The sequence below is a fragment of the Tachyglossus aculeatus genome, chromosome 13, assembly GCF_015852505.1.
Source record: "Tachyglossus aculeatus isolate mTacAcu1 chromosome 13, mTacAcu1.pri, whole genome shotgun sequence".
In the NCBI taxonomy this organism is placed as follows: domain Eukaryota; kingdom Metazoa; phylum Chordata; class Mammalia; order Monotremata; family Tachyglossidae; genus Tachyglossus; species Tachyglossus aculeatus.
This window is the reverse complement of record NC_052078.1, coordinates 53,689-125,163: the sequence shown is the minus strand read 5'-3', so window position 1 is coordinate 125,163 and position 71,475 is coordinate 53,689. Positions and strand designations below refer to the sequence as shown.

At 52.4% G+C, this 71,475-nt stretch overlaps 2 protein-coding genes across 2 annotated transcripts in view; one reads left to right on the top strand and one right to left on the bottom strand.

Annotated features, from left to right (window-relative positions):
• Positions 1-15,406: 15,406 nt before the first annotated feature.
• Positions 15,407-47,295, bottom strand: ACVR2B (activin A receptor type 2B). Its single transcript, XM_038755709.1, has 11 exons — positions 47,123-47,295; positions 24,157-24,364; positions 23,771-23,880; positions 22,774-22,925; positions 22,243-22,386; positions 21,521-21,664; positions 20,520-20,668; positions 19,014-19,128; positions 18,561-18,699; positions 17,920-18,050; positions 15,407-16,466 (listed from the first exon to the last, which is right to left on the bottom strand). Exons 1-11 carry the CDS (start codon positions 47,172-47,174, stop codon positions 16,272-16,274), a joined length of 1,539 nt encoding a protein of 512 aa, XP_038611637.1. The 5' UTR covers positions 47,175-47,295; the 3' UTR covers positions 15,407-16,271.
• Positions 47,296-70,164: 22,869 nt separating this feature from the next.
• Positions 70,165-71,475, top strand: part of XYLB (xylulokinase) — a 26,510-nt gene continuing 25,199 nt past the window's right edge. The window contains exon 1 of the mRNA XM_038755771.1: positions 70,165-70,363. Coding sequence (XP_038611699.1) covers positions 70,310-70,363 — 54 coding nt within the window. The 5' untranslated portion in view covers positions 70,165-70,309. The remainder of the gene's footprint in view (positions 70,364-71,475) is intronic.

The following is a 71,475-nucleotide window of genomic DNA, read 5'->3' as shown; positions in this document are numbered from 1 at the left end:
AGCAGAGTGAAGTATGCACTGGAGTGGGAAGAGGCAGGAGGCTGGGAGGTCAGCAAGGAGGCTGATGCAGTAATCCAGGAGGGATCGGATGAATGATTGTATTAACACAGTAGCAGTTTGGATGGAGAGGAAGGGGTGGATTTTAGCGATGTTGGGAAGGTGGGACTGACAGGATTTAGTGATGGATTGAATTATATGGGTTGAATGGGAGAAGGGAGTCAAGGATAATACCAAGGTTATGGGCTTGTGAGACAGGAAGGATGGCGGTGCGGCCTGTAGTGATGGGAAAGTCAGGGAGAGGGCAGGGTTTGGGTGGGAAGATAAGGAGTTCTGGAGGGGGCACCCAGACAGAGCTATAAGAACCGGAGGGAGCTGAGAAGTCAAAGGAAGGTTTTTTTAGGATGGGGTAGTGGAGTGAGGGACAGTGGGTGATGGGAAGGGCACGTCTCAGAGCGGCTGGTAGAGAGAGGGTGAAAACGGCCGCAGATGTTTCTCCCCTTTTTTCCTGGATTCCCGCTGGTGAGGATCTGGGCCAGAAGTCCTCAAGATGAAAAACTATTTTCTTCCCAATTTAATGTGTTTTGGGGTAATTATCTTATTACTCAAACGATCTTGTCAGGACCAAATTAAATATTTCCATTAGGGTTTTGTTTTTCTGGTCTGAGTTTGTGCTAAGTTCCTGCATTAAACCTCAGCTACCTGTCTAACTGTTTTCCTCTGGGAAGCTTCAGTCAGTGATATTTATGGAGCACTTACTATGTGCAGAGCACTATACTGAGCACTAAAGTAACTAACAAGTCACTGGTGTCAGTGACATTGCAGAAGTGTTTTCCATTCCAAGTCGGCACTCTTCTTGTTCCTCAGAGCTTTGGTCTCTCAGAATTTCTCCATGTAACTGGGGGCTGGCCCGGTTAGCATCTCTGACGAGCAGATCTGCTCCTAGAGGTTCCTTCGCTGAACTCCGTCCACTCACCATCCTCAGGGCTAAAATCAATCAAGGGGATTTATTGAGAACTTACTGTATGCAGAGTACTACGCTGAGCACTTGGGAAAGTATGGTACAGTAGAGTTGGTAGACCCAATACCTGCTGTCAAGGAGTTTACAGTCGACTGTGTGCAGAGCACCTTATTGGGCACTTGGGAGAGTACAGAACAGTGGGTTTGGTAATAATAATGATAATAATGGTACTTGTTAAGCCCTTACCATGTGCCAAGCAGTGTTCTAAGTGCTGGAGTAGATACAAGTTAATCAGGTTGGACACACTCCTTGTTCCACATGGGGCTCACACTCTTAATCACCATTTTACAGATGAGGTAACCGAAACCCAGGAAAGTGAAGTGACTTGTCCAAGGTCACACAACAGACATATGGCGGAACTGGGATTAGAACCCAGGTCTTTCTGACTCCCAGGCCCGGCCTCTATCCACTCAGCCACTTGGCAGTAATAATAATAATAACAATGATGATGATGGCATTTGTTAAATGCTTACTATGTGTCCGGCACTGTACTAAGTGCTGGGGTGGATACAAGTAGGTCGGGGTGGACACAGTGTCTGTCCCATGTGGGGCTCACAGTCTCAATCCCAATTTTACGGATGAGGTAACTGAGGCCCAGAGAAGTGAAGTAACTTGCTTAAGGTGAGCCCACTGTTGGGTAGAGACTGTCTCTATATGTTGCCAACTTGTACTTCCCAAGCGCTTAGTACAGTGCTCTGCACAAAGTAAGCGCTCAATAAATACGATTGATTGATTGATTGATTAAGGTCACACAGTAGATCAGTGGTGGAGCAGGGATTAGAAACCACAACCTTTTGACTCCCAGGCCCTTGGTCTATCCACTAAACCATGAAGCCTTATTGAAGGCTTGTTTTGTTTTGTTGTCTCTGTCCCCCTTCTAGACTGCGAGCCCATTGTTGCCGATTTGTACTTCGCAAGCGCTTAGTACAGTGCTCTGCACACAGTAAGCGCTCAATAAATACGATTGAATGACTGAATGAATGAACTTGAACAAATCCCACTTGGGGAAAAAAAAGATTGATTGTGAAGGGCGATCTCAGCGGAATGCAAGTGCTGCCCTCTAGTGACCACAGGAGGGAAAGCTGTAAAACGCAGCCTGCGGGAGAGGCCCGCACCAGCCGACCCTGTCTGTGGTCGGTCAACGGCTGGCCCTGGCTCTCGGGTGGGCGCAGAGGTGAGGAGCACCACCCACAGCCAGGCCTCCATGCTTTCGGAGCTTGCCAGTCGACACAGCAAAGCCACGAGGCTAAGCCCGCCGTGGGCAGGGATTGTCTCTATTTGTTGTTGAACTGTACTTTCCAAGCGCTTAGAACAGTGCCCTGCACAGAGTAAGTGCTCAGTAAATACGATTGAATGATTGAATGAATGAGCCTGATTTCTACAACCCTCCCCAAATAGCAGGGTTAAAGAAGCGAAGCCCCTGCGTGTGGAAATCGGTCTCAATGGGGAGCAGTGTCCCCACTCTGTTGGGCCTGCCCCTCAGAGACACACTCTGGTCTCCCCAAGCAGCACAGCATGGCCCAGCACACCAGAAACAATACCACCCAGCATAATATGGGAAGATTGTGAGCCCCTTATGGGACATGGACTTTGTCCAACTTGATTAACTTGTATGTACTCTGGCACTTCAAACAGTTCCTGGCACAAATTAAGGGCTTAACAAATATCCCTAAAAAAAAATGGCATGGCACAACATGGCATAACATGGCTTTCTGTCCCTTTGGAAATGTTTTCATTCCTAACATCTTTCCATTCACTTGGAAATGAGAAGGCCCAGTTGGGGTCAGGCGACAACCAGCTGCTTATCCTACCCAGGGATGCCAGGAACTTTTACTTGGGTACCTTGTCACTGGTATTATTTATTACTATTTATCTATCATATTTGTTTAGTACTTACTATGTGCCAGGCACTGTACTAAGCACTGGGGTGGTTACAAGATAATTGGCTTAGACACAGTCCCTGTCCCAAGTAAGGCTCACAGTCTTAATCCCCATTTTACAGCTGAGGAAACTGAGGCACAGTGAAGGAAAGTGACTCACTCAAGGTCACACAGCAGACAAGTGGTGGAGCTGAGATTAGTACCCAGGTCCTCAGACTCCCAGGCCTGGGCTCTTTTCACTGTCATGCTGCATCCCTGCCTTGGGCTGTTTTTTTAATGGCATTTATTAAATGCTTCCTATGTGCAAAGCACTGTTCTAAGCGCTGGGGAGGTTACAAGGTGATCGGGTTGTCCCACGGGGGGCTCACAGTCTTAATCCCCATTTTACAGATGAGGTAACTGAGGCACAGAGAAGTTAAGTGACTTGCCCAAAGTCACACAGATGACAAGTGGCGGAGCCAGGATTTGAGCCCATGACCTCTGACTCCAAAGTCTGTGCTCTTTCCACTGAGCCACACAATTCCCACACTCAACAGCCTAAGCTCTGTTCTGCCAAAGCAGCATGGCCTAGTGGATAAAGCACGGGCCTGGAAGTTCTAATGCCAGCTCTGCCATTTTTCTGCTCTGTGACCTTAGGCAAGTCACTTCACTTCTCTGTTCCTTAGTTACCTCATCTGTAAAATGGGGATTAAGACTGTGAGCTCCATGTAGGACAGGGATTGTGTCCAACCCAATCACCTGTACCTAACCCAGCACTTGGAACAGTGCTTGGCACATAGTAAAAACTTAACACATGTTACATTATTATTATTCTTATAATTAGCCTCATCTGGATGCTATTGGCCCCACAGAAATTCTGTCCATAGTTCATAGCTGTAATTTATTTTAATGTCTATCTCCTCCTCTAGACTGTAAACTTGTTGTGGGCAGGGAACGTATATTCATTGTCTATATTGTTCCCTCCCTGTTATATTGTTCTCTCTGTTATAGTGTTAGCACAGTGCTCTGCACACAATAAGCATTCAATAAAAATGATTGATTGATTGATACGATGTTGGCGGAGAGTGTTCTGCAGATTCCTCTTCACCTGCTACCTTGTGTTTCATTTGTTGAGGTGACATGAGCTCCTCCCCTGTTTCAGAATCCGGAATTATTCTCCAAGTTCTGAGGTACAGTGTTGGAGGGGTAGAACCTTTCAGTCATGGTCTTCAATCAATCAAGCAAACAATTATATTTATGGGCTGCTTATTTTGTGCAGAGCACTATACTATGTGCTTGGGAAAGTACAGTAAAACAGAGTTGGTAGATACTATTCCTGTCTACAAAGAATTTACAACAAGGGGCAGAGACAGATGTTAAAATAAATTACAGGGAGAGGAAAATGGCACTATAAGACTATGTCAGTAAGTGCTGTAGTGTTGAGGTTGGGGTGTGTATCAAATGCTTAAAGGGTACAGATCCAAGTGCAGAGGCAACATAGAAGGGAGAGGGAGTCAGGGAAATGAGGGCTTAGTCAGGGAAGGCCTCTTGGAAGAGATGTCATTTTAATGATAATAATGATGATGGCATTTGTTAAGCCCTTACTATGTGCAAAGTACTGTTCTAAGCGTTGGAGTGGATACAAGGTGATCAGGTTGTCCCATGTGGGGCTCACGGTCTTAATCCCCATTTTACAGATGAGGTAACTGAGTCCCAAAGACGTTAAGTAACTTGCCCAATGTCACACAGCTGACAAACGGCAGAGCTGGGATTAGAACTCATGACCTCTGACTCCCGTGCTCTTTCCACTGAGCCATGCTGCTTCTCATATTTAATAGGACTTTGAAGGTGGGGAGAGCAGTGGTCCATTGGATATGAAGAAAGAGGAAGTTCCAGGCCAGAGGTAAGTTGTAGACAAGGGATAGATGGCAAGATAGACAAGAATGAGATACAGAGAGTGGGTTGGCATTGAGTGAAGCATGTGGTCTGGGTTGTAGTAGGAAATAAGTGAGGTAAGGTAGGAGGGGGCAAGATGATTGAGTGCATAAAACTCGACGGTAATAATAATGATGGTATTTGTTAGCACTTACTATGTGCCAAGCACAGTTCTAAGCACTGGGGAAGATACAGTGTTATCAGGTTGCCCCAGGTGGGATTCAGTCTTAATCCCCATTTTACATATGAGGTAACTGAGGCACAGAGAAGTTGAGTGACTTGCCCAAAGTCACACGGCTGACAAGTGGCAGAGCCGGGATGTCATCATCAAGACAGTGCTTCAGGTATCCGTAAAACTCCGCTAACTCTTGCTGATTCGGGCCAACACGAGAAAATGGATTATTTCTTGCTGGTGCCGTGAGACCCTGTGATCCTCTCTTCCGGAGGTGGCCCTCGCTGGCGGGCGGCCCCAAAGGGTAACAGGGTCTGGTCCGAATGTGCAGTGTTGCTGGGCCACGTTGCCTGGAGAGCAACATTCCAAACGGGCCAGTTATCAGTGGGGCAGCGGGCTCCGGGGAGGGTAGGCACACACATACCCACACGCACATGGGCGGAGTGCGCCAGCCCCACGCTATCTCTCCCGGCGCCTTGCATTCCGGACTACACGTGGGCCCTGAGCTCTCGGGATGGTTGACGTGCTTTCTCTTTTCAATGGAGATAGAGCTGAGCCAGTGTGGGAGAGAATGCGAGGCCTTGAGTCCCACCCACCCCAGCCCCCTGCTTGGATCCTCAAGTCCCGTTCCCTCCAACTCCCTCTCCTCAGCCCCAGGTTCCACTCCCATCGACCTGGGTCCTGCCACCAAGACCGGTTCCCAACCTCATGTTCTGAAGGGAAACTGTGGAGACTCTGGATGGGACCCTGCTATTTCCACAGACAATCACCACGGGAACAGGGACTCAAACTGCATCTTAACAACTCTGCACCTAGTGAAATAGCAGACAGATAACCAGTATAGTCGCCAAAACAACTTGTCCTGGACAGGCATGCATGGCGGTGGGGAGGGGCGGGGAGAGGACGGGGGATGGCTGGTACCTCACGGCTGCTCCATCTGTGACTCTACAAACATTCAGGACCCCAGTGAGCTCAGGGCAGAAGCCTCTCTTGGGGCAGATGCTTGGGCAGAGTTGGCTTTGCCGACTGGCTCACTGCGATCAATGCTCTGACGGAGCAATACCCCAAACGAGGCAAGGGAACCTTTTGTGGGCAAGGTTGGAGAAGAGCTTTTGAATTTACCCTCTGGCAGCAACCCCTGCCCCCGCCCCCCCTGCAAACATCACAGATCCCAGGAGAGTCAGAACCATGGTCAAGCCACCTCTGCTCTTCCTTTCCTCTTCTCCCACTCCCTTCTGCTTCCCCCTGACATGCTCCCTTTATTCATCCCCCCTCCCAGCGCCATAGCACTTATGTCCACAGCTGTCATTTATTTATTTATATTAATGTCTGTCTCCCCTGCTAGACTGGAAACTCGTGGGCAGGGAATATGTCTGTTTATTGTACAGTGCTCTGCACACAGTAAGTGCTCAATAAATACGACTGACTGATTAACTGACTGCCTCCCAGAGCAGGCCTATGGGCTGGCTGGGGCCGAAAGAACTTGGCCATGCCCTGTCTGATGGTGAGGCAGAACCAGGGACTGGTCAGCCTGGAATGCAGTGAGGCAGGGACCCCTAGATGGGCTCGCCAGGGCCCTGCTCCCTCCGAGGTAGTCGGGTTTGCATTTCAAAGAGGAGTTTTCCTCTAGCTTCCATGCTTCCTGTCTCTTAGTGAACTCCTCGAGAGTGTTCAAACTGCATTGGCAGAAAAGTGCTCCTGACCAAGGTCACTGTCTTTCTCCTTTAAAATCAAGTCGCCCGCTAGCTCTGGGGGCATGAGCTCACTTTGCGCTCTGTCAAGAAGCCACTGGGCTTGTCAAGATGTAGTTTTCTCCTGGGGCAGGACAGAGGCAATGTTAGCTTCTCATTTCCCCGCAACAGACTTCTCTCTGGGCCGCAGCCTGCTGACTCAGAGCCGCTCCAGAGCTCCCTCAGAGCAAGTGGGCACAGATTACTGTTTCACACCAAATCATGCTCCTTTTAGAATTTATTATTATTATTATTATCATTACTATAATGAACTATTATTGCTTTTATAATTATGATGATAATTATAGTTATTTTTGTTAAGCACTTACTATGTGCCATGCAAAGTACTAAGCACTGAAGTAGATACTATATATTCTGTTTGTTCTCCATCCCAGCCCCACATGGGACCACAGTCTAAGTAGGAGGGAGAATAGATGTAAGCACTCAATCTATATGATTGATTAATTGAATCCCCATTTTATAGCTGAGGAAACAGGCCCAGAGAAGTTAAGTAACTTGCTCAAGGTCACACTGCAGGTAGCAGAGTCAGGATTAGAACCCAGATCTTCTGTCTCCCAGGCCCTTGTGAGTCATAGGCAACCGTGCTTCTCATCGTAACAAGAGGGCCACTTCTCAGGACAGTATGAAGGTGGTGCCAGGAAAACTCTTTCCAAAATGGCCACCACAGATGTACAACGTCCTAGGGGCAGATGGCACTGCGGCCCAGCCCGTCTTCTGCTCCCTCTAACATTGAGCATGCACAGTGACCATGTCCTCTACTGTGAATCAACTTATCGTGGCAGGAGCGTTTGTGTATGCTGATGAAGCTTACAGCTATGCCGTACTGGGTTATCCATAACAGAAAGGTCTAAGCCGAAGCAGCAGGCAAAATCGATTCCACCTATGCTGGACGGCAGCGGCTTGGGGAAGAGTCAAAGGCAGATGGTCAAGTGATCAAAACGTTGATCAAAAATGACAGCAGCAACTCAAGCTTTTACTGCATGGAAGAAGGCAATGGTAAACCACTTCAGTAGCTGTACCAAGGAAACTATGGATAAATGTATCAGTACAACTTTATGGCAGAAGATGGGATGTTCTGAAGAGGGTGCGTCCTTGGAGTCGCTATGGGTCAGAAACTAGTCGATGGCATTTGAAGAAGAAAAAAAGTGGCCGTGTCAGCCTTCACTCCAACAAAGATCGGGGGTTGAAGGAGGCAGGGCTCGGTGAGTACCACATTTGCAGCTCTGGTCCAGTTCCCTCCAGTGTGCTCCGCCCCTCACCTTGGGCTGAGGCTGGCACTCCCATCTGCCCACGGAGTGCCTGGCACTTGCCCATTCCAGTTCGTTGTGTGAAGGGCTATAGAACGTGGGGGCTCAGCCCTGACTCGAGGCGGTGGTGAAGGTAGCCCATGACCGGAGCTGGCATGTTCCTACCCAGCAGACATGGTGGGGCTGATGGATCCTTCCACCAGCCCTGGGTATCCCCCACAGGCCGAAGCTGCTTTAAGGGCAGGCATCTGTGGTCCAAGCCCTGGGCGGGCTGCAGCCACCACCTCGTGGGATGTTCCAGCTGTCCCAGAAGCCTCCTCCCTCCTCTTTTTCCTCACCTCTCCCCTACCGTCCCCTCTTCTTTCCTCCTCTCTTCTCCTTCTCTGTTCCCTCCTCTTTCCTTCCCTCGCCTTCTTCCTCTCCCTTCCCTCCACCCCTCCTCCCACCAACTGTCCTTTCCCCCTATCTGCCTTGCCCTCCATTCAGTCGGGGGTTGGGGTTTGCAGACTTAAAGCAAGTAGGCATCTTATCCACAGAGCTCTGGTAACCCACAGTGGGACACCGGTGAATGTGCAGTGCTAAATCATTAAGGCTCATTATCACACAGTCATGGTTTGGGGCTGAAAGAAAAGTGGGGTGTAGGGTGAGGGAAAGGCCAGATCGATGCCCCTTTCTCCAGTGCCTTGCTGTTATCTAATCCTAGATTAAGATAAACAGGTGGAACTGAAATCACAGATACTACCAATAACAGGCACTGTGAGAGCCCAAGTCTGTTACATAACATAGTTGTGTTCTGATGAGCATCAGAGGGACATGTGCAAAGGTTTTGGTCAAGCTGTTAGGGTTTCTTATGTGTGCATATTTGAACTTTTAATTGTTTAAATTCATCTTGTAGTCTTGGTCCATCTTTAACTATGGGGGTGGGTACACATAATAATAATCACGACAATAATTGTGGGTTTTAAGTGCTTATTATGTATCAAGCACTGTACTAAGTGCTGGAGGGGTACAAGATAATCAGGTCCCACATAGGCTCACATTCTAAATAGGAGGGAGGATATCTATTGAATCTCCACTTTGCAGATGAAGGAATTGAGGCACAGAGAATTGAAGTGACTTGCCCCAGGTCACAATTCAGAGATGTAGTAGAGCTGGGGCTAGAACCCAGGTCCTCTCTCTTTCCACCAGGCCATGCTACTTCCCTGTCTGTGATTGCTCCAAGCTTTCTGGTGTCCATTGGAGATCTGGGGCTGGGCAGACCAAGGAGTTTCTGATGGGGGTCCACAAGGTTTGAGAACATAGTTTTTTGGATAGGCCCTGGAGGAGGATCAAGAAAATGTGGCTTTGAAGAGCAAGGGGAGGGATCAGATATGCGGTGGGGGTTCGATTCTAGGCCCAGCCAGATCTTACCCATCCCAGGGAGGGAAACGGCTCTCCTGATCTCCCCACTCTGGAGGGAATGAGTTGGGCTCCCCCAGCCCCTGGGAGGGGGTTTCCTGACCCCAGATCCGCCCCCTCCCGGCCCAGCAAGCAGAGCTGGAACCCCCTCTCCCCCCACCACCCCGCCCCAAGGGTTGAGGGAGAAGGCTGAGCCCTGTGCAGTTTATGGTTTTATTTTAATATAGAAAAAGATAGTCAAAATCGTACTTTCTAGATTATTCCTACAGAGCCGGGGCCAGCCGGGCGGGCCCTTGGGCAAAAAACACATTCATCCCAAGTAGCTCTGGGAGAGACTGTGAGGGGGCTGACAAATATCGCCTGGCCAGCCCAGCCCCCCTAGATCTCATTTCTCCATTGGCCACAGGAAAAGCCAGGCATCACTGCCAATTAGCTTGGACACCGTGTCTGCCTCACCCACTGCATCCACATCCTTCCCCAAGTGTCGCCATCTCTGCAGGACAACAGTGCTTGGACTCTGATCTCAGCCATTTCGGGGGGGGGGGGGGGGGGGGGCGGGGATGGCGTGTGTGTATGTGTGTGTTTTCTATGTACACAGCACACTTTTCAATCCAAAAGGGGAAACAGCAACAAGATTAACTCTGTAGACTTTTTTCTTCTGTAACAGGGAACTTTAGTATAACTTCTGTTAACTCAGTAGTACAAGCTATCTCTGCTCTACAAAATTTTGCATTTTATAGCTACAAGAGTGAAATATACCCAACCACATTTACATTTCACACGTCCTGGCAGACAAACAGTCCTCGACTTAAAGGGGACCAAGGAGCTGTTTCTGCCCCTAATGGGGCAGGTGTCCGGGGCGAGCTCAGTTCTGCAGCTGGCAATTGATCTCATCCTCAGAGGTTCTGGGCCATTCAAACAGGGAATCCTGAGGAAAACAGGTCCCTGTCAAGTTGGGGTACAGCAGACTGGACTCTTCACACACAAGTGGAGTAAAACAGCATAATGAGATTCAGTTATGCTTCCTAGAATCGACGGACACACACCTTACTATGCTAGACACATCTTGGGACTCTCAGAACACATCTTTCTCTTAAATACAGAACAGTCTAGAAAAGAACTGGTGAAACAAATGGGTTTCCCTAGGGCTCTCTCCTCGGGAGCTTGTTGACTCCAGGCGGGGCTTGGAACCACCGTGCCTATGAAAGTCAACGCAAACCGGGCAACAGGTCAAAGAGCAGATGCTCCACAGTGTTCTGGGATGGCATCGGGTGGATTTAAGGGACCAAATGACAGCCCATAGGATGCGACCGAGTCCACAGTCGCTGAGGCCCTCGCTTGGTTCTGCAGTACCAAATGTTTTGCTTCGCATCTCTATCAAGTTCCACAAAATAAAACACAAAGCCACTGGCTTTACAAACACTCCCCTCCCTCCCGGGGGGGATTAATACTTCCAAAAAGATTTACCGAAGAAAACCCATCGGGACTTCCCCACTTTGCCTCCGCACGCCAGGACACCGAGATCTACTAAATAAATGAAGATGGATTATTGTCCTGCCATTCACCACCCATCTGTCCACTGCTGATGCTCCATCACCTGGGTGCCGTCCCCCTGCCCCCAGTCACTTGGTCACCTGGACTATGTGACCCCCGTCCCTGGGGTTATTTAAGGCTGGTCTTTAGCCACTGATGCACTTCAGGTCCAAGAAGTTTTCTCAAGGACCAGAATTGCAGCCTCCCCATCCCATCACCTTCAAACTGGGGCCAGATTGGAGATAAGAGTGGCCGTTTGGGGCCTGGGCCTGGGAACTTTGGGAATGACCAGCAGACAAGGAGCAAGATGGTTTTCCAGGGCCTGGTAGTTTCCTGCAATGCTAAAGAGGAATGTTTACAGCTTTGACATCATCCCCAGAGACTTGTCACAATGATGCCCACCCCCCCAGCCCCCAAGCGACAGGTGGGCCTGCTTACCCCCATCTCTGGCCTCCTCCAAAATTCTGAGACCAGGGAACCCCCAAGAGCTCAGAAATCCCTTCACAGATCTGGCCTTCCTCATCTCCCAGGAACCTTGAAGGGTATGGGGTCACTGTCCACCTTGAAACAGCAATGAGGTGAACAGGGGCAGGGATTCTGCGTGGGGGTGGGTTCCACAGAAGGGTGTCTGTGAGGAGGAGCCGGGGCTAATACTGTCACACGAGAGGGAGGTCTGAGGTAATTGGTTCGTAAAATACCTGGCTCATCAACTGCATCCAGTAATTAAGAGCAGGAAGCCAAAAGGGGAGACAGAGGCAGAGATGGGGGGAGGGAAGTGAGATTGTATTTTGCCTGGATTGGAGTCAGAAAAGACCAACAGAATAGACTTGCTGCCATTGCTTTTGTATGGAAAGAAAAATCTCAAAGGCACGGCCGAATTTGAATCCAGGATTGGGGGCTGGATGGAGATGAGAGCCATTTACATCGGAAATGGGGTGGGGAGGATGGCAGGAGGGCAGGCACAGACTGGCCCGCTACTTCATTGTCCAACAGTATGGCCCTTACCTCTCCCCATACCAGAAGTCACCACCCCCTCAACCCTGGCCAGAGTGGTGGGACACCTGGGGGCCTCAGGCCAGACTGAGATATCCTTGTGGTGTTGGTTTTAATGTGGGATTCCCCAGGCCCCCGATCCTCCAGGCCCCCTAGTCCTCCAGGCTTGGGTCAATCAATCAATCAATCAATCAATCATATTTATTGAGCGCTTACTGTGTGCAGAGCACTGTACTAAGCGCTTGGGAAGTACAAGTTGGCAACCCCTTTCAGTCTGGCCACCAAAGAGGGTGAAACAAGAAAAGCTGCATTGCTTCACCTGTCTCCCTCTCGCTAGGCTCTCTGGGCCCTGACCCAGGAAGAGGCCATGGGATTGGGGTTCCAGGGGGTCAGCCTGCCACCCCTGGCTCATTCTGCTTCCTGGGTGGCTCAGCCCAGTTGATACAGCTGCTTTCTTGACTCTAAATTGGAAACTCTCTGTCTTCCCACGTCTGACTTGCCCTGTGCCCCTGCATGCCCCTGCTAGCACCAGGCTCAGCCAGCCATCGCAAGTCCACAGGAAAATAATCTGTCCCAAGAAAGGGCTGGGCAGCTCCTTCCTGCCATGGGCACTGCCACCTTGCAACCCGAGGGACTCAGCGTGGCTCTGGGTTGGCTCTGTGCCATGCACTACTGCACCCCCAGTTGTCCTGCGTGTGGCCTGACAAAAAAAAACAACACAAAAACCTTCTCTGGGGATTTGCTGCAGGTTTACAAAAATAATCTGTGGTATAAAACAATCTTCGCACGGTGATCCATTCTGGCTAGTTTACATAATGAACTATATACACACCCGCACAAATGTGCACACACCCGCACACGCACACGCACACAGATCCTGTAAGGACAGCATGAGGGGCCTTTGCTCCACTATAGCGCCTCCTGCTTGGCAAAGAGTGGGACGGGACAACATTCCCAACCCCTCAACCATTCAGAGTTTGGGCTCCTTGCCAGCCCAACCACTTGGCCCCTATGTTGGAGCAGCAGTCATAGTGTAGCTACCACACCTCCACCACTGTCAGCACCACGTCCCACGCCCCTCACTCACACAACACACAGTGTACGGAGAGCTGTGCACATGGACTCACTCACATGCATCTCTCCCACCCCCTACAAGACAGCAGGCAGACACACACATACTCTCTCTTTCTCTCTCTCCTCATGCCCCATATTGTCAGCTCGCTTTGGGTGATCCAGGGCCAAACCTACAATTCCGAATTCATCACTCAACAACCAGCGAATCCAGAACCTCCAGGGAAGCTTTGAAACCATCACATGCATGATGTCCAGATGACTGGGTGTTGGGGGGTGGGAGTTGGGAAGCAGCAAAGGAAACAACTGGATCTTGATGACAGACCTGAGGAGGGAAACCTGGTCCCTGCTCCCACCCTGGGTGAGTTGTCTTTCCATTTACTGACAGTTCACTCCAGTCTCTCGGTCAGTGACCTGAGAATGAAATCTAAAACCACAATGGTCCTGGTCACCGGTCAATCAGGGCAACCGCGGGCCTCTGAATGCTCAATTTCATGGTTAATTAGATTTCAATTTCCTCCGATGTCTAAAGCTGGCTTGTTGCCCTCAGGCCACCCCAGACCGGAGAGCCCCACTGGCCAAAGCACCCACCTCTCAGACAAGGCAGTCTTAATCCCAGCCCTCTGACTCCCCATCAGCTCTGGGTCACGTCCAACAGGACCCCGGTCCTTCCTGCCTCAGATGCACAAGGACAGATGTCCACTCTCCCCCTGGGCCCAGCTTTGAGGCAGAGGACAGGTGTATACTGCCTGCTCACTTGTTGCCTGAGGGAATACTGCTGGAGAGGAGGCATGGCCTGACATGATTTGGCCAAGTTGGGGTTGTGCCCCTTTGGCACTTTGAACAAACACTGAAGCTTCCCAAAGAAACCAGTTTCAGGAGCCACGGTGCTCTTGCACACCACTGCCACAAGGATGGAAGCAGAGTAGCTTCTCACTACATCAGTCAGCCGGCACTTTGGGGGAGACAGGCAAGGGGCCCCCAGCTTCATTAGTGGGTTTCCGGCAGATGCCATGGCCACCGGATGGTTTCAGCCAATGGGGCCCAGGAGTTCTGGCTGCGTTTTGGGAAAGAAGGGACACAGAGGCAGTGACAGGGATCTGGCCCAGCTGGGGATGGCTGAGGCAGCTTCTGAAATTCCAGTTGGGGAGGGAGAGCTGCAGTCCCCTTGCCTGCCCCACTGCCCATGCTGTGGGGCTGTTGGGAAGTGCCACCCCTGCATCCATCCACACCTCCACTTGTGCAAACCCAGGTACCCCCCCCACCCCCACCTTGCTTTTTGGGCCGGCTGCTGCTCACCAGGGAGAGCACAAATGTGCACGTTTGGATGGGAGTCCCAGCAGACAGTGCCGACTGGCCACCGGGACACTGATCCAGACACCACTTCCCCGACCCCCATCTCCACACCCAGCGGGAGCCAGAGCCGTCTTTGGGCTAGGGGTGAGTCACATCATGACACGACTCAACATGACATCACGAGTCTTGTCACCCAACAAACCCGGCCCCTGCACCCGGATACAAGCGTCCTGGTGTCACTGTGTCACACCACCCAACCAACATGCCACCTACAGCACTTCCTAACAGTCCACAGCTTTTTTTTTCCATTTTTTTCTTTTTTTAAAACTCCCTGGTCGTAAAATCCAACTGACGTTAAAATATACTCACTACAAGACAACACAACTAACAAAATAGATAATAAACTCATACAAGTAGAAAAGTCTGAGGTATTTCTGGTTTTGAGGTGATCTGTGGTCGTGAAGTTTAAATTTTTTTTTCTTTTCAGCTTAAACCTCGGAAGCCACGGAGCTGTTTTCTTTTTCTAAAAACATTGCATGTGTCACAAATTAAAAAAATATCTAGATGTTGAATCAGCAGCATCGAAAACATTCCCTGCCCAGGGTGAGCAGAGGGTGCAGAGAGGGGCAGCTCTCCCAGGATGCACCACAGTAAGATCCAGCTTTATCCAGGGGCAGGGAGAAACGGGGCTGGGAGTGCCATGGTTGGGGTCACCCCACTCAACGTCTAGCTGGACCAGAAGCCCCAGGACCTAGGGCGGGCACCCCCTCCGCCCAGGAGAGCATTCCGCACACTTCCTCTCATTCCCACTTAGGACGGCCTGGCGGCCTAGAACCGTTCCTGCCGCAAGCCAACATTCCCGGTTGTCCCACCCTCACTTCACCCCTCCTCGGGTGGACAATGGGACTGTGGTTCAAATTGTCCATCTTTCCTGCTCCCCCACCACCAGTCTGATCCACGGGGGGGCCGAAGGGGGCCAGGCTCACCTGCTCCCCCTTCCTGGGGGTGCCACTGCTCCGCCCCAGAGCTGTACCCTCCACCCCTGAACCGCCACCACCCCGGGCACTGGTTACCTGAGAAGTTAGTGTCAGAACAGCGATATTTGTCCAAATGCTGCCAAGTCCAAATGCCCCCACCCCAGATACTTGGGCCCCTCCCACCCAGCACCGACTGCCCTGGCTGGGCCCAGTCCCCTCAGTCCCCTGATCCCTGTGGTCTGTGATCCAGAACACGTGCTGGATCTGTGAGAGAAGCCTGCTGCTTCCAAAGGTCCAGTCTTGGAAGAGGATGGGATGGGAAGAGAGCTGCGGAGGCCAATCGGGATAGAAGGCTGTTGGGAAGAAGGGGAAAGAAAGGATGAGGAAGCTGGTGGAGGGGAGGGGAGAGGAGAGGGATGGGGACCAGTCAGGAGGAGAGGCAGGGGAAGAACAGCCCGGGGAGGAAGACGCCCCGGGAGAGTCGGGTGAGGGAGGCTGCAGGGAAAATTGGGAGGGGAGTGGGTGGAGAGCCCAGGGGAAAGGCCCAAGGGAGAGCTGGTGAGGGAGGTGTTGTTCCTGGGGCAGGTGTGACCCTACAAAATAGTCTCGAATGACCCCTTGGGAGTTTGCGGAAGCCCGCGTTCCACCAGGAGAGGCGTTTTCCTCGTTCCCAGGGGTTCTGTGCAGAGGGCAGAAGCCGCCCGCTGGGCGGCCAGGGAAACATAGGGCCGTCGAGGTTCTGAGGTACCGAGCCCCCGCCGTTTCCACCATCATGGACAGCACCCGGGAACTCGAGGAGATGTCCGTTGTGTCCAGTACAGTAGAGAAATGTGCTGGTAAAAAGCAACCCAACCCCACAATAAAACCCACTATCATCATCACCACCATCATCATCGTCGTCATCACCATCATCCCTGACGACAGTGACCAAAACGTCGAGGTGAAATAGCAGCTGCATTCATGGATTCGTCGGGCTTGGGGTCGGGTCATCCGGTCTCGCCTTTGGGCCCCGGGTCCGGGCTCAGATGCTGGACTCTTTGGCCGGTAAGTCCACATTGGTGACGGAGGTGACTATGGAGACCAGGCAGTCCGAGGTGGGGCCGTGGACGGATCTGCGGATTTGGGCGATGCGCTCTTCCACACAGCCGGCTGAGAGGCGGGCCTCGGCGTCGTGATCCCAGCACTCCTCTATCGTCACGCACAGCTGGGCCAGGCCCTGCCCGAGAACACAAGGCCCCAGACCCTCAGCCGGGGCCCCTGCTGCGCTTGCCGGGGGAGCCCCCAACCTGGGGGATTTGCTGCGGCACAGATGGCCAGTGCTGACTCGGCCTCTCCCCCTCCCGGGGCGGCCCCTACCCAGGCTCTTTTCAGGCTCCTTGACCCAGGACTGCTTCCTGCCCCACTATGTGACTGTCCTCCTCTCTTCCTGTCCTCCTCCTCTGAGCCCCGAAGTCATTCCTATTTGGACAGTCAGACCTTCTCCCAGCAGCCAATGTTGTGCATGGCTCTTGGCAGGCCCCTGGTCCAGATTAATAACGACAGCAATAATAATTGTGGTACTTGTTAAGCTCTTACCATTCGCCAAACACTGTAGTAAGTGCCAGGGTAGATATAAGATAATTAGTCCCCACATGGGGCTCACAGTCTAAATAGACTGGAGAACAGGCTTTGAGTCTCCACTTTGCAGATGAGGGAACTGCGGCCCAGAGAAGTCAAGTGATTCTCCCAAAGTCACACAACAGGTGTGGTGGAGCCAGGATTAGAAACCAGGCCCTCAGACTCCCAGGTCCAGGCCCTTTCCCCTAGGTCACGCTGCTTCTCTCTGCTTGACTCGTAATCCGACAGATAGCCCTTGGTTGAGATTTTCAACTAGTGATCGGATGGGAGGCCCCCTTGATTGCGGTTACTGAGTAGTGGCTGGATGTGTGGCCACTGATCAAGGTTACTGATCAGTGATTGGATAATAATGATGGTATTTGTTAAGCACTTACTATGTGCAAAGCACTGTTCTAAGCGCCTGGGAGGTTACAAGGTGATCAGGTTGTCCTACGGGGGGCTCACAGTTTTAATCCCCATTTTACAGATGAGATAACTGAGGCACAGAGAAGTTAAGTGACTTGCCCAAAGTCACACAGGTGACAATTGGCAGGGCCGGGATTTGAACCCATGACCTCGGACTCCAAAGCCCATGCTCTTTTCCACCGAGCCATGCTGCTTCTCCCTTGATTGAGGTTACTGGATAGTGATCATTTTTCTATATGAAACCCTTGACTGAGGTTATTGATTAGTGATTGTATGCGTAGGTCTGAGCACACAGCATTGAGATGGGGCTCCACCCTGCCCTCTCTGCCCTGGATCTAGAACCGGTCACCTCCACACTTCTCCCCCCTCCACTGCAGGACTGGTCAGAACAGAGGATGGTCAGTCTCTCGGGCAGAGACCCCGAGAGCCTGCTGGTTGGGGGCCTCTGTGGAGGGCGGAGATGGGGCAGGTTCCTCAGCTAGTTTTTCCGAAACACAGACTTTCTCTACGGGGCCTTAGTAGAGTTAGATTGATCCCAGTGGCTGGGGGTGGAGGTCTAGGGCAGGACCACTCCCCCCCCATCCCTCTACCCCATCACCTCCGCTCACTCCCCCAGGCCTGGTGTTTTGGGTAGGGAGGGGACTCACCGGGTGTTTGAGCCAGTGTCCCTTGAAGGCTGGACGCATCTTCTTGTGCACGACCACCTCCTGCAGGTCCTCCAGGGTTGGGTGCTGTCCAATCTCCTCTTCAAAGGGCAGCAGGTACTCACCCACTGGGCCTGGTGCAGTGGGGAAAGAGCAGCCCCAAGTCACGGTGGGAGGGGCAGTGGGTGGGCCTGGGTGGAGCCAGTGTGCCCCAGCCCCGGCTACCCCGAGCCGGCAGTGAATGAGGCTCTGAGAGTGATGGGGAGGTGGCCGATGCACAGACAGGCTCCATCCACTCAGAAACATGGATGGACAGATGGACGGACAGACGGACGAATGGACACAGCCACGGCAGGAGGGAGCCCGAAGGGAGCAGTGGATCGCGGCTGGTACCAGCTGCTTGGAACTAGGGCAAGTTTTCTGGAGGGGCTGGCCTTCAGTTGCCAGTAAGAGACCCATTTCCAGACCCTCAGTGCCAACCGACAGTGACCAAGCTGCATGGTGTGCCCTGACCCACTCCGAAAGACTGCCAAGCCTGGCCCCGGCCCCAGCCCGCCACCCTCACCCGCCCCGGGTCAGGAGCCCCGTCCCAGGGGCAACATTGCTTGGCCTTATCTAAACCCAGGCATAGGGCTGAGACTCACCGTCAGCAGCCGTGCACCTGGACACGAGTTCCCACAGCACCAGGCCAACAGCGTACATGTCGATCCGCAGGAAGGCATCGCGCTGGAAGTTGATGGCCCCCTCCAGCACCTCGGGTGCCATGTACCTCCGTGTCCCCACCTGACCAAAGCAAGCACAGATGGGGTCAATGCGGAGGCTCCCCATGGCCGGGCACCTGCTCCTACCTTGCCCCCCATGCCCTGCTCTGCTGCTTGGCCCCCCCGCTGCCCAGCAGCACCCAGGGCCACACCTGCGGGTGCCTGGGCCCCACAGGCACCTTCCACAGACAGCAGAGTGTGAGGACAGGAGAGTAGGGGCTCGCGCCGGGATCGGCTGTGGGTCATCCTCAGGCCAGACACTGAGCCAGGGCTGGGAAATCCTGACTCCAGGGGCAGTTATGGGGGCCATCTGGGAGGCCCATCTTTGCTCCTCACCTGTCCGTGGGTGTCTCCGGGGGGCTTCCCGGGCTCAAACCTCACAGCCAGTCCAAAGTCAGCCAGGACAGCAGTCAAATCATTCTTCAGCAACACGTTCTTACTCTTGAAATCCCTGTGGGTGGTGGGAAGAGGAGCTGCTTGGGATATGGCCAGACCAGACTGACTCCTTCACCACATCCCCCCAGACTGGTCCACCAAACTGGAGCAGAAGGAATCTAAATGTGGTCTGCAGTCCCCAGTCCCTTTGCTTCAACCCAGCTGCTGCAAGCCCCAGGTGAGACATGGATTGTTGTTGTTAGTTGCATTTATTAAGCGCTTGCTATGTGCCAGGCACTGTTCTAAGCACTGGGGTAGATACAAGGAAATCAGGTTGGACACAGTCCCTGTCCCACATGGGGCTCAATTTTTACCCCCATTTTACAGATGAGGTAACTGAGGCACAGAAAAGTGAAGCGACTAGACCAGGGTCACACAACAGGCAAGTGGCAGAGCCGAGATTAGAACCTAGGTCCTTCTGACTCTCGGGCCCATGCTGTATCCGCTGGACCACGCTGCCTGATTAGCTTGAACTACCAGGTTGCCTAGTACAATGCCTGGTTCATAGTAAGCACTTAACAGATACCATAAAAAAGGATCTGGTCAAGTCCGTGGCCCCATGAACATCAGGTGGGGTAAGTTCCTTGTGGGCAGAGAAGTTGTCTACTAACTCTGTTATACTGTACTCTCCCAAGTGCTCAGTATAGCTTTCTACACACACTAAACGCCAAATAAATACAAGTGATTGATGGATTGAATGATCGACAGGGAACCTCGGGAGCCAGCTTCCTGCAAGTCCCAACCAATCCCAGTGAGCCTCTCTCCTTGGCTGGGCCCAGGATGGTGCAGAGGTGTAGAGCTGCACTAGAGGGCACTGTCAGTCCAGGCAGCGCTGGCTTCACCCACCCCCTGGCACCAGCTTGTCATCTGTCTGGCATTCCAGAGGGATGGTTGGGGGTGGGCCCGGGGGGCTGGGGACAAGGGACAACAGGGATGTGTGAGGAGGCATGGGGGAAAAGGAGGGGTGTTGCTTGTACATCCCTGTGTCGGAACATGGCATCCTTGCCCCACCTCATCCTCCACCTCCTCCTTCCCTCCTCCACGTCCTCCCCACTTTCCCTCGAGCCCTCCCTGCTCTCCCATTCTCCCAGGACCCTTCCCTGGCTCAACCTGAGCCAAATTTCCCCAAATGCGAGGATCATGATCCCAGGGCTGGGCATCGCTTGACGACTCCTGGGGTTGGGGGAAACTGCTGGACCTCACCATCCAGCTAGGTTCCTATCTTTCAGGGGCCTCTCCCAACTCCCTACCTATACCCTCCTCTCTCCTCGCCTCCATCCCTCCTCCATCTTCTCACCCTACCCCATCTGTCTCCTCCATCCTCCGCCAACCCATCCCTGGTAACCCCCCTGCACCGCCGGCCTTAGATGAGCTTCCCCAGCCCCCACTTCCCGCCGGCAGCCATACCTGTGGGCGATGGCAGGTTTGTGTCCCTCCCCCCTGCACCAGGGCACGTCCTCGTGCAGGTAGGAGAGCCCCCGGGCCATGGTCTCTGCCACGTGGCACAGCTCGTTCCAGCTCACCAGGTTTCCCTTCAGGTAGTCGGTCAGGGAGCCCTGGCGGGGGGGGGGGGGGGGGGGGGGAGTGCGGAGGGCAGCACACGCTCAGCCGCTGACCCCAAACCGGGTGGGGGGCTGCAGACACCACCCAGGCCCCCTCCCCCAAGCACTGGCACCCTCACACCCACCCATAGCACTGCTTGCTCCTCCCCTCCTGTTTGAGCACAAGCTCATGCAGCTGTCCACTTTCCTCCTTCCTCCCAGCCGTAAATGATGCTGATGTCTGCCTATTAATCCTGCTGTGAGCTCCCAAGAGCACTGTACAGGATGGCCAGAACAGTCCCTTTGCACAAGGAAGGCGCTCAATACAGCTCTCTGCATATGACAGGTGTTCAGTAAATACTACTGATTGATTGCATGATTGATCGATTGACTTCAAAACCCAGGAGCTGGTATGAATTCATTTTAATCACATGGGCAATGGGGGCCTGGTTGCCAGCCATGGCCACTTAGTGTTTTCCTGCCCAAAATGCGTGAACAATATGGAGAGCCCTCGTTAGGCTGCCCACCTTATACTGAGGCCTGGTCTCCCTCATGGAGGGGCACATGTGGGAGGCACGGTGGAGGGTGATGTAGAGGCACAGGGGAAATGCAGGGAATGCTAACAGGGCTGAGGGGTGCTAACAGCATTAATATTAAACAGGGAGTGCTTTCAGGGGAGCACCCGGAAAGGGACTGGTATGCTTATGGGAGTATTAGAAAGGGTGCTAACAGGGATAACTAGGGGGGTGACAATGGGGGCACTAAAAAGGGTGTCAATGGGAGGCATTAAAAAGGGCGCTCTAAAGGTAATAGAGGGAGTGGCACCAGGGCACTAGAGAGAACACTAAGAGGGATGAGGGTGCTCACCTTGTCATGGAAAGCCGTGATGAGCCACAGCTCCACTTCCAAGTTGGAGCCGCGCTTCTCGGCCGCGATGAACTGCAGGAGATTCTCGTGTTTCATGCCTGGCGTGTTGAAGATCTCGCGCTCACTCTGCCATGACTGCTTGTCCTGTGGGTGGCCAGTATGTCACAGGGCCTTCAGAACGCCTCCAGCCCCACATCCCTGGGGCCCCTGCCCTAGGTCGATTCCCGCTGGCATGGCGGGGAGGTGGGGGAATCCCTCTCCCAAAGTCTGGCACAGAAGGCGGCCTCAGGAAGTTTCCAGTGGACCAGGGAGCCCAGCGAGAGCGGTGTTGTGGTCTCGGGGAGATTGCCAGCTGGGGTCAGGGTGGCACGGGGAGCATGGCAGGCCCGAGTTGCTCAGAGAAGGGTGAGAATCAGTCATATCGGGGAGATTGGGGACGGGGCCAGCACGAGGAACACATCTTGACCAGATGCTGGGAACAACTCAAGTGACCCATCCCACTAGTCGAGGGACCCGTAGAGGCCGGGCACAGGGTCTAGGCTGAGGGACCCATCCGGACTGGGTACAGAGTCTAGGCCGAGGGACCCATCTGGGCCAGGCACAGGGCCTAGGCCGAGGGACCTGTCCCAATGTTAGGAGCAGCTAAAGTGACCTGTCTCAGCAGGGTGTCGGGCCTAGATTGAGTGACCCACACCAGGCTGGCAGGGTGGGCGTGAGCCTACCTGCAGAGGGAACACCTTTACGGCCACATAGTCGTTCATCAGCTGGGCCTTCCAGACACAGCCGAAGCGTCCCCGGGCCTTGATCTCCAGCAGCTGCAGGGGTTTTAGCCCCACCAGGGGTGAAGGGGGTGGGGGGCCAGGGTCCTGGGGAAGGGCCAGAAACAAATGAACAAGGCCATCTTGGCTCTGCGTTGCCAGGGAATACTGTCAAGCTTCCTTCCCCACCCTTCATTGCAGGTGCCCGCTCTGCCAACACCAGTCGGGATCCTGGGGCCCCAAGCAGCCCACTGAATAGTGTCTGGTTCCAGCAATCCACCCCTTTTCCAGTGGCAATTCCCTCCTGTCCCTCGCCCACTCCCTCCTGTCCTGCTGAGCCCCACCCTTGCTGCTCCCAAGACCCAAATCTTTGGTTGACTAGACCAGGGAGACGAGGCCTGCTCATGGAGAGGTAGAATAGCTTCACAGAGAGAGCCCAGGGCTGGGAGTCAGAACACCAGGGCTCTCGGGGAGACGCAGGACTGCCCAACTGACCTCATTGATGTCCACGTGGCCATAAGGAGGTTTGCGGTGTCGATACATCCAGAAGGCTAGGAGGATGGCCAGGGAGAGGCTGCTGATGGGAAGCAGCGAGTAGACCAGGACACTGAGCAGCGATGGTGTTGGCGGGGGCGGCTCATACGTGACTGTGGCCGGCACGGAAGGAGGAACCGCGAGGTTAGAGGACTTTTCATGGAGGGGATGGGTCGGAGGGGCAGCAGGCCTCAGGCCACTTGGACGGGAGGAGAAATTTCTCAGCTGTTGTGGGGCAGGGTGCCCAAGCAGTTTGGGGGTCTCGGACCCCTGAGCAGAGATTGGGAGCCTGCCTCTTCTGCTGAGGTGGCCCCTCCTGCACGGAGGCAGGGGGCTGCCCAAGATGATTCCTCAAGGTTCTGTCCAGTTCTGTGTTCAGCAAAGGAGAGCAGCCAGACATCCTGCTCTCTGGGCAGAGGGTTGATAATGGGTCCCTGAGCTTGGCCTGGCCCATCCCTCGGACATACGGGCTGAGGACCCTCTGCCCCCAAACCCACTCCCCCATTCAAACAGTGGGCTCAGCTGGAAGGACCCCCCGACCCCAGACTTACCTGCCAAGCGTGCGTGTGTGTGTGTGTGTGTCTGTGTGTGTGTAGGGTGGGAGAGCAGCATGTGTTGATACTAGCATAGAATGCATACTAGAGATACACACGTAGTCACATACAAAGACACATAACAGGCTCACACACACACATACACACTCACCTACATGCGCACACACTCAGACATGGGGAAATGAGTTGTGCCACTGGGACAGACCATTTTCACTTTAGAACCCAAACCCCTTGGACTTGGCAAAATGTCTCTCCGCTGCCCGAAGATACTCCTTCCACACTTGGTCAGCTCAGTGGCTGCCAGGCTACACATGGGTATTAGGATCTCTGGGCAGGCCCCTGACCGGCTCCCGGGCTCCCCTGCCCCCACGGCCCACACCGCATAGACCCCCAGAGGTGCCTACCGTCGGGTCCTGAGGCCTCGGGGAGGTGGATGAACTGCTGGTTGCAGAAGTTGCCCTCGCAGCAGCAGAAGAAGACCTGAGGGTTCTCCTCCGTGGCAACACACTCCTGCCTGAACCGTGGCACGGGGAGGGATCAGTGGGGTCCCTCAGTGACCGCCCCCAGGCAGCTGCCAATCCTCTCCTTCCCCCATGGCCCAAGCCCCTTTCAGCCCTCAGAACCATAGCTGGACCCGGTTGGAGGAGGGTCACTCCACAGCTGTGTCCACCCTGAGCCCCACAGCTGACCCCTGCATCCCGGCCCTGAGGTCTCCGAGACAGGCACGCTTGCTGTGACCCCCAACTCCAGCCCCTCCCCAGCAGGCCCGACCCTGCTGTAGCCAAGCCACCTGTCGTAGCAGTTGAAGTCGTCGAGCCAGCATCCCTTCTTGACCAACTCGATAGTCCCGGACTGGTTCCTCCAGGACGCGTAGCAGTGCAGACGCTTGTCCTTCTCCCCCTCACAGCGCTCCACCCCACTGCGGTTCGTCTTCTCCAGCTCCCAGTTGGCATTGTAGTAGATGCACTCCCTGGTCTCCACCTCGCCGTGCCCCGGCCCTGGCGGCAAAGACCCCCCGAACCCAATTCCAGGATTAGCACAGCGCAGCTCTCCGACCTGGGATGGGGACGGTATGTGGTGATGCCTGTCCGGCAAGGGGTAGTCCTGTAGTAAAGGAATGGCTGCTGTCCTGCTGTCCCACCCTCCTTCCACACATGCTTCTCTCTTGCCATTCCTCCCTCCATCTGCCCATTCCGACCTCGGACCCCTATACATTCAAACAATACACATACATACAAGAACACACATGTACATACATACATGCACATGCATGCCTGTGCACACTCACAAATACATATGAACACCACACACACACACACACACACAGTTTTAACTGACTAATGTAGGGGGCAGATGGCTACTTTAAAACCTAAACCCCTTGGACTTGGCAAAATGTCTCTCCGCAGGCTTTCCAACCCTGCACCCCATCTCTCACCCCAGAAAAGAGTCTCACCCTGATTCTCCTCCCCTGGCAGAGAAGGGCAGGGGACATTCAAGACTCGAAATACTGGGCAGGGGAAGGGAGGGAGAGTCTCTTGGCCAGGCTGGATTATCCGTGTGTTCCAATTACCAGCACGCATCCTGTTTCCTTGGCGGTGGATAAGTGGGAACCTAGTGAGGCCCATGGGGTGGGGATGCTGTTGGGCAGCCCTGCAAACCTGCAGACCTCTGGGGACACTCAGGGTGAAGCGTCTGGAACGGGTTGAAACCTGAACCGTCCCTGGCTCTATTTATAGCCCAGGCTGGCTTGTTTGGGAGGAGGGAGGAGACCAGAAACACAAAAACAAAGTCAACTCTCTGGGCAGGAAGGACTTTCTCCAATTGGAGGGGTGGAGGGGGTCGGGGGGAGGCCTTGCTGCCCTGGTGCTGAAGGCATTACCAGTGCTGGGGGAAGGGTGGGTCTCTGATCTACTCCCCCCTTTCATTCATTCATTCAATCGCATTTATTGAGTGCTTACTTTGTGCAGAGCACTGTACTAAGCACTTGTAAAGTACAATTCTGCAACAAAGACAATCCCTGCCCACAATAAGCTCACAGTCTAGAAGGGAGGAGACAGACATCAAAACAAGTAAACAGGCATCAATAGCATCAATACAGATAAATAGAATTATAGGTATATATACACATCAGAACAAGTGAACAGGCATTAATATAAATAAATAGAAGTACAGATATGTACATATATACACAAGTGCTGTGGGGCGGGGGGTAGAGCAAAGTGGGTGAGTTGGGGTGATGGGGGGGCAGCTGAGGAAAATGGGGGGCTTAGTCTGGGAGGGCCTTAGTCTGGGCAGATCCAAAAGATCACTTTTCCCCCTTCAAAACCCTACTGAAGGCTCTCCTCCTCCAAGAGGTTTTCCCAGACTAACCCCTTCTCCTCAGCTGCCCCTCCCGTCCCCACCACCTCAACTCAGTCCCTTTGCTCTTCCCCCACCTCCCCACCCCACAGCACCTATGCATTTATACATGTGTATAATTCTACTTATTTATATTGATGCCTGTATACTTGTTTTGATGTGTATGCATCAATGATTTTATTTATTTATACTGATGCCTGTTTACTTGTTTTGATGTCCGTCTTCCCCCTTCTAGACAGTAAGCCCTGTGTGGGCAAGGACTGTCTCTCTTTACTGCTGAATAGTACTTTCCAAGCGCTTAGTACAGTGCTCTGCACACAGTAAGTGCTCAATAAATACGACTGACTGACTGAATCGGTGCCCTCCCCCTGCGGCCAGCGGCCGGAGCAGTAGCATCTGTCCTGCGCCCGGACTGTACTTGAGGTGGGGCAACCAGCGGCACCAGGCAGGCCCCCGCACACCGGCTCCTCCAGCTCCGTTCTCTCATCAGTCGTATTTATTGAGCGCTTACTGTGTGCAGAACACTGTACTAAGCGCTGTACTAACTCGCTCGTGTCCCCCCGAGCGGGGCACAAACTGGCCCCGGCTCCGGTCCCGGCCCCGGCCCCGGCCCCGGCCCCTGTCCGGCCGGCTCCTCCCCGTGCTGGCCTTGCCCCCGATCCGCTCCGCCCTCCGCTCTCCCGAGGAAAAGGCGCCAAAGTGGAAGACAAAAACTTTAAGCCAGGGCTTTAGGGGGGCAGGAGGTCGCCCCTCCACGTCCCCCCTTCTTTCACTCAGTCGTGGTTATTGAGCGCTTACTGTGTGCACAGCACTGTACTAGGCGCTAGAAAAGTACAAGTCGGCAACAGAGACAATCCCTACCCAACAACGGGCTCACAGTCCAGAAGTGGGGCGACAGACGGCGAAGCAAAACAAAATAAGTTCTTTTAATCAATCAATCAATCAATCATATTTATTGAGCGCTTACTGTGTGCAGAGCACTGTACTAAGCGCTTGGGAAGTACAAGTCGGTAACACATAGAGACAGTCCCTACCCAACAGCGGGCTCACAGTCTAGAAGGGGGAGACAGAGAACAAAACCAAACACACTAACAAAATAAAATAAATAGAACAGATATGTACAAGTAAGATAAATAGAGTAATAAATACGTACAAAACATATATACATATATACAGGTGCTGTGGGGAAGGTAAGGAGGTAAGATGGGGGGATGGTGAGGGGGACGAGGGGGAGAGGAAGAAAGGGGCTCAGTCTGGGAAGGCCTCTCCCCACCCCGTCTCAGACTAAGCCCCCCTTTTCCTCAGCTCCCCCCGCCCCCTCGGCGTCGCCCGGACTCGCTGCCTTTGCTATTCCCCCGCCCTCGGCCCCACAACACTTGTGTATATATGTACATATCTGATCATTGTATTTATTTATATCGATGCCTGTTTACTTGTTTTGATGTCTGTCTCCCCCTTTCTAGAATGTAAGCCCGTTATGGGCAGAGATTGTCTTTATTGCAGAACTGTACTTTCCAAGCGCTTAGTACAGTGCTCTACACACAGTAAACGCTCAGTAAATATAATGAATATCTCAGGATGGGGAGGGGAACAGGAGAGGGCAGTGTAGGCTGTAACCTCTGTACAGTGTGGGCTATAAATACATGTTACCGACTTGTACTTCCCAAGCGCTTGGTACAGTGCTCTGCACACAGTAAGCGCTCAATAAATACGATTGAATGAATGAATGAATGAATGAACCTCCCGGGACAGTCTCCACCGATCGACTGGCCATCTGTCGGAACCTTCCCCGGTCCCCTATGCACTAATACCATACACAAACATACACGCACTCATGTCCATACATATATGCAAACACACGCATGTGCACACTCACAAATACACAGAAACAGCACCCCTGCAATTAAACACCCCCCCCAGACACGTATTTATGTACACATGCACACACCACACACACCCATACATATTCTTACAAGCTCACGTATGCACAGATACAGCCTGCAGGCATGCATGCGAAGACACACACACACACACACACACACACACACACACATTCCGCTTGTGTCCCTCTTTGTCGCTTAGGCAGTGGCAGAAGACGGGGTATGGAAGGGCTTGGGGTGGGGAAACAGGCAGGGACGGGGACAGCTGTGATCTATGGCTGAAAAAGACCTAGATTAAAAATTCTGCTTCTTCACTCTTCATTTTCACCTCCAAGGCTGCCGGGGAGATTCGATTAATGGAGCTGGGACTCTGGGTGTTCAAGCAGCAGGCTAAGGGAGCAGGGTTATTAGAGATAATCACCCTGGCTCACTGGGAGAAGCTGGCAACAGAGCTATGATCAATGGCATTTATTGAGCGCTTTACTGTTTGAAGGAGCACACTACATAGTATTGACTGATTGACTGATTGATGACTGACCACTGTACTCAACGGTCGGGAGAGGGGGCCTGGTGGGGGCCAATCTTCCCTCACTTCCCAGGGAAGGAAGACCAAGGGAAGGGGAGGGAGCATGGGGGTGACTGCTCTGCCCCAATGACTCCAGAGGCTGGTTCCAGGCACACTCGTTCATTCATTCATTCAATCTTATTGAGCACTTACTGTGTGCAGAGCACTATACTAAGCGCTTGGAAAGTACAATTCAACAACAGAGACAACCCCTGCCCATAATGGGCTCACAGTCTAGAAGGGGGGAGACAGACATCAAAAACCAAGTAAACAGGTATCAGTAGCATCATTATAAATAAATAGAATTATAGATACATATACATCATTAATACAAATAAATAGAATTATAATTACAAATATGTACATATATACACAAGTGCTGTGGGGCAGGGAGGGGGGTAGAGTAAAGGGAGCAGTTTGGGGCAATGGGGAAGGGAGGGGGAGCAGAGGAAAAACATCAAGCAAAACCTCCTCACTCTCGGCTTCAAGGCTCTCCATCACCTCGCTCCCTCCTACCTCACCTCCCTTCTCTCCTTCTACAGCCCAGTCCGCACCCTCTGCTCCTCTGCAGCTAACCTCTTCACTGTATCTCGTTCTCACCTGTCCCGCCGTCGACCCCCGGCCCACGTCCTCCCCCTGGCCTGGAATGCCCTCCCTCCACACATCTACCAAGCTAGCTCTCTTCCTCCCTTCAAAGCCCTACTGAGAGCTCCCCTCCTCCAAGAGGCCTACCCAGACTGAGCCCCCCTTTTTCCTCTCCTCCTCCCCATCACCCCCGACCTACCTCCTTTCCCTCCCCACAGCACCTGTATATATGTTTGTACAGATTTATTACTCTATTTCACTTGTACATATTTACTATTCTATTTATTTTGTTAATGATCAATCAATCAATCGTATTTATTGAGCGCTTACTGTGTGCAGAGCACTGTACTAAGCACTTGGGAAGTACAAGTTGGCAACATATAGAGCCAGTCCCTACCCAACAGTGGGCTCACAGTCTAAAAGATGATGTGCATTTAGCTTTAATTCTATTTGTTCTGATGACGACACCTTGTTCACATGTTTTGTTTTGTTTTCTGTCTCCCCCTTCTAGACTGTGAGCCCGTTGTTGGGTAGGGACCATCTCTATATGTTGCCAACTTGTACTTCCCAAGCGCTTGGTATAGTGCTCTGCACACAGTAAGCGCTCAATAAATATGATTGAATGAACAAATGAGGAAAAGGGGGACTTAGTCTGGGAAGGCCTCCTGGAGGAGGTGAGCTTCCACTAGGGCTTTGAAGGGGGGAAGTGTGCTAGTTTGGCGGATTTGAGGAGGGAGAGCATTCCAGACCAGAGGTAGGACATGGGCTGGGGGTCGATAGCAGGACAGGCGAGAACAAGACACAGTGAGCAGAGTGTGCGGGCTCGGATGTAGAAGGAGAGAAGGAAGGGAGGTGAGGTAAGAAGGGGCAAGGTGACAGAGTGTTTTGAAGCCAATATTGAGGAGTTTTTGCTTGATATGGAGGTTGATAGGCAACCACTGGAGATTTTTGAGGAGGGGGGTGACATGACTAGAAAGTTTCTGTAGAAAGATAATACGGGTGTCAGAGTGAAGTACAGACTGAAGTGGGGAGAGACAGGAGGTTGGGAGATCAGAAAGGAAGCTAATATAGTAACCCAGGGTGGATCTTTACAGTGGGTGACCCAATGAACTCAAGGACAGCTTCTGAGCACAAGAAAGTGACTGCACCGTGTGTCCCAGTGGCCTCTGGGGCAATTTCTTCATTCAGGAAAGTGACCGCACTATGTGTCGCAGCAGCTCCTGGGGTAATTTCCAGGCACAGGGAAGTGCCCATCGGGTGAGAGGTCTGTGATGATAACTTTGGTATTTGTTAAACACTTACTATGTGCCAGGCACTGTACTAAGCACTAGGGTATATACCAGCAAACTGAGTTGGACACAGTTCCTGTCCCATGTCGGGATCACAGTCTCAATCCCCATTTTACAGATGGGGTAACTGAGGCCCAGAGAAGTAAAGTGACTTGCCCAAGGTCACACAGCATTCAAGTGGCGGAGCCCGGTCTAGAACCCATGACCTATTGACTCCCGGGCCCGTGCTCTATCCACTATGCCACGCTGCTTTGTGATGGAGCTGGGACTCGGCCATCATCAGCTTCCTCCCTTGTCTGGCTATCAGACTCCTTCACTAGGTCAGCAAAAGGCACTTATTCTACAGGCTGACCCCTGACCCCCCACAACTTCTGACCAACATGACCCGTCCCAACATGTGCCCCAGTCCAAGCCCCTCTCGGCAGGCAGCCCCAACTGGGCTGGGCCATCCCCACTGACTGACTGGCCCCCGGAGCAGCAGCTTCACCAACTCTCCTGCCACGACATCTCCAGGAGGCCTCTCAGGAAAGCTGGGTATCTTGGGAAAGCCACGCCATCCTACGGCTCAGTTAGCCACCCCGCCCATAAGGCTCGCCATCCACACCCACCACCACCATCACCCCCACCACCACCACTGGAGTCCTGGGAGTCACCCAGGAGCTACCGATGCCCTCTGCTTCCTGCAATGAGGGCAGGGAATAACCTGTCCAGGAGATCCAGTCCCCTGCCTCTGAGGGAACCACAAGCACTGATGGTCAGAGGTGGCACCAGTCATCGGTCAGGCGCTAAGAACAGTATCCCGTGCATGGCAGACATCCAGTACAGAGTCCCAAACCCATTACAGCACAGCAATTCAGCTAAAGTACGCCATGGAAATCTACTCTGCCCACAGCAGGTACCCAGTATATTTCTGTAGTAAAAACAATAACTGTAGTATTTGTTAAGCTTACTACGGTTTTTTCTTCTGTTTTGTTTTTAATGGTATTTGCTAAGGGTTTACTATGTGCTAGGCACTGTTCTAAGCGCTGGAGTAGATACAAGATAATCAGGTTTAACATAGTCCCTGTCCCAGGTCCCTTGACTCCCAGGCCCAGGCTCTTTCCACTATTACTACTACTACTAATAATAATGGCATTTATTAAGCGCTTACTATGTGCAAAGCACTGTTCTAAGCACTGGGGAGTTTACAAAGCGATCAGGTTGTCCCACATGGGGCTCACAGTCTTCATCCCCATTTTACTGAGGAGGGAACTTAGGCACAGAGAAGTGAAGTGACTTGCCCAAAGTCACACAGCTGACAAGTGGAGGAGCCGGGATTTGAACCGATGACCTCTGACTCCAAAGCCCGGGCTCTTTCCACTGAGCCATGCTGCTTCACTAGGCCACACTGCTTCTCCCTAAACTAGCCATTTGGCAGATAGCCTGTGGCCATATGCCCATTCACCAGCCTGTGACCATCGGCCCGCTCGCCAGCCTGTGGGCATCCGCCAGCTCACCAGCCTACGGGCATCTGCCCACTCGCTGAGCACCATTTTTAGGGCCGGAGGAGTGAAGGGGAGAGTTGTCTGGGCGGGAAAACTACGGGGAGGTTGGGGGGAAACCAAGTGAGAAGGTGGGACAGGCCAGGTCCCAGTAGGAGGGTGGGCCAGGACCCCCTCCCTTCTGGAATCGACCCCGTTGCACACCACCTGGACCGTGATGGCCTCACTGCCCATCACCACAGCAACTGCATGGCCAATCACAGTCTCCCCTCCCAGCTGCCCTGTCCACTGGGAATTCAATCCCAGGCCAGACCTCTCCCCAGTTGGTTCTTAAGTAACCCTTGGGGGTCAAGGAAGGGAGAGGGGAGGTGTGGAGTGGGAGAGGGGGTGGAGGTGGAGAATTCTAGCTAAGAGGATTACAATACAAATAGCTCACTGACTTTAAAGCTGCATAACCGTGAAGAAACCAGGGGCAGGGCTCCCACCGGGCCTCCCCCGGCCCCTCTCACCTCACCGGTCCTCCCACCCAACTTCCCCTGGCCCATCCCCCCTGCGCTGCTGCCTCCCAGCTTCACTGCTGGGATAGTTAGCTGTCCCTGAACACAGCCCTGTCTGGGCTCCTTAGAAGGCCCGTTTGGCACATTCCTGTAATGATAATAATAAAAATAGTGATATTTGTTAAGTGCTTACTATGTGCCAGACACTGTACTAAGCGCTGGGTTGGATACGAGCAAATTGGGTTGGACACGGTTCCTGTCCCTTGTGGGGCTCACAGTCTTAATCCCCATTGTACATATGGGGTAACTGAGGCACAGAGAAGTGAAATAATTTGCCCCAGGTCACACTGCAGACACTTAGTGGAGCAGGGTATGACCTTATGACCCCCAGGTCTGTGCTCTAACTGCTATGCCATGCTGCTTCTCTTCATGCTGTATCTGTGAGTCTCCTAGTCTACTGCTCGTGGGCTCTGTTGCCTGAAACCACAGCACGGTCAAGGTAAGCTTCACCGTCAGCATCAGTGCTGAAACTTGGCCACGGTGCTTGCGGCCCAAGTAGATGTGAGTTAGCCAATTTGGCTTATATTGAAACTGGAGCCTGCAGCTTGCTCTGAGAACTGTTAGTTTTAGCTGGCCCCAAATGGAACAAGGAATCTGAGCCCAGGAAGCCATTTTGCCTGCAAGCTCAGTCCATCCACCTGCAGACAATCAGTAGAGTTTATTGTGCACTTACTGTGTGCAAAGCGCTTGGGAGACTACACTGCCAAGAGAAGTCACAACTCCTGCTCTCAAAGAAGGTACTGTGTAGTAGGGCTTACAGTCTTGGTCATCCTCATCTGCACAGCCCATAGGACTACCAGTCTGATGGAGAGAGAGGACATATGTACACATTCTCTCTCTCTCTCTCTCTCTCTCTCTCTCTCTCTCTCTCTCACACACACACACACACACACACACACACAATGCTTCTAGACTGTGAGCCCATTGTTGGGTAGGGGCCGTCTCTATATGTTGCCAACTTATACTTCCCAGGTGTTTAGTACCGAGCTCTGCACACAGTAAGCGCTCAATAAATACGATTGAATGAAAATGAATGAATGAATGCTGGCAGGAGGGATGGATGAAGAGGAAGAGGCAAATTATCAACTCCCAAACTCTACAAACACTTTTCCAGGTTGGGGTGGGAGCCAGTGTAGGGAGAGGAGTTTGGGGTGGGCACCTTCACCTTTGTGTCTTCACGGCCCCAGTTTTCCAGATACCCTACGGCGCCCAGACCCTCTCTGGTTGCTGCCACCAAATCCTGTGCAGTTCTATCTCCACAGCATTTCCAGAATCTGCCCTCCCACTTTATCTAAATTACTACTGCACTGGTCCAGGCACTTGCCATATCCCATCTCAATTAGCGCATCAGTCTCCTCGCTGACTTTCAGCTTCTCCCCTCTCTGGGCCCTACTTCACTCTAATGCAGAGGTTCATTTTTCAAAAAGCATTCCGTGCATGAGTCTCCACTGCTCGGAAACTCCCAATGGTTGCCCATCCACATCTGCATCCAACAGAAACTCCTGACCACAGACTTTAAGACACTCAGTCAGCTCTCCCCAACATACCTAACCTTGCTCCCCTCCCTTTGCAACCCAACCCATACCCTCCCCTCCTTCAACATCAACCTCCTGACTGTACCTCGGTTTCCGCTCTCTCACGGTTGAATCCTCGGCTCACATCTTCCCACCTGCCTATAATTCCTTTCCCCTCCATATCTGACTGTCCATCATTCTGCCCATCTTCAAAGTCCTAATAAAATTCTATCTCTTCCAGGAAGCCTCTCCTGACTAACCTTTCATATCCCCATCCTACTCTTCTGTACTTGCATCCATACCCATTGAGAACTTTGCTACTCACTGTACCTTCACCAACACAACACTTAAGTGCACGTTCATTAATGCAATCATATTTATTGAGTGTTCACTGTGAGCAGAGCACTGTATTAAGCACTTGAGAGAGCACAACATAAAAATGAACAGACACATTCCCTGCCCAAAACTAGCTTACAGTCTAGAGAGGGAGAAAGTACGTATCCTTAGACTTTGCTGCTTTCTCTACCTGACATTTATATTAATATCTGTCTTCCTCACTAGACTATAAGCTATAGTCTAGACTATAAGGGCAGGATCACATCTACCATGTCTACTAACTCTACTCTCCCAAGCCCTTAGTACAGGGCTTTGCATTCATTCATTCATACATTCAACTGTATTTATTTAGTGCTTACTGAGTGCAGAGCACTGTACTAAGCACTTGGGAAGTACAAGTCGACAACATATAGAGACGGTCCCTACCCAACAACGGGCTCACAGTCTAGAAACAAAACATGTAGACAGGTGTCAAAATCGTCAGAACAAATAGAATTATAGCCATATGCACATCAGTAACAAAATAAATAGAATAGTAAATATGTACAAATAAAATAGAGTAATAAATCTACTCTAGTTGTGCACTCTTATTGAGTGCACACAGTAAGCACTCAGTAAATACCATTGATTGACTGACTGACTGGGTACATGATGCCACAAAGAGGCTGCCGGTGAGGGTCCCCAGAGCACCAGTGTTCCCCAGATTCATCCATTCATTCAATAGTATTTATTGAGTGTTTACTCTATGCACAGCACTGTACTAAGCACTTGGAAAGTACAATACAGCAATAGAGACAATCCCTGCCCACAATGGGCTCACAGTCTAATTCTCCCTATCTGTGCTCCTAAGCAGCAAGATGATAATAATAGTAATTGTGGTATTTGTTAGGTGCTAACTATGTGCCAGGCACTGTACTAGGAGAAGCAGCATGGAGTAGTGATGCTGCTTTGTAAGGGTGGGGTGGTGGTGGTGGTGGTGGGCAGGTGGGAATTGTGTCCCTCAGGGGTGGGAGGGCAGCAGGGTGGGGAGGGAGGGATACCTTCCTGAGCCCCATTCAGAAATGAAGAAACATGATCGGAAGACACCAGGTCCATTTTCACGTCTGTCCACGTACGTTTTCTCTGAAACGCCTTCCTCCTGTTCCTCCCCCTCCTCCACTAAAGGAATCTACCCACTGACTCCCAGCCAGCTGGGTGCCTGTGGGGATTCCCCTCCCCACTGCTGGCTTTCCCTCCCCGTCCGGGCACGCCCACATAGACAAACACACACACACACACACACACACACACACACACACACACACACACACACACACACACACACACACACACACACACACACACACACACACACACACACACACAAAACCAGAGACATGAGGACGTGCTATTTATAGCTGCTGGAGAGAAACCAACCACAAGTCAGCCACACGAATTTAGCCTAACAGTTACCGGATGGATCTTTGGCCTCAGCTAGCGGGCACCACACATCCCATCACACACAGACACTGCCACAGCCTGACACAGAGACAACCAGCACACAATGTCACACACACAGACACCATAACTGGACACGCAGAGGTGGATGGTGCACTGCACTCACGGACACCATCACAGGATACAGAGACAACACACACTGTCACACATATACAGAAAGTCACAGGGTAGACAGTCACAGGACACACAGAGATGGCCACTGTCACACACACAACCACCACCACGACACACACAGATGGCCACTGTCACACTCACAGACACTGTCATAGGGCACGCAGAGACAGTCAGTGTACACTGTCAGGCACAGATACTATTACAGGGCACACAGACATGGCCAGTGCACTGATACACATATGGACACCATCACAGGATACACAGAGCCAGCACATACTGTCACACAAACAGAGACAGTCACAAGATACAGTCACAGGACACACAGAGACAGTCAGCACACACTGTCACCCACAGACACAGCCAGAGGACACACCCACACACACATTACACACTATCATTAGCTCACATATTTTCAGAGGCACATACAGCCCCAGACACACACACAGACAGTCAGTGCACACAGTCACAGGCACACACACGCTTATGAACTGTTACAACAAGAAGTGTGGCCTAGTGAATAGAGCACAGGCCTGGGAGTCAGAAGGACCTGGGTTATAGTCCCAGCTCCTCCACTAGTCTGCTGTGTGACCTTGGGCAAATCACTTCACTTCTCTGTGCCTCAGTTTCCTCATCTATAAAATGGGGATTAAGAATGGGAGCCCTATGTGAGACAGGGACTGTGTCCACCCCTATTACCCTGTACCTACCCCAGTGTTCAGTACAGTGCCTGCCACATTCATTCATTCACTTTCATTCAATCATATTTATTGGGCGCTTACTGTGAGCAGAGCACTGTACTATGCACTTGGGAAGTACAAGTCGGCAACATATAGAGACGGTCCCTACCCAACAACGGGCTCTAGAAGGGGGAGACAGACCACAAAACAAAACAGAGTGTTTAACAAATACCAATTAAAATAAAACAAATAACACACAAAATGTCCCACTGTCACAGGCACACAATCAGTCCCAGGGACAGTGCATGCACACTATTTCACACACACATACACCGTCTCACATACACGCTTTATTCAATAATCCTGTTCCCCGACTTGAAGGCTAAGAACTCTTTCCCCACTCACACCAAAGAGGGGAAGGTGATCTCTGCCACAAAGAGCTGACACACCAAAGAAGCAGCGAGTGCTAATGGAAAGGGATCAGACCTGGGACTCAGGGGACCCAGATTCTAATAATGGCTCCACCACTTGTCTGCTGTGGGGTTGTGGGCAAGTTACTTAACAATAATAAGGAAGAATAATTGTGGTATTTGTTAAGCATCTACTAAGCACTGGGGGCACAGTCCCTGTCCCATATGGGGCTCACGGTCTAGATAGAAGAGAGTAAGATTTAATCCCCATTTTTCAAACGAGCAAACTGAGGCATAGAGAAGTTGGTGTAGTGGATAGAGCATGGGCCTGAGAGCAGAAAGTCATGGGTTCTAATCCCGGATCTGCCACTTGTTTGCTGTGTGGCCCTGGGCAAATCACTTGGCTTCTCTTTACCTCAGTTACCTCATCTGTAAAATGGGAACTAAGACTGTGAGCCCTATGCGGGACTGTGTCCGACCCACTTTGCTTGTATCCACCCCATGCTTAGTATAGTACACATAGTAAGCACTTAGCAAATACCATAATAATAATAATTACTACTATTATAATTATTATTATTAAGTGATTTGTCCAATGTCACACACGGGCAATTGGTGGAGCTGGGATTAGAACGCAGGTCTGCAGACTCCCAGACCAGTGCTTTTTGCACTAAATGACTTCCCTGTGCCTCATTTTCCTCAACATATCCCAAACTGACCTCTTCATCTTCTTCTCCACCTAAATCTTTCATCATTGTAGATACCATCATTACCTAACATTACCTTTGAGCCCTCTCTTTCAACCTACGTATCCCGTCACTCCCTAGATCCAGTCGGTGAGTTCTCCACATTTCCAGGATCTGCCCTTCCCTCTGCATCCAAACTGCTGCCACACTGGTCTAGGCACCAATCACATCCACAATCAGTCAATCCTATTTATTGAGCAGAGCACTGTTCTAAGCTTTTGGGAGAGTACAAGAAAATTAGCAGACATATTCCCTGCCTATAATGAGCTTACACTCCACAGTCACTAATGCTTCAGCCTCCTGGCTGCCCTCTTTGCCTCCTACAACCTCTTCCTTCTTCAGTCCATACTTCATATTCAAATCCTCCCCTGGGGCAGCATCCAAGAGGGAAGAACAGGAAAAATGTGTGAACAGCAGAAAAAGTGTGGAGGAAGCAGGGGGAGGAGAAGGGAGGGGACAAAGGGAGAAAGGAAGGGAATGGAGAGATCTGAGCCCTGTTCTCCATTCTCCGGACTCCCACCCAGCTCCCAGTGCTCCCCATGGCAAAGACTCCAAAGTCACCATCCTCAGGTACTGCTGCTGCCCAGCTCCATTTTCATGAACACTTTTATTATGGGGGGGGGGGGGAGGGGCAGCTGGTGCACACATTCGTGTGCACGTGTGTGTTAGTGTGTGTTTGTGTGTGTGTGTGCGTGCTAGCATGGCGTGTGTGTCTGTGCAGAAATATTTCTCTGTGTGTGCGCCTATGCCCCCAGCCCTCAAGCAGCTCACAGTCTAGTCAGGGAGACAGCTGGTAACAACAGGGAAGCAGTGTGGCTCAGTGGAAAAAGCCCAGGCTTGGAAGTCAGAGGTCATGGGTTCTAATCCCGGTTCTGTCACTTGTCAGCTGTGTGACTTTGGGCAAGTCACTTAACTTCTCTGTGCCCCACGTGGTGGAACAACCTGATTACCTTGTATCTCCCCCAGTGCTTAGAACAGTGCTCAGTACATAGTTAAGTGCTTTACAAATGCCATCATCATTGTCATCATCATCATCAATTACAGGTAGGGGAAGCAACTAGAGAATATAAGGCTATGTATATCACTTCTGCGGGGGTGGGTGGGCACCAAAGTGCTTTGAAGGAACGGACTCAAATGCATAGGTGAGGCAGTAGGATAGGTGAGGAAATGACAGATCATTCTTACTGGAGAAGATATGATTTTCATATAGAGCTATGAAGATGGGGGCAGCAGTGGTCGTCAGTCTGTCCCAGGCACCTCCTGCGGGCCGGGTGCTGTCCCGGGAACCGGTCACCCATGAGGGGACACAGCCTAGGCCCATTCTGCGAGTCGGAGCACCTAGGCTCTGCCCCCTGCCTGCTGTGTGACCTTGGGCATGACCTCCGGGACGGCGGCAGTGGCCGAGTCTGGCCGACAGCGTGGGTGGGAGGTGGCCCGCGGGGACCCTGTCCCCCCTGGACAGAAGAGAAGGATCCTCAGTCAGGATCAGGGGTTGGGGCAAAATGACCTGAGAGGTCAGCTCTGCTTTTTGTCTCTCTGCCTTAGTTGGGGACCAGTCCCGAAGGTGATTCCCATCGGGCTTTCCGGGGAGAATAGTGGGAAGTCCTATCCCTGTGGCAGCCCACCCATCTGCCCCGGCCAGCCTCGCCAGGAAGGAAGCCCCCTCCCTGCCCTCCCCAATCACCACCACCTTCCTGCCATCTCCCCTCTTCCATGAGCTGAAAGGAAAGTCCACCTGCTCTTGCCCATAATTCCTCTCCCATTGGCCAGTCAGAAAATCACATTCAACTTTCCTTGACTGCCCCAAGGCTGGAAGAGATCAAAGGAAAAGAAACTTTTCCCAGGGAAGAGATTCTGCCTCTGATTTCCCTTCCTCAGTGGTAACCAACAAGTAGCTCCGAAAATGCCACCAAACCAACAGTGACTGTGACCCTCACCCCCATCATCCCCATCACCCTCACAAATACCTTTGAATCAACTGTACCTGACCCTCATACCCATCACCCCATAAATTACACCCAACCACAAGCGGCCCCAACCCTCACCTCTGTCACCCCCGCAAATACCGTTAAGCCAACCTTAACTCCTGATCCTCACACTCCTTGCACCCTACAGATTAACTGTAGACCTACAGTGACCCTGACCCTTAACACACATTAAACCAACTGCAACTCCCAACTCTCACACCTAACACCTCCCCAAATACTGTCAAACCAACCGCAACCCTTGATCCTCACACCTGTCACATCCCACAAACTGTAAGTTCAAGGGCAGCAATAGTGTCTGTCAACACAATTGCAATGTTCTTTCCCAAATGCTTAGTACAGTGTTCTGCAGATGGTGAGCACTCCATAATAATATTTTTAATTTGCTTACATATTCGTTTTTAATGGTCTTTATTAAGCACTTACTATGTGCTCGACAATTCTAAACACTAGGGGAAATAAAATAATGGGATTGAACACAGCCCCTGTGCCACATACTGTTCATAATCGCAATCCCCATTTTACAGATAAGGTAACTGAGACACAGAGAAATGAAGCGTTTTGCCCAAGGTCACACAACAGACAAGTGATGGAGCTGGGATCAGAACCCAGACCTTGATGAGAAGCAGTGTGGCCTAGTGGTTGGAGCATGGTCCCGGCAGTCGGGAGGCTTGGGTTCTAATCGTGGCTCCGCCACTTGTCTGCTGTGTGACCCTGGGCAAGTCATTTCACTCAGTCTCAGTTACCTCATCTGTAAGATGGGGATTAAGACGATAAGCCGCATGAGGGACGAGGATTGTGTCTAATCTGACTAACTTGTATCTACCCCAGCGCTTAGAACTGTGCTTGACACATAGTAATCGCTAACAAATACAACCATTATTATTATCATTAGATCCTCTGACTCCTAGTCCCATGCTTTATCCACTAGGCCAAGCTGCTTCTCTTCTTTACTGAGTGCTTACCGAGTGCAGAGCACTGTACTGGCTACCAATCAACCTACGCATCAAGCAAAAACTCCTCACTCTTGGCTTCAAGGCTCTCCATCACCTCGCCCCCTCCTACCTCACCTCCCTTCTCACCTTCTACAGCCCAGTCCACACCCTCTACTCCTCTGCCACTAACCTCCTCACTGTGCCTCATTCTCGCCTGTCCCACCATCAACTCCCGGCCCACGTCCTCCCCCTGGCCTGGAATGCCCTCGCTCTGCACATCCGCCAAGCTAGCTCTCTTCCTCCCTTCAAAGCCCTACTGAGAGCTCACCTCCTCCAGAAGGCCTTCCCCGACTGAGCCCCCTTTTTCCTCTCCCCCTCCCCATCCCCGCGCCCTACCTCCTTCCCCACACAGCACCTGTATATATGTTTGTACAGACTTATTACTCTATTTATTTTACTTGTACATATTTACTATTCTATTTATTTTGTCAATGATGTCCATCTAGCTTTACTTCTATTTATTCTGATGACTTGACACCTGTCCACATGTTTTGTTCTGTTGTCTGTCTCCCCATTCTAGACTGTGAGCCCATTGTTGGGTAGGGACCGTCTCTATATGTTGCCGACTTGTACTTCCCAAGCCCTTAGTACAGTGCTCTGCACACAGTAAGCACTCAATAAATACGATTGAATGAATGAATGTACTAAGTGCTTGGGAAAGTACTAGACACGAGAATTCCATTGAATCCACAGCACCCTCTGACCCTCACACCAGTCACACTCTAGCTGTGTAATCAATCATATTTATTGAGTGCTTACTGTGTTCAGAGTACTGTACTAATTGTTTGGGAGAGTACAGTATAACAGAGTTAGTGGACAGGTTCCCTGCCCATGATGATCTTAAAGTCTAGAAGGCAAGCTTACAGACTAGAAGATGAGTTTCCAGTCTAGAAGTCCAATTCCTAATGCCGACCGGACCCCCAAGCTGGGGCTTTACCTTGGGGAAAACACGGCAGACCAGAATGCTCGATCACCAGCCTGAGGGAACCCCCATGAAACACCTCTTCCGCTATGACAGCCACAGCACAGGAGGGCCTGCATTTAGATGGTGAAATGACCAGCTGTTATAGACCCAACAATCCACCCAAAACAGTCTTACAACACAACCCTCATACAGATGGCACAACACACACACAAAGAACATATTACACCCACAACACCTGCCACCACCATCCAGGGCCCACTCTGCTAAGGCCACGATGTGGAGTCTGGATGGTCCGGGCAGAGGTAGGGGCCTTGGGACTACAGATGCTGCTCTCTCTCCCCTCTGCAGCTTCAGGGGACTCCGATCCTGCTGCCCCCTCGGGACCTAGTCCTAGCTTCAGCTGGGCACTGAACACCCTAGAATCCTAATCTCCTCCCCAACCTGCCCTGCCTAGCATGAATAATAATAATAATAATTTGTAGTATTTGTTAAGCATTCACTATGTGCCAAGCACTGTACTATACTCCAGGATGGATATGAGCAAGTCAGGTTGGACGCAAACCCTGTCCCACATGGGGCTCACAGTCTCAATCCCTGTTTTACTGATGAGGTAATTGAGGCACAGTTAAGTGACTTGTCCAAGGTCACACAGAAGACAAGTAGTGGAGCTGGATTACGACCCAGGTCCTTCTGACTTCCAGAGCCGGGCTCTATTCACTGGGCCACGCTGCTTCTCTGCACTAAGGGAAGCTGGGCTGTACTAAGTGCTTGGGAGAGTGCAACAGAACAAAGTTGGTGGACATGTTCCCTACCCATAAAGACCTCACAGTCTAGACGGGGGTGGTGACATGGTGGACGGTGAGGTAAAAGCAGAACCCAGCTCTGACCCTGCCCTGCCCAGTCTGTACCCAGCCCTAAACCTGCCCAGCAGAGCCCTTCTCTACCCAGCCTGGACCCAACCCTCAGCCTGCCCTGCCCTGCCTGGACCTAGTCCTACCCTGCCCAGCTAAGCCCTACCCTGCAAGTAGGAAATCAATGAGGGCAGATAGGAGGGGGCAAGTTGAATGACTGCATTAATGCAGATGGAGAGAAGTTTCTGTTTGATGCTGAGGTGGATGGACAACCACTGGAAGTTCTCCAGGAGTGGGGAAATGAGGACGAAATTTTTTTTTTAGAAAAATGATCAGGGTGTGGACTGGAATGGGGAGAGACAGAAGGCAGGAAGGTCAGCAAGGTGTGACAGGATAAGTGCTTAGATTAACATGGTAGCAGTTTGGATGGAGAGGTAAGGGCAGATTTTAGCAATATTTTGAAAGTAGAAATGACAGAATTTGGTGACATTTAATATGTGGGTTGAACTAGAGAGATGAGTGGAGGAGAACGTCAAGGTTACAGGCTTGTGAGACAGGGAGGACAGCGGTACTGTCTACATTAATGGGAAAGCCACGGGGCCACGGTTTGGGTGGGAAGATGAGGAGGTGTGTTTTGGACATGTTTAAGTTTGAGGTGTCAGTGGGACATCCAAGTAGAGATGTCCTGAAGGCATGAGGAAATGCAAGCCTGCAGAGGAGGGCTGGAGATGTAGATCTGGGAATCCATGGGAGCAAATGAGTTCTCCAAGGGAGTGGGTGTAGATGGAGAATAGAAAGGGACCCCAAATTGAGCCTCATTTCCCCTACTTCCTCTCCCTTCTGCCACCTCTATGCACTTGGATCTGTACCCTTTAAACACTTGATTCACCCCACCTTCACCCCACAGCACTTACAAACATATCCTTAATTTATTTTAACACCTGTCTCCCCGTCTACACTGTAAGCTCATTGTGGGCAGGGAACGTGGTTACCAACTCTGTTGTATCATCCTCTCCCAAGTGCTTAGTACTAGGCTCTTCACACAGTAAGTGCTCTGGTATAAGTAATACCACTGATTGATTAAGGTGAAGCAATGAGAAGGGGAGGGAAGGGAAGGATGGGAAAGTGAGAGGAAAGGATAGGGGAATGGGGAGCTGAAGAAGGGTCTTCTGGGAGTCATTCCCTTAGAGAAAGCATTGTTGACCTTCCAACGTACAGGTGTCCAGAGCCCCCCGCCCCATGGCTTACCCCAGCTTCCCTGGCTGAGCAGAGCCCTGTGATGGGGCGCAGAGATCCTGGGCCTGGACTGATAAAGCTGCTCCTTGTCAGTTTGAGGCCAAAAGCTCTGAAAACTGAGCCTCAAACCCCTCTCCAACAGCCCCCCACTTCACCCAGGTTGAGGCTGGGGTCAGACTGGAAGGCAATGGTGTGATGCCTTACCTGACCAAGCACAGTCTCAAACCAGATCTGTGCACTCACACAATACACACTTGAAAGCATGAAAATGCTTTCAAGTACCCACATGCAGGAATACTCACAGACACATAATATACAACCTCACACACTGAAATACCCATACACAGACCCCACATTCAGAAATATCCACATAAAGGAAACACACACCCCACACACTGGGATACCCACACTCAGAAATACCCACATACAGGTAACTCACGCCCCCGCCACCATGATACCCACCCTCAGAAATACCTATGTAAAGATACCATACACCCCCACACCTCCCTACAGAAATGCCCTCATGCAAATAACAGACCCAGAAATTCCCACATATAGATTACACACATGCACCCTCGCACAGAACTACCCACATACAGACAACATCCCCTTCATAATTGTCCACATATGGATAACACAACCTCTCGCACAGAAATACCCTCCCACAGGTAATACACACCAACCCAGAAATACTCACATGCAGATCTCCCCACCCAGAAATACCCAAATTCAGATCACTCACTCTCACACACTCTCTCTCTCTCTCTCTCTCTCCCCCTCTCCCTCCCTCCCTCTCTCTCTCCCCCTCCCTCTCTCTCTCTCTCTCTCTCTCTCTCTCTCTCTCTCTTTCTCTCTCTCCAGATAACATGAACTCTACACATAGGAACAACCCACCCCACCCCCCTGACCTCCAGTTTTTCCAGCAAGCAGCAACTCCTCCAAGCAGGTCAAGTCAGGAAGCCAAGGGGCACAAAGATCATATTCCTTCCCCGAGAATGGGAGGAAACAGCCAGTGGGCACTCAGAGCCTTAGTTGTGCTCCGGCCCCCAAACTTCCTCTGCTCCTGCCTCTGGCTGTGCTCCTGCCCCTTGCTCTGCCCCCGTCACCTCCTCTATGTGCCCATGGCCCTGACCAGCTTCCCTGTCCCAGCAGAACCCAGGGGGGCCTCCCTCCCAGGGATCAGCCCATTAAGCCACTTCTTAACAAGTTGCAGATTTTGGTCACTGCCTGGGGCACACCCTTACACATAAAGACACATAAACGCGCATATAGACAGACTCCCACATACACACACGAACACACATGAGCAAATGTATATCCCAGCAAGCATCCCCCCCCCCATAAATACACACAAATGCTTTTAAGAGGGATACCCCCAAACAAACATACATACCATATGTTCACTCCTTCAGTTCCCTCTGAGGCCACGGCTCCAATTAAACAACCAATCGGTCAAAAATCGATCAGCGGGTCGGTGTTGCCTCTCTGGGGGCCTACCATGAGACCCCTTCTCCCCGGCTTCCCCAGTCCCCAGGGTTAACGGACTCCATCCCCGACCCCACTCCCCCAACTGTGCAAACAGGGGAGGGGGTCACCCGTCAGCTACTGAGGCAACAATCAAATCTAAGCCATCGGGAGAGAACCCCGCCCCCAAAACAACCAGACCGAAAGAGACCTCCTTGAGAGACCCCGGCCCCAAACTACAACAAGACCGAATCTATTGAGACAGTCTCCCAAAGCAACCAGATGGAGTCCATCGCCGGAGCCCCGCCCCAAAACAACCGGACCGAATCCACCGGGAGAGAACCCCGCCCCCCAAACAACCAGACCGAGGGAGACCTCCGCGAGAGACCCCCCGCACCAAAACTACAACCAGACTGAATCTATCGGAACAAATTCCCGCCCCCACAACAACGAAATCTAGTCCATCGCGGGAGCCCCGTCCCCAAAGCAACCAGACCGAATCCATCATGAGAAACCTCCCCAAAACAACAACCAGACCGAATCCATCGGTGCAGACCACCGCCTCTAACCTAACAACCAGACTGAATGTATCGCGAAACCCAGTCTATCAAGGCATACCTCCCCCCCCCCCCCGACACACACCTCCAAATAACAACCAGACCGATGGTATCGGGACAGATCCACTGGGCAGAATTCCCAAAACAATCAGAGGAAGTCCATCGGAACAGACTCCCCCAACAACAACCACCAGACTAAGCCTATCGCGAGACCCCGCCCCTAAAACAAACAGCGAATCTATCGGGACATCGCCCCCGCCAAACTAAAACCAGTCCTAATATATCGGGACAGGTTCCCCCAAACAACCAGACTGAGTCCCTAAATCCAAGGGGGCAGCCCCCCCCCCCCCCGAACAACAACCAGACAAGTCCAGAGTGTGACTTAGGACGGGATAGGGACTGTGTCCGGCCTAATTAATTTGTACCTACCCCAGCGCTTAGAACAGTTTGTTACGTTGTAAGCAATAAAAAGATGCCATAAAAAAATCAGACGGAATCCAACGTCACAGACCCTCCCAAAAAACAACCAGACGGAATCCATCGGGACAAACCCCCACCCTCTAAACAACAACCTGACCGAGCCCATCGGGACAACCCCCCACCCCTAAACTCGAGTCTCATACGACAGACCCGCCCCCCTCCAAATCGAGTCTATCGCGAGAATCCCCGCTCCCAAAACAACCGGACCGAACCCCTCGGGAGAGACCCCACCCCACCCCCCGCCCCCCAGGCTGACTCCATGGGGACAGACCCCTCCAACGAACAAAAACCACAAGGGACCCTCCCCCAACCCCCCCACCCAAGAATCCCACCAACAACTCGTAGCCCCAACCGGCCTCGGGAAGGGGAGAAAAGAACGAGCCGCCTACGGACTTAATTCATTTCTTCTTATTTTACAACTTTCTATTATCTCACCCGCCACAAATCGCTCCTATGACTCACACCACCGGAACGGAGGAGCGCTCGGGGTCTAAACGTTTCATTAAGAAATGCCTGGAGCTGCTTCCTCGGGAACTCCGGGACGGGTATTTAAATGGAGAGAGTGTGTGTGTTTGCGTGTGTGTATGTGTATGGGGGGCGTGGGGGGGGGAATAAAACGGGAACAGCCCAGCACGGAATCAAAACCATTTTAATGGAAAGATGGTGCCCGGTAATCTCCCCATCCCCACCCGGCGTCCCGCCCGGAGACGGAGAGAGAGAGAGAGAGAGAGAGAGAGAGAGAGAGAGAGAGAGAGAGAGAGACCGCCGTCGGATGGGGGCAGAGAGATGCCCGGAGGTCCCGGCCCGATGCTCACGACCCCCGCCCCCGCCCCCCGACCGCGCCGCAGCTGTCAGCAGCCCGGGGGGGGGGGGGGGAGGCGGTTCGGAGGACCTGAGCCCGCGGACAGTGGGCAAATGGCACTGTAGCCCCGCCAAGTTGCGCGGCTCCGTTGGTCAATATGACGGCCAGGGCTCGCCCGCTCCGGAGCGCGTGAACTCCCGAGGTCCGCCCCGGTCCCTCCCCCCGCTCTTCTGGTTCCCACCCCCGGTCCTACCCCAGGTCCCAACACCAGAAAACTTTAAAATCTGTAAGGACACCAGGTCGCCTGCCGTGGGAACAGGCCTGAGCTGGAGCTGCTGTCCTTTCCGAAGCTCATTCCAGGACTCTGGGGTCCCCATGAAGACACACACCGCCCCCACACCCAGACACACACACGCGCGCGCCCCACTCCGGGGCGGCCCGAGCCCCCTCACCTGCCCAGAGCGATCCACAGAGGATGGCGAATGTCAGCCACCGGGCGATCATGTTCCCAGCGCTCTCCTCTTCTTCTTCCTCCTCCTCCTTCTCCTCCTCCTCCGTCGCCGCCTCCTCCCCGCGGTCGAAAACAAACACAAGACCTTGCGCGGGCGAGGCGGCGGCGTGGAGGGGCGGGGAGCGGACCCCCGCGTCCCGGCCCAGACCGACAAGTAGCCCGCGCGCGATCCCGACCCCGACCCCGACCCCGACCCCGACCCCGGCAGCGACGCTTAGTTGCAGTCCGTCCCGCGGGAGGCCCGGCCCTCGGGGTCCCGCTCGGCTCCCCCGGCTCCCGGGGCGCCGCGGGGCGCCGCGGGGCGCGGGCGTTGGGAGGAGGGGCCCGATCCCGCCGCCGCCGCTCCCGCTTCCCCCAACCCCCCGCCCGCTCGGGCTGTCGGGCTGCGGGCGCCGGAGAGTTCGGCCGCCCGGGGCGACCGCGGGCCCGGACCCCGACCCCGGGCGGGGGAAGGCGGCCCGGGATGGGACGGGACGGGACGGGGCGGGCCGGGCCGGGCAGGGGGAGCGGGCGGACACCCGGGGAGCGGACCCGAGGGCCGGGGACCCGGGCAGGGGGACCGGACGCCGGGACAGGGTAGGGGGAGGTCGGCGGCCGCTCTCGCCCCGGAGGCGGCGAGGACGAAGAATTCCCAAATCAACTTTGCGGCTCTCAGCCCCGCCGGCTCGGGGGAGGCCGGGGAGCGCGGGGAGACAGGCGGGAGGCGGCGGCGTTGGCGCTGCGGGGAGCCGGGGCGAGGGGCGCGGCGGCGGCGGGGGCACAGGAGGAGGAGGAGGAGGCCGGTGGCCGGCGGCGGCGGAGGAGGAGGCTGGGCTGCGGGGAGGCGGCGGCGGGGTGGAGAGGCGCGGGCGGCGGCGGCGGCGGCGGCGGCGGGGCGCCGGGCAGGAGCATCGCGCGGCGGGGCGGGCGGCGGGGCCGGGCCGCGGGCAGACACACGGGCTCGGGCGCCGGAGTGGCCATGAAAGGAGGGGGGGGGGCGGCGGGGGAGAGGGGCGGGAGGGCGGGAGGGAGGGAGGGAGGGAGGGGAAAATCTGAACCGAGTCCAAAATGGCTCCTGAGACGAGGAGAAGGACTGGAGCCAGCGGGGGAAGCCCGGATGTTTCATACAAAGAGGTTGGTGGGAGGGAGGGAGGGAGCGAGGGAGCGAGGGAGCCAGCGAGCCAGCGAGCGAGCGAGGGAGAGAGAGAGACAGGGAGGGAGGGGGCGGGAGGAGGGACTCGGGGAAGGCGGGAGGTCCCCCGCCTCGGTCGGGGGGAGGGGGCGGCGCGTCACGGCTGGAGAGGGCTGGACCCGGGCACCGAAATAATAACAGTGATAATGACGGTGATGATGATGGTATTTGCTAAGCGCTGTTCTAAATGCTGGGGTAGATACAAGGTGATCGGGTTGTCCCACGTGGGGCTCACGGTCTTTTTTATCCCCATTTTACAGATGAGGTGACTGAGGCACAGAGCAGTTAAGTGATTTGCCCAAAGTCACAAAGCTTTGACTTTGTGAGAACCCACGACCTCTGACTCCCAAGCCCTTGCTCTTTCCACTAAGCCACGCTGCTTTTTAGCGAAATGGGGCCGGGGCGGGCGGGCGAGCGGGGGGCGGGGGGGGGGGGCGAGCGGGCGCGCGGTCCGGGGGTCTCTCTGGGATTTCGCCGGGGAAACCCAGCAACGACGGGGCCCTCCAGGGGGTAGGGGCAGGGACCCGTCAGAAGCGGCTGCCGGGGAGCGGGGCTGGCGGCGGGAGGGGGAAGGATGCTAGTGCTGAGCCGAAGAAGCGGAGCGGGAGAATCCCTCAAGCCTGAACTACCCCTCCGCCCCCCGTCATTCATTCGTTCATTCATTCAATCGCATTTACCGAGCGCTCACTGTGTGCAGAGCACTGTACCGAGCGCCTTGAAAGTACAATTCAGCAACAGAGTTGTAATCCCCGCCCACAACGGGCTCGCAGTCTAGCAGAGGGGAGACAGACATTAAAACAAGTAAACAGGCATCGATATACATAAATGGAATTATAGCTATATACACAAGTGCTGTGGGATGGGGAGGGGGTAGAGCAAAGCAGCGAATAGGCGCGGAGGGGAGGGGGAGCTGAGGAAAAGGGGGGCTTAGTCCGGGAAAGCCTCCTGGAGGAGGTGGGTCTTCAGTAGGGCTTTGAAGGGGGCAAGTGTGACTGGCGGATTTAAGGAGGGAGGATATTCCGGGCCAGAGGTAGGACGTGGGCCAGGAGTCGACGGCCCGAGAATGAGGCACAGTGAGAGGGTTAGCACCAGAGGAGCCGAGTGTGCAGGCTGGGATGGAGAAGGAGACAGTGGAGGTGAGTTAGGAGGGGGCAAGGTGATGGAGAGCTTTGAAGCCATTAGTGAGGAGTTTTTGCTTGATACGGAGGTTGATGGGTAAACACTGGGGATTTTTGAGGAGGGGGGGTGACATGCTCAGAATGTTACTGTAGAAAGATTGTTCGGGCAGCAGAGTGAAGTACAGACTGAAGTGGGTAGAGACAGGAGGTTTGGGAGATCAGAAAGGATGCTGATGCAGTAATCCAGTCGGGATACGATGAGTGATTGTACTAACGTAGTACCGGTTTGGATGGAGGAAAAAGGGCGGTTCTGGCAATGTTGTGAAGGTGAGAAAGGCAGGATGTGGTGACGGATTGGATATATGGGGTGAATGTGAGAGCGGAATCAAGGATGATGCCAAGATTGCGGGCTTGTGAGACGGGAAGGATGGTTGTGCCGTCCACAGTGACTGGAAATTCAGGGAGAGGACAGGGTTTGGGAGGGAATATAGGGAACTCAGTCTTGGACATGTTGAGTTTTAAGTGGTGGGAGAACATCCAGGTGGAGATGTCCTGAAGGCAGGAAGAAATGCGAGCCTGGAGTGAGGGAGAGAGAACAACGGAGGAAATACTCACCGAGTCAGCTCCGGGGATTCTTTCTCCTCCTCTTGTTCCTTTTCTTCTTCCCGTTCCCCTTCCTCCTCCGGTTCATTCATTCATTCAATCGCATTTATTGAGCACTTACTGTGTGCAGAGCACTGTACTAAGCTCTTGGGAAGTACAAGTCGGCAACATATGGAGACGGTCCCTACCCAACAACGGGCTCACAGTCTAGAAGGGGGAGACAGACAACAGAACAATTAGACAGGTGTCAGTACCATCAAAATAAATAAAATTATAGCTACATACACATAATTAATAAAAGAAATAGGGTAATACGTATGTACGAATATACACAAGTGCTGTGCGGAGGGGGAGGGGGAGGGCAGAGGGAGGGAGGGGAGCGATGGGGAGGGGAGCAGGAGGAGAGGAAAAGGGCGGCTCAGTCTGGGAAGGCCCCCTGGAGGAGGTGAGCTCTCAGTAGGGCTTTGAAGGGAGAAAGAGAGCTAGTTTGGCAGATGTGTGGAGGGAGGGCATTCCAGGACAGAGTGACGGATTGGATGTGTGGGGTGAATGAGAGAGCGGAGTCAAGGATGACACCCAGGTTGCGGGCTCGTGAGACGGGAAGGATGGTGGTACCATCTACAGTGACGGGAAAGTCAGGGAGCGGACAAGGGTTTGGGAGGGAAGATAAAGAACTCAGCATTCAATGATGCAGGCTCAAAGTGCCCCAACTTCCCTTCTAGTCACGAATCAATTGGTTTGTGGAGGCAGGGATCGGGTCAGCCCCTCCTCTCCTTCCCCTCCCCCTACCCGAAGCTGGAGGGAGTGGGAGGGGCAGGTGGGAAGGGGGGGGGGGGTCGGCAGCCGACAGGGCAGTTGAGGGGAGGAATGAGTTAAGGGATTCTTCTGTCCCATTTGCCCAGGCTCCTCCTCCTTTTTCTGGCCCAAAGAGGGACGCCCCCCCCGTGGAGTTGTGATTGTCCCAGTCTGGTGGTATAGCCTCTCCTTCCGGCCCGCTGCTTTACTTCCCCAGGTGAGCCCGGGGGGCACAAGCGACGGCGGCGGCGGCAGCTCCTCCGTCCCCAGTTGCCGAGGGTAACCGCTTAAGCCTCTTGCCGTCCCAGAACGCCCCTCAGTCTTTTAAAGCACAACCCATTGTCACGCTTGGAAACTTAAAAAAATACATCCCCAAACTCTTTGACGGCAATTAGCTGACCAGGTTTTCCCTGGATTCTTTTCCCCGATCCTGTTTCGGCTCCAGTCACGCGCTGGGCTTTGTCCGTTACCATGTGTTTTTGAGGTAGATTCCGCTGGAATTGTGCTCTGGCCCGGGATTCCTGCTGAGTCTCGGAGGTGGGAGAGAATAATAATGTTGGCAATTTGGGAGAATCAGGGATGGGGAGGGAAAGGAAGGGGAGAGACTGTTGGATGGTTCTTGCTGGGTCACTGTGGGATATTGGATGGTTCGTGCTGGATCACAGGGGAAGAGAGTCAGGGATGGACAGGGGCAGAGAAGGAGTGTTGGATGGTCCTTGCTGGGCCACTGAGGGAGAGGGGAGAGTCAGGGCCATTGGATGGTCTCCCTAACCGTGAGGGCAGGTGTCCAGGAGGGTGACCAGCACCTGGTTCTCCCCCCAGCATCCCCCAAGTCCTGAACTGGAAAGGCCATGGAGTTGACCCAGGGAGGGGTCGCTGATCTCATGTTTGATGATGATGGCATTTGTTAAGCCAAGCACTGTTCTAAGCGTTGGGGTAGATACAAGGAAATCAGGGGTGTCCCACATGGGGCTCACAGGCTTCATCCCCATTTTACAGATGAAGGAACTGAGACACAGGGAAGTTAAGTGACCTGCCCAAGGTCACACAGCAGGCAAGTGGCGGAGCTGGGATTAGAACCCATGGCCTCTGACTCCCAAGCCCAGGCTCTTTCCACAATACCACGCTGCTTCTCAGAAAGAAAAGCGATATGATTGAATATCATTGAATGAAAAGCTTAGTCAGGAAAGAAGCTTAGTTGGAAGTTGGCTCCAAGGAGTTGAGAGTAGGACCTGTGAGTCTGTTCAGGGACATTCAGGTGCTGTAATTAAAAGCTCCATACAATAGATTTGATTCTAGCATTCTTCTCCACAACCAGCAAATCTCATTACTTATCCCAGAGATCTAAGTCAGCCCTGTGGAGCGATGTAAGAAATGAAGACAGAGTGACTTCCCAGTCATGGGACCCGGCGTTGCTCATGGTTTAATATTTTTACGACTACGTTAGGTTAGGGAGCTGAAGAACAGTACATTAATTACCCGGGGAAATCTGAATATCTAATTAAGAACTAAGAATAAAATCAATCTTATTGATGGCAAAACAAATAAAGCCACATAAAGTGGCAAGTGAAGTCGGCAAGATGGAACTGTTCAGGATCAGTAAAATTATAATGATTGGTTTTAGCTCACCGTTTTACATTTGGTTCCAGCTGTTGTTCAACATCTCCCTGTGAGAGGTGGAATCCTATGGCTCTCTCAGTGAAAACCCTCACCCTCCTGCCCCCTGACTGCTCCCCCGAGGGCAGAAACTGGATTTCCCAGATGAATCATTCCTCAGAAACCCAGTGTGGGTCAGCATCTGGAAAGGGCCCCTGTGAAGTTGTCTCCATGCCGTTAATGTTCCTGCACTGGCCTCGATTTACTTAGCCCCAAATCCCCTAACTTCCCCCAAACACTTCCCCAAAATGGGCAACACTGATTCCGAGTCGGGAGTCGGGCGGCTCCGGCCTGGGAATTGGGTGAGCCGGGCCTGGGAATCGGGAGTCTAAGGCTTCGGAGTTGAGAGTCCTGTGCCTGGGAGTCAGGAGTCTTCGGTTTGGGGTTGGGAGGCCTGGGATTTCAATCTGTGAACTTGAGCAGGTCACTTCACCTCTCTGGGGCTTCAATTTCCCCATTTGTTGTCTGGGGATGAGGCTCCTGCTCTCGCTCTGTCTTAGGCTGGGAGTCCTAATAATAGTAATGATGATACTACTACTACTAATAATTGTGGAATTTGTTAAGCACTTACTATGTGCCAGGCACAGTACTAAGCCCTGGAATAGATACAAGATAGCTGGGTTGAACACAGTCCCTGCCTACATAGGGCTCCAAATCTTAATCCCCATTTAACAGATGAGGTAACTGAGGCACAGAGCAGTGAAGTGACTTGGCCAAGGTCACGCAGCAGAGGAGTGGCAGAGCCAGGATTAGAACCCAGATCCTTCTGACTCCCAGGCCCATGCTCTACCCATTAGGCCACACTGCTTCCCTAGGCCATACTACTTCCCTGGGTGGGACAGGGAGCAGATCGTTTGTTTTTCCTGTACATACCCCAGTGTTGGGCACAGTGCTGGACACATTGTGAACGCTCAGTAAATACCTTAATTAGGGGTGAAAATGAAAAGGGAATGCAGAGGGAAATGGAAGCTCAAGGCCAAGGCAAGTAAAGGAGCCCGGCCTTTTGGATAAGCCCGGTGCCCCGTGGCACGCAGGTCTGTTAGACCTGTCAATCAATCAATTGGTCATATTTATTGAGCACATACTGCGTGCAGAGAACTGTACTAAATGCTTGGGAGAGTACACTATAACAGAGTTGATAGATTCGTTGCCTGCTCACAAGGAGCTTACGGTGTGTGTGTGTGTGGGGACAGACATTAATATATTAATATTAATTATTTTTTATTATTAAAAATTACGGCTGTGGACATAAATGCTGTGGGGCTGCGGGAGGAGTGAATAAAGGGAGCAAATCCAAATTTAAGAGTGACGCAGAAGGGAGTGGGAGAAGAGGAAACGAGGGCTTCGTTAGGGGTGGGCTCTTGGAGGTGTGCTTTTAATAAGGTTTTGAAGGTGAGGAGACCTATCGTCTGTCCGATATGAAGAGGGAGGGCGTTCCAGGGCAGAGGTTGGACACGGGCAGAAGAGGCAACAAGGTTTTCCAAACCACAATGTTGGTGGCGGTGGCCTCTGGCTCCCCCTGCAGGCCGAGACGGATGGGGACCTACCCAATAGCAGTGGGACCTGCTGGAAGATCACAGGCCCAGGAGTCATTCATTCATTCATTCATTCATTCATTCATTCATTCAATCGTATTTATTGAGCGCTTACTATGTGCAAAGCACTGTACTAAGCGCTTGAGAAGTACAAGTTGGCAACATATAGAGGCGGTCCCTACCCAACAGTGGGCTCACAGTCTAGAAGGGAGGGACAGAGAACAAAACAAAACATATTAACAAAATAAAATAAATAGAATATGTACAAATAAAATAAATAGAGTAATAAATACGTACAAACAAATACATATATACAGGTGCTGTGGAGAGGGGAAGGAGATGGGGGGGATGGGGAGGGGAGGAGGGGGCTCAGTCTGGGAAGGCCTCCTGGAGGAGGTGAGCTCTCAGTAGGGCTTTGAAGTGAGGAAGAGAGCTAGCTTGGCGGCTGTGCGGAGGGAGGGCATTCCAGGCCAGGGGGAGAATTCCAGGCCAGGGGGAGCATTCCAGGCCAGAGTCAGAGGATGTGGGTTCGAGTCCCCGCTCCGCCAACTATCTGCTCTCTGACCTGGGGCAAGTCACTTAACTTCTCTGGGCCTCAGTTTCCTCATCTATATTATGGGGATTAAATCCCACTCCCTTCTACTCAAACTATGAGCTCCTTGTAGGACGGGGACTGTGTCCAACCTGATTATCTTGTATCGCTCTGCAGCGCTTAGTACAGTGCAGAGTGCATCGTATGTGCTTAACAAATACCATGATTATCACTGTTACTATTATTAGGTCCCCACCGGCCTGAGCCTACAGAGAGATCATTGCTGCTCTCTGGGCCAGTTAGCCCTCCCATTGGCCGTGATGCATTGGCAACAGGTGAATGCCGGTACAAAAAATCTCATCCTGATCAGAGGTGTGGTGGATGCTATCGGTAACAATTTGCAGCCCAGAAGGTTGGACTGTGGCACTCAATTCCACTCGGGCACGAATGGCAGAGGCTGCTGTGAGGGGTGGGAAGCGCCCATCGATGAATTCAGCCCAGGCTCAGGATGTGGGAATCGCTTTGTAATTGAGGTTTGATTAATCTCTAAAACTCAGTTTAACTTAGGTTCGACCGGAATTGATTTGTGTTTCTTCCCAAAGGCATTCCTGGTTACTGGGTTTCTGCATTCTGCATTTGCAAAGCTGGGGATCACTGCCCGGCTCCGAGGCCTGTCGCGTCCCATGGAGGGAGTCACAGAGCAGACACTGGCCACAGTGACAAGCAGAGGGTTCTGTACTGGCTTGGGGGCCAGGGGCTGTGGCCTGGGAGTGGCGGCTGCTGTGGGGGGGGGGAGGGCTATGGCCCGGAAGCTGGGGCAGTGGGGAGGGGGCTGTGGTGGGGGTTCAGGGACTAAGGCCCCTGACTAACCTCAGCCACCACCACAGCCTCAGCCACAACTTCAGCTGCAGCTGCATCTGCAGCCCCCCCACCCCCCACCCGGCGCTCTAGGAGTTGAGACGGCACCTGCTGCTACTGAGTTCTTTCTCGGTGAGCGGTGGGCATGGGCACACTGGGAAACTTCCAACCCCCTCCCCTCTGGGCTGAGACTGCGTTCTAAGGACCTGGGTTCTGATCCCGGCTCTTCCACGTGTCTTCTGTGTGACCTTGAGCAAATCATTTGATTTCTCTGGGCCTCAGTTATCTCTTCTGTAAAATGGGGATTAAGAATGTGAACCCCTTGTGGGGCAGGGACTGTGTCCAACCTAATTAACTTGTATCTACCCCAGTGCTTAAAGCAGTGCTTGGCACATAGTAAGCGCTTAGCAAGTACCATTATTATTAATATTATTTGGAAGCGGCGGGGTGCACAAGAGAGGGTGGAGGCTTGGATAGGAGCTGACCGCCCCTGGACAGAGTTGAGTTATGATGGACCACCGATCGAGCACATTGTGACTGAATCCCAAGCAGATCCTGCGCCCAATCCCTTCTGCCCTCGGGTGTCTGGTCAGCTGATCAGTCAGTGGGCATGAAGTCTGACTGTCACCACCCTGTAGTAGTTCCTACCAGCTCTTTCTCTCCTATGAGGATTTGTGTTCACGCCTTCCTCCCCAGGCCCGATTCCCTCTCTTCTTAGCTCCCCCAAATGGCTTACCCGCCTTGGTTGATTGATTAGGTCATCCTGGGAGGGCCATGCAATTCTACCATGTCATTACATGATCAATAGTGATTAGTGATGGGGGCCCCCTCATACCCCATGGAAAGGTTGCAGATATTGTTTGAATGTATGCGCTTCTGTTGCCATATCTGGTATGGGCTTTAGAACCCTGCAGCCCACTGGCTGGGTCCAGGAACCAAACCGAATCAAGAGGTAGGCTCAGCCCAGCTCTGTACCAAATCTGCACCAATCCAGTCCCCACTGTTTTCAAATCTACCAATCACTGTGATCAGCAACAGCAGTATATTAGCCCGTTGTATCAGGCACTCGGGGCCTTTTCCCTTAAGGAAATGAGCCCGCCGGGTGCGTTACCCCCTATTCGGTCTTCGGCCTTACCGATAAAAACTTTATTAAAACTTTCGGCAGTCACATGCTGTCTGACTAATTCTTTAGTTGCCTGGCGACTTGGTGGCCATCCGGAACAACCACCGCCATCAATTAGGTTCCAATCAAGCCTGATATCTTTGTCACTGGGTGAGAGCAGGAATGCTACACACCCAATCTCCTGTGGGGCCCGGGGCAGCAGGCTCACCCAAAGAAGCCTGGTAACCCTCCTGGCTCCCAGACTCTCAGATCCCTCCATCTGTGGCCCCTGATTGGGCTTCCTCTGCTATTGCTAACCTTCTCACTGTGCCTCGATCTCGTCTATCTTAACGACAACCCCTCCCCCACGTCCTGCCTCTGGCCTGGAACTCCCTCCCTCCTCAAATCTGACAATTACTCTCCCTGCATTCAAAGCCTTTATTGAGGGCCCATTTCCTCTAAGAGGCCTTCCCTAAGTAAGTCCCCCTTTCCTCTTCTGTCACTCCCTTTGTTCATTTCCCCTCCCAGTCCCTCAACACTTATGTACATTTCTGTAATTTGTTTATATTAATGTCTGTCTCTGCCCCTCTCCTCAGACTGTCAGCTTGTTGGGGGCAGGGAATATGTCTGTTTATTGTTGTATTCTACCAAGCACTTAGTGCAGTGCTCTGCACACATCACTATATATGATTGAATGGATGAATGAATGAATTTATTGGGGGCAGAGCACTATACTGAGCACTTGGGAGAGTACAGTAGTGTAAGCAGAGAAGCAGCATGGCTCAGTGGAAAGAGAACAGGCTTTGGAGTCAGAGGTCATGGGTTCAAATTGCCAGCTACGTGACTTTAGGCAAGTCACTTAACTTCTCTGTGCCTCAGTTACCTCATCTGTAAAATGGGGATTAAGACTGTGAGCCCCCCTTGGGACAACCTGATCTCCTTGTAACCTCCCCAGCGCTTAGAACAGTGCTTTGCACATAGTAAGCACTTAATAAATCAATCAATCGTATTTATTGAGCGCTTACTATGTGCAGAGCACTGTACTAAGCGCTTAGTAACTTAATAAATGCCATCATTAACTAAGTAGACACAATCCCTGATATAACAGTACCATTCCCCTGCCTCCCCATGAGATGTGTCGACTTCCTGAGGGCAGAGATCCTGTCTACTAGTTCCCTTGTCCTCTCCGTAGTGCTCAGTACAGTGCTCTGCATGCAGGTCCTCAGAAGACGCCATTGATTGGATTGAAGCAGGAACGACCAGAAGAGCTGAGCCAGAGAAAGGGACTCCCCCAGATTATGGGTAGTTCCTGCAAGCCTCCGGGCTATGGGCTATCGGCAAACCCTACTGAAATGGCCAAGATGGCCAGCACAAAGCGGCTCTCTCCCCACATCTCCACACCATCTGCAGCGGCTGGGCCACTCACTGAGACCCGAGTTCAACAAGATTTCCTGAGGATTTCCAGAGTCCCGACGGAGCCCTCCAGTCTCTCTGCGTCCTTGCCTCTGGGCCTGTCTTTGGAAGGTCCTTAGGCCTCTGAGGCACCTACAATGAATCTCTGCAGCTTTACCTCTGTGGTAAGAGTTCTCTTCTATCCTTGGATCTCTGTCCTGCCTCTAGGGCCCTCCATCCTCTCCTCTTCCCTTTTCTCTCCTTCTTCCACTTTATTCTTCTCCATCACTTAGCTTCTCTGTGCCTCAGTTACCTCAGCTGTAAAATCGGGATTAAAACTGTGAGCCCCCCGGGGGACAACCTGATCACCTTGTAACCTCCCCAGTGCTTAGAACAGTGCTTTGCACATAGTAAGCACTTAACAAATACCATGATCATTATTATTATGAAAGGATAAATGTTTCATGCTACCAAACTGTGCAAGTAACAAACAAATCTCAGCATGCGTAAGACTTTGTAGTGATTTCCATTTATCATGCATCACTTGCTCCATCCTTCAAATGGTGTTGTCTGTATAGCACTGGAGAGTGCTAAGGAGCTATTTTGCTCAAAAAAAATTCATCACTGAATTGTGGATTTAAAAAAACTGCCCTATGTAAAAGAATGGAAAAATCCAAACATTCAGGGGTGAGCTTCAGACTAAAAGGGAAGACAAGTTTCTGTGCTTCTCCAAAACTCCCCTTTCTGGATGCCCTAAAATTTATAAATGTGATTGGAGAATCAGAGACTTGGGAGGGACTTCTTGAGGATATATAGACCAACCCTCTCCCAGCTCAGGCCCGAGAGTCAAAAGACCTGGGTTCTAATCCCAGCTCTACCCCTTCCCTTCAGTGTGACTTAACTGTGTCTCAGTTTCCTCATCTGTAAAGTGGGAATTCAATACCTGTTCCCCCTCCTCTTTACTGTGAGCTCTATGAGGGACAGGGACTGTGTCTTAAATGAGTATCTTGTATTTACCTCACCGCTTGGCACTTAGTAAATTACTTCCACACAGGTGAAGGAATCAACTATCCAAAGACTGTTGGTTGGTCATTTTTCACAGACTAATTCCTTGAACCCATGGGCTTTGGAGTCAGAGGTCATGGTTTCAAATCCCAGCTCCGCCAATTGTCAGCGGTGTGACTTTGGGCATGTCTCTTAACTTCTCTGTGCCTCAGTTCCCTCATCTTTTACAGATTACTTTTACTTAATAGGGATTAAGTCTGTGAGCCGCACGTGGGACAACCTGATCACCTTGTATCTTCCCCAGTGCTTAGAACAGTGCTTTGCACATAGTAAGCGCTTCATAAATGCCATTATTATTATTATTATTATCACCTTCACTAACCCCCTTCTTTTTCTCTTCTTTCTTCTCCTCCTTCTTTCCTCCTCTATCTCCCCGTCCTTCTCCCCTCCCCCTTTCCCAACCCCTCAGTTTCTGACTGTGAAGTGGTCTGGACTGAAGGCTTTTAATTTCCACACGATGGAACCAGGAAAGAGTGGGGAGGGGGATCACCACGAGGCTTTGAGTGACTGATACTCAGTTCTGTGCATGCATGCATTCATGTGGGCATGCACATGCGTGGGCACACACACACACACACACACACACACACACAAGACAGATTCTTTAGGGCAGGGATCATGTCTTCTACCTCTGTTGAATCCTCTCAAGTGCTTAGCACAGTACTCTACCCACAAAAGGTACTCAGTACACACCACTGACAGATGGATGTATATACACACAGATGCAGCCTCTTTCAAGAGCATTCACATATACAGACATACATGTCCCTCCTTTATACATGCACTTACACAGGCATGTACACATTTAAACTACACAAACATGCACACACTTAGCCAGACATTATATACATGCACATATATACTCATCCAGGTACTCATAACACACAGATATATTCACATACACTTCTGCACCATGCACACATACAGACATATACCATACACATACTGTGTGTTTGAGAAGCAACATGGCTTAGTGGATAGAGAACAGGCCTGGGAGTCATGAGGTCATGGGTTCTACTCTCCACTCTGCTACTTTTCTGCTGGGTGACCTTGGGCAAGTCATTTCACTTATCTGTGCCTCGGTTATCTCATCTGTAAAATGGGGACTGAGGCTTTGAGCCCCGCATGTGTCCAACACGGTTTGCTTGTATCTACCCCAGTACTTAGTACAGAGCCTGGCACGTAGTAAGTGCTTTATAAATACCATGATTATTGCTATTATTACTGACACATCCTTAATATACCACATATATAGACAGAAACTCACAGACCAATGGCCTGTGGCCCGACAGTTCCAGAGACTTGGCTTCCAGCTCATTCTCTCTCCCTACCTCCCTCCTAATCTCCCTTCTAGTCTCCCTCCCTCCTTCATTCCTCCCTCCACCTTCCTCCTTCTCTCCCCCATTTCTCCTTCCCTCACCCCTTCTTCCTTCCCTCTCCATTTCTCCTTCCCTCCTCCCTCCTTTCCCCCTTTCCTCCTCCCTTGTCTTACTTGCCCCGTCTCTACTTCGTCCTCCCTCCTTTCTTCCTCGCTCCTTTCCACCCTCCCTCCTTCGTGCCTCCCTGTCTCCCACCCGCCGTTCACCTCTTCCCCTTCTCTGCCCGCCCCCCCCAACCCCACCCCCGTCTCCTCCAGCACGTTTCTGTGTCCAAAACCTGAAACCTCTTCCATTCATCCACTTTGGTTCGTCCCCCTGCGCAACGTGTATCAGGGACCCCAAATCAGGGATCTGTTTCTCCTCCTTCTCTTCCCCCCTCCCTCCACCTCTTCACCCCTTCGTACTCGACCCCCTTTCGCCTTTCCCCCCCTCCCTTCCAAAGCTCCCCTTTTCCCTCCCGCCCCCACCCCGTTCCGTCCCCTCCACCCCCCGGGCCGCGCCCCACAGGCCCCAAGGACCGCCTAGTCCCGGGGTTGAAGACCATTAATCTGTGGCCCCCGTGCTGGTTGGATGGATGGATGGATGGCCGTGGGGCCCGGGGGCGGGGGCTACCCGAGCTCTGTCTGCATTCCCAAATCTCCTTTCCTGCCAGATTCCGTCTGTCGGCCTTCGGGGTCAGCTCCCGCCACCTGACCCAGGGCCCGCGCACGGCGGGGGCCTGTTTCTCCATGGTCACCGCGCCGCGGGGATGGGACAAGGGAGGAGGGAAGGAGGGAACCGACGGCTCTGGGGGGCCACTGCACCCACGCCCTCACCCCGAAACCCACATACTGCGCTGCGCGATCCGCGCCACTCAGCCCTCGCGTCGGCAATGCAGGAAAGAAGTAAGAAGGGAAGGAAGGAAGGAAGGATGGAAGGAAGAAAGGAAGGATGGAAGGAAGGATGGAAGGAAGAAAGGAAGAGGCGGGAGAGGGAGGAAGGGGAAGGGATTGGGGGAGAAGAGAAGAGGGGAAAAGAAGGAGGGGGGAGGAAGAGGAGGGAGGAAGGGAGAGAAAGGTGGCGGGGGGAGGAGGAGGAGGAAAGGGAGAAGAAGAAAGGAGGGAGGAGGCCCTGGCCCAGCTCGCTAGGGACGTCTATCTCTTCCTCCCTTGGCGGTCCGGACTTCCCCCACTACCACACGCCCCCCCACCCACTGCCCCTCTGCCCCTCCCCCCCTCCCCCTCTCCCCGCCACCCCATCAGATCGCTCTACGGAACCGCTCCGGCCCCCCTGCTTGGGCTCCCTCGGGCCACCCCCGAGGTGGTGCAGGCCGAGACAGATGGCCCGGTGCTGTCACCGTGGTAACGGGGTCAGCAGCCCGGCGCCAGGGGTTACACAGCACGGCAAATGCATAGGCTGGGAGAAGAGGGCCCCGAGCCAGCCGCCGCCAGACCCCAAAGGGCAGCCCCGGGCAGCAGCTTTTGGTCGGTGGCTTTCAGTTCTCGGGTCCAGAGACCCGAGTCAGTGGACCTCGGACAGCCACTTTTGGTCAGCGGCCCCTAGTCAGTGGCCTTTAGGCAGCCACTCCCAGTCAGAAGCCTTTGGTCAGAGGCCCCAGACAGCAGATGCAGTTCCCCCACCGCGGTCAGCGGTCCCCGGAAAGCCAGTCCCGGTCAGCGGCTCCTGGTCAGAGGCCCCCAATCAGTGGCTTCTGTACAGCCACCCTCGGTCAGAGGCCACTGGTCAGCGGCTCCCGGACAGCCACCCTCAGTCAGTGGCTCACGGGCTGGGGCACCTGGGCAGCAGTCTAGAGTCCTAAGCTTGTTGTGGGAAAGGTATGTGTCATATTATGTTGTACTCTCCCAAGCACTTAGTACAGTGCTCTGCCCACAGTAAGTGCTCAATAACTATGACTTACTGACAGACTAACTGCCTGACAGTGCACAAATAGCGACCCCCTTCTCCCTCCGTTTTGTGAAAGAGATTTCTGGGGCACCATGGGGGAGAAAAAGGGGGTGGACATGGGGGGGTGAGGGAAGGTTTGGAGTCGGGAGAAGGGAGGTAGGTGTAGGGGAGATTGGCCGTGAGAACAACAGTTGTGGTTCCTGCATCCAGCTCACCTCACAGACAAGCGCAGCGTAGACTCAGAACCCAGAGGTCCACCCACACAGTCACACACTCACACCTATACACGCACACTCTCTTGCACACATATTCATGGAAACTAATGACCAAAACATATTAATAAATCAATCAATCATATTTATTGAGCACTTATTGTGTGCAGAGCACCATACTAAATACATGGGCAAGTACAATATAAAAGAGTTGGTAGATATGTTCCCTGCCTACAACGAGTTTACAGCCTGGAGGACGAATTTTCCTTTCAATTTCAGCTTAAAAGGAATTGGCTAGACCCTGAAAAAGATTTAGAATTTTGTAGCTCCAAACAGTTCCAGAGAGTCCAGTAGTGTGGTGGAATGTAAAACAGTGGTTCAGTATGGCATGATTCCGGAGATTCTACAATGTAGTTCAATACAGGTTTGGGATGTACAGAATAAGACAGTTAGCACCAGGGTGCAATCAGGGCACACAAGCCACTCAGTGCATGTCCACGTGATGAATCATTGCATCACTCAGTCAGTGCCATTTATTGAGCACTTACTGTGTGCAGAGCACTGTACTAAGCATTTGGGAGAGTACAATCCAATGGAATTGGTAGACACGTTCCCAGGAGCTTACAGTTTTGAGGGATCAATACGCTTTGAGGGATTAATGCAGCAGTGACCCTGAAGAACACTTTAGGATGCTTATTTCTTTATTCATTCATTCATTCAATCATATTTATTGAGTGCTTACTGTGTGCAGAGCACTGTACTAAGCGCTTGGAAAGTATAATTCAGCAGTAGAGACAATCCCTGCCCACAATGGGCATACAGTCTAGAAGATTATTTCTTCTGTGTATTCATTATGTTGAATGTCAGTGGGCAGAGAGAATGCTCCCTAAACTCATACGTCATGCTGGCCCAGCTCAGCATGGCTTGCTGATGCTTCCCCCCAGTATCACGGTTTTTCTGGATAATGTCAGAGTTGCCCCTTAGAAGTGCAGCCTGAGACATGCTGGGTTTCAGTAGCTTAGGGCTCGTGCAGACATTCACATCTGTGGTTGCTTTTGTTGTGGATGGCCACATATTGAAAAGCTCCGAGAGAGCTTTTATAATGCCAGTATTGGGAGCTTCGGAAAGGAATGGCCACTTGTATTCATTTTTAAATAGTGGGGGAAATCTAGACTGTAAGCTCATGTCTACCAACGGAATATGTGTTTGTGTGTGTATGAGAGTTGTCCTCTAGTGTCAGAGAGTGTGTGTGTGTGTGTGTGTGTGTGTGGTGTGTGTGCCTCAGTTCCCTCATCTGTAAATGGGGATAAAGACTGTAAACCCTCTGTGGGACAACCTAATCACCTTGTAACCTCCCCAGCGCTTAGAACAGTGCTTTGCACACAGTAAGCGCTTAACAAATGCCATCATTATTATTATTATTATTACCAACTCTGTTGTTTTGTACTCTCCCAAGCACTTAGCACAGTGCTCTGCACACAGTAAGGGCTCTATAAAGAAATAAGATTCACTGATCCATTATTTACTTCCTCTGTATGAATAGGCTACGTTTGTGGGTTTGAGGTAAAGTTGGGATAAATATTCTTACTTTGTAGTTTACTTGAAAGTCTTGCTTGTCACTGAATTCAGTTAAATCTGATAGAGTAGAGTGAGGTGTACCAATCAATCAATCAGTGGTATTTATTGAGCACTTACTATGAGCAGAGCGCTTGGGAGGGTACGACAGAGGTGGTGGACATGTTCCCTGCCCACGAGTTTGTAGTCTAGGGTGGGAGAACCAAATCGGACTAAGAAATTCAGCAAGAAGCCATCTTACACAGGACAATATGAAACGTGCAGGGCCCTGTAGGGCTCAGAGCTTCTTTACACATTAGCACAGTGAAGAGTCAAATAGCATAGGACACTTTGATACAGTTCAGGTTGATACAGTACACAAGTGTGCATTGCTGTCCAGTATCTTGGAGCACCGTTTGCCGGGCTGGTTCCAGGGCAGCTCTGCCTAGTATTAAGCGGCGCAGTACGGTGAGTGCAGATTGGTGTTGTGCGAGATAGCAGAGTCTGGAACAGTTTTGGTACAATGCAAAGATAAGACACAGATTGATGAAACTTCCAGATTCGTTTTATTTTTCTCCATAATAACAAACTGGCTTCTAGGGGGCTTTCCTGGGCTCTGCTCTTCCCAGGACCTGTGGCGCCACCTGCTGGGGTCATTCATTCATTCACTCAATCGTATTTATTGAGCGCTTACTGTTTAAAGGACTGTACTAAGCGCTTGGGAGAGTACAATGTAACAATAAACAGACACATTCCTTGCCCACAAGGATCTTACAGTCTAGGGGGGACACAGGCATTAATATAAATAAATTAATGACAGTTATGTGCACAAGTGCTGGGGGGCGGGAGGGAGGATGAATAAAGGGAGCAAGTCAGGGCGACGTAGAAGGGAGTGGGAGAAGAGGCAAGGAGGGCTTAATCAGGGAAGGCCTTTTGGAAGGTTCTGGCTTCCATCCTTGAGTCACCATTTCCCCGGCCCACTGGAGAACCCCAGAACTGGGCCGCCTCGGCCCGGTGGCGGCTCCTGCTCCCGACGCTGAGCCTGCGGCGCACAGCAAACTCCCGTCCCCGCCCCCGCCGTCCCCTTACCCCCACCCCGGGTCCCAGCCTGGCCCGGCCCGGCCCGGCCCTCCCTCCCGCATCAGGTGGGCCAACCCACCCCCCGGAGCCCACGCGGAGCCAGCGTCACCGCCGGAACGGACGACTTCCATATCTTTGCGGACTTTCCACCCACTTCGCCCGCTGTGCCGGCCGGCTGTCCGGCGGATTAGTCCGTGCCGCAACTGGGAAACATAGTTAGAGGAGCCACCGATGCGGAATTAATGCCATCCCGGGGCCGGTAACGAAATTTGACACCCAACATAATGTTGTTGCATCCCAGAAATATTGCATCCGAGCTGGAAAGCCCTGTTAAAACGTATTTTCCACCCAGCACATGTGATTTAGGGGAAAAAGCGAGATTTTTTTTTACCCTTAAACGCATTTCTGTGGAGAGCTATACACGTTTCAATTGATTAAGAGGTCTCAGGTGGCGGGGGGTTTCGGGCCGGGCAGAGCTCCGGTTTTCGGCGGGCCTGGAAGCTGCGACTCGGTAGCCTGGGTCCACGGTAGTAGTACAGACTTTATTCTAAACTGTGAGTGTGGTGGACTGAGTGTCGAACAATTTCGAGTCCCAAAAGTGCTTTATCGAAGGATTCTATGGCTCGATCCCAATACTACTCGATAGCAGGGGGCGGAGTGGGGGGAGAAGGCCCAACTCTGAGGAGTGAAGAATCAATCAATTAATGGTATTTAATTGAGAGTTTACCGTGTACAGAGTACTGCACTAAGCGCTTGTTCTAAGTTATGTAGTAAGGACAATCAGGTCTGGAAGGATGGAGAAGCGGGGCAAAGACTTGCAAAATATATTTAATTCATTCAAAACATAGGCGGTCATTTATGCCCAAGTCCACCAGATAGCGTTAGAAAGACAAGGCCAGCTGTTATGTAAGTCTTTGTCCACCAGTCAGCGATACATGCCCAGCTTCGCCATCTTTGTCTACTAGATGGCGATAGAGCTCCAGCCGGGCATACTGTATCTTTGTCCATCAATCAATCAATCAATCGTATTTATTGAGCGCCTACTGTGTGCAGAGCACTGTATTAAGCGCTTGGGAAGTACAAGTTGGCAACATATAGAGACGGTCCCTACCCAACAGTGGGCTCACAGTCTAGAAGGGGGAGACAGAGAACGAAACAAATTAACCAAATAAAATAAATAGAATAGATATGTACAAGTAAAATAAATGGATAAATAGAGTAATAAATACGAACAAACATATACACATATATACAGGTGCTGTGGGGAAGGGAAGGAGGTAAGGCGGGGGATGGAGGGGGGAGGATGGAGGGGAATTAATAAGGGAAGGTTATGGGCAGGATTGATAACTATCACTGTGGCATTTGTTAAGTGATGACTATGTGCCAGGCACTGTGCTGAGCGCTGGGGTGGATATGAGCAAATTGGACACAGTCCCTCTCCCATATGGGGCTCACAGGCTTCACCCCCACTTTCCAGATGAGGGAACTGAGGCACAGAGAAGTGAAGTGACTTCCCTGAGGTCACATAGCACTTAGTACAGTGCTCGGCACACAGCAAGCACTATCACGAGATAGCAAGCTCTATCATCAGATGGCGATAAACAGTTCCACCCTCCCTCAAAGGATTTTTGTCCAGTACATGGCGATAAAGAGAATGTCTCTAAGGTAGACGTGACCTGGGCCACAGAGTTGTGGTGGTTTTTATTAAGTGCTGTATTTTTTTAATGGTACTTATTAAGTGCTGTGATCCAGGCTCTGTACTCAATCAATCATATTTATTGAGTGTTTAGTATGTGCAGAACACTGTACTAAGCACTTGGAAGAGTGCAGTACAACAGAATTAGCAGACAAGTTCCCTGCCCATGACAAGTTTACAGTCTAGAATATGTAATTTATAATATATAATTTGAAGATATATACAGAAGTGCCGAATACGAAGCGTGGAATAAATACAAGATAATCAGATTGGTCACAGTCCCTGTCCCACAAGGGGCACACAGTCTAAAAGTGGAAGGGAGAACTTGTATTTCATCCCTATTTTACAGAAGAGGCAACTGAAGCACTGAGAAGTGAAATGATTTGCCCAAGGTCAAAGAGCAGACAAGTGGTAGAGTGGGAATTAGAACTTGGGTAATAATAATAACAGTAATAATAATTGTCATATTTGTCAAGTATTTTGTATGTGCCAATATCCTGCTCTGTATTAACTTCTGGGGTAGATAAAGGAGAATCAGGACAGACACTGTCTCTGTCCCACATGGGGCTCACAGTTGGGCCCCTTCCATTCATTCATTCAGTTATATTTATTGAGCACTTACTGTGTGCAAAGCACTGTACTAAGTGCTTGGTAGAGCCACTTACCTACTCATCTTCAGCCCCCTCCTTCAGGTAGCCACCCTGGGCACAGGTAAACCTTTCTGCCACGTTCCTGTCCTGTGGGGGGCCCTGATTACTGAGGGCTAGCCTGGAGAGAAGCAGCATGGCTTAGTGGCCGTGGGCCTGGGAGTCAGAAGGTCATGAGTTTTAATCTAGCTCTGCCACATGTCTGCTGTGTGACCTTGGGCAAATCACTTTACTTCTCCGGGCCTGTTACCTTTTCTGTAGAATGGGGATTAAGATTGTGAGCCCTATGTGGGACAGGGACTGTGTCCAGCCTAACTTGTATCTACCCTAGCACTGAGAAGACAGCTCTGGCACATAGTAAACGCTCAAACAAGTACCATCATTATTATTATTGTTGAGAGACTGCATCTCCCCCCGCAAACTACTCCCTGAACACCCCTTCCCAGGTTTCCGCCTCCCAACCGCTGCCCCGTTCCGACCCCAAACCCTCCTTGCCGGGTCCCGGGGTTGGGGAGGCAGCACTGTGCCACCTGCCTGGGGCTTTCCAGCCCCCCAGAGTCTCTCATGGGGTTCGTGCAGGGCCGTGCTTGGTGAGGGTGCCGGTGGGGCTTGCTGTGGCCTGGGGCTTGGGGTGACGAAGCTGCCAAGTTGTCCCACAGCCTCTTTCTGCCCGTGGGTCAGTGCCGAGAGCACGGTGATGGTGGTGCTGTGGCTCCGAGACCCAAGCCCCAGCATGGTGCATCTCTATGGCGATGTGGAAAAGCTGGCCAGCCCGGTGTCCCGAGGGAGGTAGGAGCTGCTGAGGTTTGGCATCTCCAGCGAGAGTATCGTCCTGAGGCTGTGGGACGTGCGGCTGACAGATACGGGACCGGACCACGACCACTTCGGCAATGATGTTGCTGAGTGAGAAGGCAGCATCCGGCTCCAAGTCTCTGGTTGGATGTGCTGTCTTTTCTGACATTCAGGTATTCATTCACTCATATTTATCGAGGGCTTACTGTGTGAGAGACACACAGTACTAAGTGCTTAGGCAAGGGCTTTGGGGTAGGGGGCAACTGCCCCTCCTGAAGGTGCTGGGGGCTAGAAGCTGAGGGGGCAAAGGCTGAAAGCTGTCCCCATGGCTGGAGCCTAGGGACTCCATAGGTGTGGAGGGTGCTGACACCTGGAGATAGAGGAGAGGCAGGTAGTTGGGGGAGGGGGTGGAAGATGTGGGCTATGGGGGAACTCTTCCTGGGTGTGGGCGATGAGGCCTTCTCTATCTAGAGTATTTCTCTGGTGGGGACAATGCAGAATGTAACACTAAAGAAGCAGTGTGGCCTAGTGGATAGAGCATGGGCCTGGGAGTCAGAAGGACCTGAGTTCTAATCCCTGCTCTGCTACTTGTTTGCTTTGTGACCTTTGGCAAGTCACTTCAATGACCTCATCTGTCAAATGTGTATTTATAATAAAAGACAGTGAGTTCTATGTGGGACAGGGACTGTGTCCAACTTGATTTGCTTGCATCTACCCTAACCTGTCCCGCCGTCGACCCCCAGCCCACATCCTCCCCCTGGCCTGGAATGCCCTCCCTCCACACATCCACCAAGCTAGCTCTCTTCCTCCCTTCAAAGCCCTACTGAGAGATCACCTCCTCCAGGAGGCCTTCCCAGACTGAGCCCCCTACTTCCTCTCCCCCTCCTTACCTCCTTCCCCTCCCCACAGGACCTTTATATATGTATATATGTTTGTACATAGTTATTACTCTATTTAACTTGCACATATTTATTCTATTTATTATATTTTGTTAATATGTTTTGTTTTGTTGTCTGTCTCCCCCTTCTAGACTGTGAGCCCGCTGTTGGGTAGGGACTGACTCTATGTTGCCAACTTGTTCTTCCCAAGCGCTTAGTACAGTGCTCTGCACAAAGTCAGTGCTCAATAAATACGATCGAATGAATGAATTCCAGGCATACGGTAAATGCTTAAGAAATACCACATTTATTATTATTATTAATAACAAATTAAACCAGGACCGCGATGTTCAGGACTCCCCCTTCCCCCTTCCCCCATCTTGCCGGCTTCAGACACGCTGGGAAGCAGCGTGGCTCAGTGGAAAAGAGCACGGGCTTTGGAGTCCGAGGTCATGGGTTCAAATCCCAGCTCTGCCAATTGTCAGCTGTGTGACTTTGGGCAAGTCACTTCACTTCTCTGTGCCTCAGTGACCTCATCTGTAAAATGGGGATGAAGACTGTGAGCCCCATGTGGGACAACCTGATCACCTTGTAACCTCCGCGGCACTTAGAACAGCGCTTTGCACATAGTAAGCGCTTAATAAATGCCATTATTATTCTTATTATTCAGACTTGGGGAGGGGCGGCCGTTGGCCTGGGGGCTCCCGACCTCAGTCCGGTTGACCTGAGACGGGCCTGACCGCTGGTGAGTGATGTGACCCGCCCCCGGGCACCTGGCCCCCCCGCCCTCCCCCTTTCAAGCTGCTTCAGGGGATCAGAGAGGTGGGAAAGCGGGGCCGAGCAGTCCGTAGGGGCCGGTAGGGGCCGGGCCGGCCAGGGGCAGGGGGAGGGGGAGGGAGAGGGGAGGGGAGGTGTCCAAAACAAAGCCAAGCTCCCGGACCCGAGGGCCGGAGTCCAAAGGGCGGAATGGGGGAGGGGCGGAGGGGGAGCTTGGGGAGCGCAACCTCAGCACTCTGACAAAGTCTCAGCCGGAGACAGAGCCAGGCGCCCACGGGCAGACACCCACTCGGGAGCGCGTGCGCGCGGGGAAGGCGCCTCTCCCTCTTCCTCCTCGTCGTGGCGGTTGTGGCCCTCCTCTTCCTCCTGGTGATCGGCCTGATCCCCCAGGGACCGGCCGCCATGGCCGCCAACGCAGCGCCCCTCGCCCTGGGCTGGGACTTGAGCAGCCAGCAGGTATTGGGATGCATTATTGTTATGATTATTACCAGGGGGCCGGGGCCGGTGTCTGTCGGGGTTGCGCCCCTGCCTCCTTCTGGTCTCGGACTTTCCTGTCTCGGGCCTGCCTCGCTCCAGGAGCCCCGGGGGTCCGACGAGGTCTGACTCCTCCCTCATCGCTTTCTCCATCAGCCTGAACCTCGCCTTCCACCCCCCCTTTCTCCCCTCCCTTCTTCCCGTCCTGCGCGTCCTCCCATCGTGTCCCCCCACTTCAAAGTCCTGCTCCTCCTCTCCTCGTGCTCCTCCTCCTGGGCCTGCCCCTCCCCTTCCTTCTAGTCGTGCCCCCTCTCATCGTGCTCCTCCCCCTCCTCTTAGTTTTGCATCTCCTAGCACCCTGATCCTCCCCCGCCACCTTCTTCCTCTTCCCTTTTCCTTACTATCCTGCCGTCTCCCGCGTTTCCCTCCCCAAACTCCCTTTCAACCCTCTGTTCTCCCGGCTCCCGGGCCCATCGTTCCTCCGACAGACTGACCCAGCCCCGTCGTGCCTTCTCCTCACCATAGCCGACAGCGCCAAGACTTTAGTTCTCCTTCCCTGACTCCCTCCCCAAGCCTCCAACCCACGTCCGAATCCCCCTCAGGGGACTGGTTTGATATCTGCTTTACAAAGCCGCTGGCCTGGTGCTTTTCCTGCCTTTGTTATTCAGCAGAAAGCACCCCTTCCTCATAGCCTCCTGAAGAGGTTTACAGACAAGTTTCACCAGTCCTGAATGTTTCCTAAATTACAAAACAGGAAATACTTCTGCAGCTGAGTTTGGGGTTGAGGCATTGTGGCCTAGTGGGAAGTGCATTAGCCTGGGACTCGGGGGACCTGGGTTCAAATTCTGACTCTGCCACTTGCTTGCTGTATGAAGTCGTGTTATTTCTCATTGCCTTGGTTTTCTCATCTATACCCATTAAATACCCATTTTCCTTCCCACTTAGCCCCACGTGAGCCTGTGTGTGAACTGATCATATTGTATGTACCCAAGGGCTTAATACAGTGATTGGCACTTAGTAAGCAGCTAACAAATTCATTTATTCAATTGTATTTATTGAGTGCTTACTGTGTACAGAGATCCGTACTAAGCGCT

Bases quoted from the DNA above. Each gene is read 5' to 3' on its own strand.
- ACVR2B (XM_038755709.1), bottom strand. From the start codon at position 47,174: ATGATCGCCCGGTGGCTGACATTCGCCATCCTCTGTGGATCGCTCTGG. The intron at 22,926-23,770 runs GTAGGCACCTCT...TGCCGGCCACAG, and splicing joins CGAGGCCTCAGGACCCGACG to TCACGTATGAGCCGCCCCCG. The intron at 20,669-21,520 runs GTGAGCACCCTC...CCCCCCCGCCAG, and splicing joins TCACGGCTTTCCATGACAAG to GGCTCCCTGACCGACTACCT.